Source organism: Rattus norvegicus, chromosome 14, assembly GCF_021556685.1.
Source record: "Rattus norvegicus strain SHRSP/BbbUtx chromosome 14, alternate assembly SHRSP_T2T, whole genome shotgun sequence".
Lineage (NCBI taxonomy): Eukaryota > Metazoa > Chordata > Mammalia > Rodentia > Muridae > Rattus > Rattus norvegicus.
Genome location: NC_141547.1, coordinates 44144460 through 44216548, shown reverse-complemented (window position 1 = coordinate 44216548; position 72089 = coordinate 44144460). Strand labels below are relative to the sequence as shown.

The 72089-nt window shown below is 44.3% G+C and overlaps 1 long non-coding RNA gene across 1 annotated transcript; it reads right to left on the bottom strand.

Moving 5' to 3' along the window:
- Positions 1 to 38196: 38196 nt before the first annotated feature.
- LOC148001340 (uncharacterized) lies at positions 38197 to 43814 on the bottom strand. The gene is made up of 2 exons (XR_015637023.1): positions 43652 to 43814; positions 38197 to 38330 (listed from the first exon to the last, which is right to left on the bottom strand). It is a non-coding gene; the product is annotated as an uncharacterized LOC148001340 (long non-coding RNA).
- Positions 43815 to 72089: the final 28275 nt, after the last annotated feature.

The following is a 72089-nucleotide window of genomic DNA, read 5'->3' as shown; positions in this document are numbered from 1 at the left end:
TCAGCCTCTGCACCATTTCTTCTGCTGAGATGTTCTTTGCAATCTCCTCTGCTGGATGTGGGGTTTCTCTTTCCCTAGCCCACCTCCAGCATCCTCTCCCAGTGTAACTTTGGTGTCCCCTCAATCCCCCAGCATTAGTGATGGAACCCAGGGCTTTACGCATGCTTGACAAATGCTGTGCCACAGAGCCACCTCCCAGGATACCTTGATATTTACTTTCCCAGGAGGCGGCAGACTAGTGTGTTGATAGAAGCCTTAGCTCCCTTGATATTCCCAATGTTTGGTGGAGCAGGGTAGGGCACAGTCTATATTTGTTAGAATGAAGAAATAGAAAGGTGACAATTGACCTTCCTCAATGTACCAGATGGTACTGGAACAGAGCTTGGAGCTGAGGAACTACGGATTAGAGACACTAAACTAGTTTATAGTTTTAGACTGTGTCCATGAAGGCTTGCTTTTAGAAGCAGTGCATGTTAACACAATTATAAGGGCCAGCAAGATGGGTCAGCAGGTAAAAGTACTTTCAATGTAAGCCCGATGACCTGAATTTGAGCCTTGGAACCCATGTACATACAGCCACATGTGGTGGCATGCCTTTGTAACTCCAGTTCTCCTATGGTGAGAGAGTAAGCAGAGACAGGAGGGTTCTCTGGAAGCCCATGGGACAGCTAAACCATGTACACAGCACAACAGAACCAAGAGAGAGACTGTATGTCTCCATAAGGTAGAATAAGATGGATTCCTGAAAGTTATCCTATAACCTCCACAGGAGCACCACAATACACACACACAATGATAAAAAACAAATCAATAATGAACAATAGAAAATACTACTATACTACTAAGTGTGGTAGAATGACTGACAATATTTTGGCCCTATGTGTGTATGTACGTGGTATGAGGGATTGACTCAGGGCTTTGTACATGCATGTGAAGAAAAGTGTGCTACTTTTAAAGTACATTCCTGCCCTTTAAAAAAGTCTTATTTTGAGACAGGATCTCTCTCAGTTGGACTGAGACAATTGTGAAGTGGAAATTTCTGGTTTCCTTAACAACTCAGTTGTGTCATGTGATGTTTTTTTCTGAAAACAGACACTTGAGAGGACAGATGATGTTTAGAAAGAATATAAATGGAACCCCACAAACAGAGAGGATCTCTTGAATTGTTATACCATTCGACACTTCACTGGTCTTTGCTGGTCTTCACTTCATGGAGAGATGTGCGCCAAAGAACTTCTCATGGTATTCCAGCTGATTCTGGCTACTTCTGCTAACTTATACCGACTGATTCGGCTGAGTCTTGGTGTTTCTGCTGGATCGAGCTGAGCCACCACTATGAATCCATATTTGATGTTTACTATTGAACTCAAATCCTGACAACAAAAAATGAACTTGCCCCAAGAAACTATTTCTAATGGGTCTATAACACCCTTTTCCTATTAACCTTCTTTCCCCCCTACCTCTGGTCGATGAATTAGAAGAGAGGTTGAGGTGTATAAGAGCCCTAAATAAAATATGTTTTGAAAGAAATCTAAGCCTATAGAGTTGACCTGGAACTTGCAGTCCTTCCTCAATCTTCCAAAGAGTTGAGATTATGATCTTGTGGCATTGGTCCCGACAAATAATAATTTTTTATAGAGGGACTGGCATTGGAACCTGGGACTTCTGAAGGCACGGTACGTAATATACAGATAACCAAGTTTTGTTCAGACAGCTTCTGCCACTCAGCCAGCAGTTCAGAAAATATCTTGGGTAGATCAGAGAAATCAATGGCATACAGAAACAATAATTCAATCTAAATAGCTTCTTCGCGTGTGAGGCACCATTTATTCTGAATGAAGAGATTATCTTTTATGAGCAGGTGTTCCCTGTTATGTACTAAAGCCTTATCATCTCAGCATAGGTTCAGTAGAGAGCTCTCTGTGGGAGTGGATTAGTCAGTTTTTGCTGTGATGATGCTGTGTAACAAACAATCCCAAAGCGATATGGCCTTCCATGACAGATATTGTTTGCTCACATATCTGTCAGTGGTGTAGATTGTGTGCCGCAATTCAAGGCTATCCCTATACAATTTCTTATTTTAAGACCCAGGCATAAGGGACACCCCTGTTGGCTAGCAGTGTTCTCGTGTTGGAGAGAAGGCCAAGGAAGCTGGCTGACATTTGCAACACCTCTTCAAGGATTCACTTGAAGCTATTGTATTGTTACTTCTACCCACGTACTGTGGGCATGTTAATTTCTTGCTGTGATAAGTTACTCTGGCAAGAAACTTAAGGGAAAAGGGGCTCTCTCATGGTGTGAAGGTCAAGACAGCTAGAGCTTGAAGCAGCTGGTCACACATCACACACATGGTCAGGAAGCAGAGTGACGATTGTTTTCAGTTCAGTTTCTCCTTTTCATCTAGTCTAGGCTCCTAGCCCAGGGAATGGTGCCACCCAGAGGGGATGTGTCTTCCCACCTTAACTAATCAAGATAATCCCCATAGGGTTGCCTAAAGGCCCAGTTCTCTGGTAACTGTAGATCTCATCAGGTTGACAACTGAGATTAGCCATCACAGTGCACCAAAGTATTCTATAGAGTCGCATGCCAAGTCAGGGGGCAGGAAGTGGAGCTAAGAAGGAGCACTATATACTTGCTAGGTGATCATACAGTCTACCCCAAGGACACTTGGAAAGTTTTATTCTTCTTTTCCTTGTAGAAACTGCCCTTGTACCTCGTTCCTTATTGGGCATATCAACAATGTTCCATATGTATTTTGGTGAATGAATAATTTATCACTCATGGCTCAATTTAACCAGGTACATGACCTTCTTCCATCTTTATCTGCTCTCTGAAAAGTCCTTCCTCTTAGAAACACAGTTACATGAGGCTGTATTGGTCAGGAGCTCCAATCCTGGCCACAAGTGTGCACGCATTTCCTGCTGCTTCTATGGAGCAGCATTATCCATGTCAAGAGTGTCATCTCTCTAGCCAGACAGGAGGACTCATGGATGAGCAGAGTGAGGGGGTGGCTTGATGGATCCCTGCCCACTGCCACACCCAGTGCAGGACCAGCCGGAGGAGAGAAAACAAGGGCTTCCCTCTGTTGAGTGTTCTGCCCCCAGCGATGGAGGATGGGCTTGCTAACTGCAGAAGCTCCTTATTTAAGAAGTTAACCTTCCAAGCTAAGCAACTGAGGGTAGATTTCCACAGCCTGCAACTGCTCTTTTGAGGGACGTTAAAGCAAAGTTGGAATTTGGGATAGAGTGGGCCTGGGTTGGAGTTTAGTTGCTACAGTAAAGATCTGGAATGTGCCCCCAAGAATAACTGTGTCAAAGAAAACCTTGATCCTACTGAACCAGGGTTTTGGTCACAGAGGCTGCTCTTAAGGGGAATGGGGGGGGGGGACGACACATGCTTCTTCCTCTCTCTTCCTTCCAGCTATGAGGTAAGATGTCCTCTTGACATTATTTACTACCCAAAGCAGTGTGTGCACCAAAACCTTTAAAACTATGAACCCAAACGAGGTTTTCTCGGGGATCGTGTTTCAGTAATGGTGAGCAGGCACACACATACAAAGTCCTCAGTACAGCTCCTGCCTGGCATAGAGAAAAGAAATGCTCTTGCTGCAGTTCTACTACTGCCGTTTCAACCCACATCACTCTATTAGACACACTGAATTTCAAATGTTATAGATCCTAATAATCATAATCATAAATCATCAGGAAAATATCTAATTTCCTTTCTTTTTAACACTCTCTATCTCTCTCTGTCTCTGTCTCTCTCTGTCTCTCTGTCTCTGTCTCTGTCTCTGTCTCTGTCTCTGTCTCTCTCTCTCTCTCTCTCTCTCTCTCTCTCTGTGTGCATGCGTGTGTGTATGGTGTACACCCATTTGGGTAAGCTCTCCCATGAGCACGGGCCTGGGCCAGAGGAGTATGTAGGGTGTCTTCTTTCATCAATTCTCTCTCTCTCTCTCTCTCTCTCTCTCTCTCTCTCTCTCTCTCTCTAAAATAAGGGCAGGCAGGGTCCCTCACTAAACTGAAGCTCACCATTTTAGATAGACTGTCTCTGACCCTCCACACTGGGGATACAGGCTCACATGGCCATGTCCAGTTTTGAGGTAGGTACTACGGATTTTAGCTCACGCCCTCTTCCCGTTGCACCAAGTGCTCTTACCCCATGAGCAATCTTCCCAGCACAAAATTTTCGAAATAAGAAACGCCTTTAGATCGAGGAGGGGTAAATTTGTCAAGGTAGGAAAGGAGAGAGGCAGCAAAGGGGTAGTAGAGGACAGAGGAGGGGAAGGGAGGGACCTCCCGTGGCTTCTGAAGAGAAACTAATAAGGGATTGACTGAAAGGAAACCTTGAATTTAGGGACAAGAGGAAAGGGAACACCTAGAACCTATCTGGGATTGGGCTTTAAGGGACTAGAACCAAGAACAGAATTCCCTAGTGAGACAGAGAAAGCCTAAGGATGTTCCCGAGCCGGTCTCATCAGGAGGAGTCAGACCCGGAAGGGTGGGAGGGACAGCTCACTGTAGGTGCAGTGGGAACACCCTTGGAGATAGCTGAGTCCAAGGCTCAGCATCTAGAGATGGGTAGTAGGAAGACCGAGTAGGGATGCAGAGAGGGGAGCAGAGGCTTCTGCTGCAGGTATCTTGGGACACACATATCTTGTCTAACAGGTAGGGCGAATCAGGTGAGAACAGATGACAGGCACAGAAAGATGAAAAGAAGAGGACAGGCGATATGAGGTATCAACGCTTTCAGCCCTACCAAAGCTAATGGACCCCTTAGTTCCTGAAGCTGATGAAATGGAAGCTGGTCCCCCCACCTCCCCTTGCTAAATGTACCTTTGGGGGCAGTATTCCTTTCGTTTATTCTTTTTTTTTTTTTTTTTTTTTTTCCGGAGCTGGGGACCGAACCCAGGGCCTTGTGCTTGCTAGGCAAGCACTCTACCACTGAGCTAAATTCCCAACCCCCCTTTCGTTTATTCTTGTACAGAAGTTCTTTTGGGACATCATGACATGTTGAAGAGAAGACCCTGTTAGGAACTGGCACATCCGCCATTGGGAGCGCATACCTCAGGCCCTGTGTTGCAGGAGGCCATCGGAACATTCCAGCACTTTCTGCTACTTCCTTTGTGAAGCCCTGACTGAGTCTGCTTTGCCCACAGATGTATGCTTGGTGTCTAGCTTGGTGTCTGGCACATGGGAGGAGTTCAACAAATATTTGCTAAATGAATACATGGAAAATACTGGAACATTGAAAGTAGCCCTTGCCAGGAGAATTTCAAAGCCCTTTTATATTAACAAATGTAAGAACCCCAAAGTTGCTGAACATTTTTGGATCCGAGAGGAGGGGAGGCTGGGTGCCCAGAGGGTTTTGGCAGAAGTGTTGAATGTCTGGGAGAAGAGATGGCAGGTGTGGTGGCCAGCCTAGCCCTGCAGTGGCATTAGCCTGGGGCTGGTCATACTCTGTGGTGTATCCATCCAAATTTTAGTCAAGAGCTGTTGGCATGGTCTTGCTGGCTCAGTTCAGGAGGGTTTAAAGGATGTCTTATAAGAATGGCCAGAGTGTAGGGAAGCCACCAGAGGGTGGAAGAAAGTCTGAGTTATATCCAAGATGGCTGTTACCATCCACAGGGCTGAAAAGCATGGAGGGGATTTGAATGGGGGGTGGAGGAGGGACTACCATGTCAAGAGGCAATGGCCATCCTATAACATTTACAGAGGACACTGAGAGAGCTCTCCCTGACCTCCTTCCTCTCTCAAGGCTTCCTGTTATGCTAACCCAACAAGGTTCCTAAACCCTGTGGAGTCTGGTTGTAGCATCCAGGCCATCTGGGTATGATAAGGATGCAGGTCATGCAGGGGATTGCAACTATAGAGTCCAGCTTGTGAAGTCATTGTTGGTCACGTGAACTGAAATTAGAAAGGACAGAAGTGTCAAGGGATGAAACTGACGTGGGGTGGAGTGCCGGGTGGGGCCGGGAGCTCACTTAGGTGTTACCCACTTCATCTTTATTAATGATCTGTATGATATGACCGTCTTGCAGAGATTGGCCAGGATGATCAAATGACGACATGTTACAACCCCTTGGAGAGAGAGACTAATGAAAGACTCGTCAGTGGAAAACGCCCCTGGACTTAAAGGAGAGGATCTGACAGACGAGAGCTGGCGATGTGGAGCAGTGTGATTCAAAGCACACACATCTTTTAGGAGGCAGAAAACAGGAAGGACAAGATGTAAGCACCCACGACTAAGACAGGGGAGAGCTGGGCACGGGAGCACCAAGCTGCTGGGGATTTTGACAGAAGGAAAAAAGAAATCTGCATTGGGTGATTCATTCGAAGCGCACACCTGTTTGCCCGGCGACCTTGGGGTCGATGACTCAGTCCATTTGTGAGAATGAAGGACACAGAATTCAATCTACATAGAGTAGGATGTCCTAATGAAGGTCACTTAGAAAACTTGAAGTAGATGGAGAACTTCCTAGAACAAAACTAAAATAGACGTTTCCCTTTCTGTTTATTTGTTGAACAGAGTCTTACTGTGTAGCTCAGACTGGCTTGGGACCCCTGTGATTTTCCTGTCTCAGGCTCCCAAATGCTGTGATGACAGATGTGAGCCACCACCCACGTTCCTCTACAGTTTTACCACTCTCGTTGACTTAGAATTTGACTTCAAAGAGTGTAAGCTACAGGACGAGTCTCTAAGCTATGCCTGAAAAGATACTCCTTCAGCCAGACCGTGACACACACCTTTGATCCCAGCACTTAGGAGGCAGAGATAAATGGATCTCTGAGTTCAAGGCCAGCCTGGTCTACAGAGGAAGTTCCAGGACAGCCAGGGCAACACAGAGAAACCCTGTCTCAAAAATAAAAGTAATATTTAAAAAGAAAGAAAGAGGAAAAGATACTTCTTGCAAAATCTGTTGTAATGGCTCCAAGAAAGAAGTGGCCCACAAACTGAGTACAAAAAGTTGTTAAAAAAATAAAAGAAAAAAGTGCTAACTGTTAAAAACTAAGTGTTATAAAGGATTTTAATAGCACTGAAATGTGTTAAATATGTGTTTTGGATGTGCAAGTCTACCATCTCTAGTTACAAGCATGTACATATATGTGAACATGTGTGCCAGTGCACGTGCACATGCACACACACACACATACACCAACACACACCAAAGTAGATGTGTAAGATCATCATGAAATCATTAAAGATGATCAAACATGATATTAAAAATGACACCATTGCTTCTTGGCCTTTTGGCTAAGATCAAGTGTAAAAATGATGCTATATTTCTGTCTTTCCTTCCTCTTTTCCTTTCTTTTCTCTCCTCTCATTTCTTTCTTCTTCATTCTTTCTTTAAAAACAAAAGCAAAAATAAAACCAATCTCATGTAGTTCAGGTGAGCCTGGAGCTCTCTTTGTAGCAAAGGCTGGCTTTGAACCTCCTAATCTTTCTGCCTTTGCCTTGAGTGCTGGTATTGCAGGCATGTCCCCTGTGCCTGGTTCTTCCTCATCCCCTTTCCCCCCCATCCACACTCCCAGAATTTCTTCAATAGTCGTACAATCTTTTGTAGCATGGGAGCCACCTGCTCTAATCCCCAGTCTTTTCTCATCTCTCTTGCAAAACATAAACTCAGACATTGTGCTGAATCAATAGTTGGGAAACAAGACAAATACGCAGCAGAGGAGCTCAGAGAGCGTTAGGCAAACGACCAAGAGAAACACCCAGGAAACACAAAGGAGATACGTGCCGTGGTGACACGGGTGACTGACAAGAGGCGATGAATTACCGAATCTCGAAGAGAAAAGGAATTTGTTTAAATACTATTTTTTACTTGGCTCTGAATAAAAATAATAGCCAAGTCAATCCAGGATATGGGGGGTGGAGCTGGAGAGTACATAACAGTTGATTACAAAAGATCAAAATCCGTATCATAGTCTATCAAATCAAAGACTTCCGATAGTATCAAATATTATAGTAACAATATGACACATTCTAAACGACCAAAGCGTATTTTATAAGCAATGGTGTGCATTATCACAGTGTAGCCTCCAAAGCGAGACTCCAAAGGTACACCCACAATTCATATACTCTTAAAACACCTTCTGTTTATTTGTTTGAATTGTGTTTTTTGTTGGGAGATAGGGTTTTTTCTTGTATAGCTCAAGCTAGCCTAGAGCTAAAAATCAACATCCAAAGTGACAGATTATAATTTGCTGAATGTAATTTTTGGATCTTCTGAAAATGTCTGGGTTCTAACACACTGGGCTTTCATGGGTCTAGGGCACCCTGTTCCTGCAGAGCCCTAATTTAAGAGAAATCATAGCTGGGATTTAATTTGCATGACAGTCAATGCCATGCACTGTGAACACTTATTGAGAACCCATAGAGATGGGGCTTCCAGAGACTTTTGAGGTGAATGAAAAGTCAACCAGTTCTCACTTCTCTGCCTTGCACTTTTCCCACTTCTCTGGAACTTTCTCACTAGCTTCCTGCCCCTCCTCCCTACCCCCCCCCACTCCCAAGTCCGGCTATTTTCTATATGATAGCTGTGTCACCTTTTAGAGTACAAGTCAAACATGGTAGTGAGGTCTCTTCCTCTTCCTGCTCCTCGGAACCACTTCCCTCTGTCTTTCCCATACCCTACATAGCTGCAGGAGCACCATGCATGCTCTTTCCACAGGACTAGAGATTGATGGCCCTTGATCCTTCTCTCTTTATTCTTTTTAGGACTCCAGATTAAGCTCGGTGTGCCCCGGAGTGCTGCTGACAGGGGCACTTAGAGCCTCAGAGCATTTGTATCTTGGTTATCCTGTGCAGAACCGTCTAGGAGGCTGGTACATTTGCCAAGTCTGAGAAGACGGATGTTCCCTAGGGCTGTCCACAGAAAACCCTTAGTAATGCAAGTTCTTTTCCTAAGGTGAGACATAATGACTTTTTATCTTTCTCACAAGTCTTTAATTAGAGGCTCCATAACAGACACATCATGTTAAATGGGACAGGCATTCCATTAGTGGAGAGAGAGAGGAAGCTCTCTGGTCAGAACACAGTGTTCAACCGGTTTGATGTTGGTAATGATAATCTTTGCCCCTGAAGACTATCCCCATCACCCCTTAGCTTCTGATGGAGCATTATGAAAAAGCTGGGAAGTGCTGTCCTCCGGCACAGGCTGTCACACAGGTGTCTGTCAGTCAGCAATAGCTCACTTAGGTGTCTGTCATCCCCCTGACATTTGTGAAAAGCAATTTTGTACTCTGTGTCTTGTGTCTTGTCCTTAGCCCTGCTGTAAGGAGGCAGGGTGGATGCCATCTGCTCAGATGGTGAATCTGAGGGGTGAGCAGATTGGTGTTTGTTTCTCAGGCTCCTCCACTTTGCTGTCCACCTAGACTACATGTCTCTGCTCTAGTCTCTCTCAGTACAGATAGCGGTGAAGAGATCCCACAGTCTCTGCCAATAGGGTTGTCTTACAGAGACTTGCTCTTTAAGGTCTCTGTAGATATGATCTTCAGAAAGAGTTTCTCACTCAATATAATGGCAGCTGTGACAGGAAAAGCCTGAGGCATTGGGGGTAGAGGAGGAAGGAGAGAGAGGGAAGGGGATGAGGGGAGGGACTTGATTCCTCCTGCTTGTTGATCTTGGCTCCTTTCTAATCACTGAACTCTTGTAAGGAGTTCCTCACTCACAAGGAGGATCCCCCACTCCTCATCCCTCTCTTTTCCCCTTTCCAGAGCTATTTAAAGTAGACTTTAAACTCCATAAACACATAGTGAATAGAACCAAGAACAGAGGAATGTGTGTGTGTGTGTGTATGTGTGTATGTGTGTATGTATATGTGTGTATGTGTATATATGTGTCTATGTGTTTGTGTGTGTCTGTATCTGTGTGTATGTTTTTAATGTGTGTCTGTCTGTGTGTATATGTGTGTCTGTGTGTGTATGGGTATGTATATGTGTATGTGTGTGTATGTTTGTGTGTATGTATGTGTGTCTGTGTGTTTGTGTGTGTATGTGTGTGTTTGTGTGTGTGTCTGTGTATATGTGTATGAGTTTGTGTGTGTGTCTGTCTGTGTCTGTGTGTATGTGTGTGTATATGTGTGTGTGTCTGTATCTGTGTGTACATATATGTAGGTGTGTATGTGTGTATATATGTGTGTCTGTGTGTGGATGTGTATGTGTGTGTGTGTAAGTGTGTGTGTATGTGTGTCTGTGTCTGTGTCTGTCTGTGTCTGTGTGTCTGTGTGTCTGTGTGTCTGTCTGTGTCTGTGTGTCTGTCTGTGTGTCTGTGTGTCTGTTTATCAGTGGTGTGTCTGTCTGTGTGTCTGTCTGTGTGTCTGTGTGTGTCTGTGTGTCTGTCTGTGTGTCTGTGTCTGTGTGTATGTGTGTCTGTCTGTGTCTGTGTGTATGTGTGTGTCTGTGTGTCTGTGTGTCTGTCTGTGTCTGTGTGTCTGTCTGTGTGTCTGTGTGTCTGTGTGTCTGTGGTGTGTCTGTCTGTGTGTCTGTCTGTGTGTCTGTGTGTGTCTGTGTGTCTGTCTGTGTGTCTGTGTCTGTGTGTATGTGTGTCTGTCTGTGTCTGTGTGTCTGTGTGTCTGTCTGTGTCTGTGTGTCTGTCTGTGTGTCTGTGTGTCTGTGTGTCTGTGGTGTGTCTGTCTGTGTGTCTGTCTGTGTGTCTGTGTGTGTCTGTGTGTATGTATGTCTGTCTGTGTCTGTGTGTCTGTGTGTCTGTCTGTGTCTGTGTGTCTGTCTGTGTGTCTGTGTGTCTGTTTGTCAGTGGTGTGTCTGTCTGTGTGTCTGTCTGTGTGTCTGTGTGTGTCTGTGTGTCTGTCTGTGTGTCTGTCTGTGTGTCTGTGTGTGTCTGTGTGTATGTATGTCTGTCTGTGTCTGTGTGTCTGTGTGTCTGTCTGTGTCTGTGTGTCTGTCTGTGTGTCTGTGTGTCCGTGTGTCTGTGGTGTGTCTGTCTGTGTGTCTGTCTGTGTGTCTGTGTGTCTGTCTGTGTGTGTCTGTGTGTCTGTCTGTGTGTCTGTGTGTGTCTGTGTGTCTGTGTGTCTGTCTGTGTGTCTGTGTGTCTGTGTGTCTGTGTGTCTGTGGTGTGTCTGTCTGTGTGTCTGTCTGTGTGTCTGTGTGTGTCTGTGTGTATGTATGTCTGTCTGTGTCTGTGTGTATGTGTGTCTGTCTGTGTCTGTGTGTATGTGTGTGTCTGTGTGTCTGTGTGTCTGTCTGTGTCTGTGTGTCTGTGTGTGTGTCTGTGTGTCTGTGTGTCTGTGGTGTGTCTGTCTGTGTGTCTGTGTGTGTCTGTGTGTATGTATGTCTGTCTGTGTCTGTGTGTCTGTGTGTCTGTCTGTGTCTGTGTGTCTGTCTGTGTGTCTGTGTGTCTGTGTGTCTGTCTGTGTCTGTGTGTCTGTCTGTGTGTCTGTGTGTCTGTGGTGTGTCTGTCTGTGTGTCTGTCTGTGTGTCTGTGTGTGTCTGTGTGTATGTATGTCTGTCTGTGTCTGTGTGTCTGTGTGTCTGTCTGTGTCTGTGTGTATGTGTGTGTCTGTGTGTCTGTGTGTCTGTCTGTGTGTATGTGTGTGTCTGTGTGTCTGTCTGTGTCTGTGTGTCTGTGTGTCTGTCTGTGTGTGTCTGTGTGTCTGTGTGTCTGTCTGTGTGTCTGTGTGTCTGTGTGTCTGTCTGTGTGTCTGTGTGTCTGTGTGTCTGTCTGTGTGTCTGTGTGTGTCTGTGTGTGTCTGTGTGTCTGTGTGTGCATGTTTGGGCTGACATGGAGGTCAGGCGGTGGGAGAGTCCTTCCTTGCTCCCAGCACGTTGCTCCTTTCTTCTCTGCACTCATGAGCTTAAGTTCCATCCAGTGCTTCCTTGGGTCATCCAGGCTCATTTCCATCTTATATGCTCCCATTTCTTTCTGCTTCCGACCTTCCTGAGAGTCTTCCTTCCTTCCTGTCTCCCCTTTTTACTTCTCTGTTTCTTTTCACAGGAGGAGATGTTTCCTGTAGCCACCAAGATAATAGAGGGCACAGGCTGCAGTGTGGGTGGAGGGCTTTTAGAGCGTGGTCCCCCACATGTAAAGTGGGGTTACCTGATACTACTTCATGGATTGTGGGGAAGATGAAATGGGTAGCACCGAAGCCTTGAAACAGCATCTAATATACAATAAAGACATCATTTTTTATTTTTAATTAATTTTTTTGAGGCAAGGTATCATATATCCCAAGTTAGCCTCAAACTCCATGTAGCTGAGGATGACTCTGAGCTTCTGATCCTTCAGCCTCTCTCTTCCAAGTCCTAGGGTTTTGGATGTTCATCACAACAGCAGGTTTAATGCAGTGCTAGGGATAGAAGCCTGGACTTCACCCATGCTAGGTGAGCCCTTTACCAGTTATGAGACTGGATATTGTTGATAGTTAGCATCACTGCTAGGGTCTCCATCATCTGAGGTGGGGCTGTTTGGCCCATTGGGTTCGTCTGACTTGTTTACAAATCATCAGTTAATGGGCATTTGGGGGTCTTTCAAGTTTTTGGTTAATAAAAGGAAGCTTCTACAATTTCTGCATGTATATATTTTGTTTTCTCTGGAGGGAAAACACAGGGTGAGTTTCTTAGGTGTGGTGGTTTGCATATGCTTGACCCAGGGAGTGGCACTATTAGGAAGTGTGGCCTTGTTGGAGTAGTGTAGCCTTGGTGGAGTAAGCGTGTCTCTGTGGGGGTGTGCAATGAGATCCTCCTCCTAACCATTTGGGAGCCAGTCTTCTCCTAGCAGCCATGAGATGAAGATGTAGAACTCTCAGCTCCTCCTGATGCTTGCCTGCCTAGATGCTGCCATGCTCCCACCTTGATGATAATGGACTGAACTTCTGAACCTGTAAATGTTGTCCTTATAGGAGTTGCCTTGGTCATGGTGTCTGTGCATAGCAGCAAAACCTTAACGGAGACTCTCAGTAACACAACATGCACACAGAAAGTAAGTCTGTAGTAGAGTCTGCCCAACTGTGCTCCTAAATGACATACCCTTTTGCATTCCTGCCTGTACTATGTGAAGGTTCCTCTGGCCCTGTCTGCCTCACCAACACTTGCTGTTGTCTATGATTTTATTTTTCCCCTTGAATGACGTCTCACTGTGGTTCCCTTGCATCTCTCAGGACAAGTGGGTGCCCTTGAGCTTTTGCATGTGCTCATTCATGGTTTGTGTGTCTCATTGTGTGTCTACAGTTTAAAACTTTGCCTTCTAAGTATGCTTTGAGATTGAGGACACTGGCTAATTGAGGCTTCCTTAGATAGTTTCAAGGATAACTGGATGTCATAAAACACCAAGAAGTTTTTACTTAGATTTCTAGGGCTGACAGGAAGTAACAGGAAAAATTCATGGGAGGTGCATTTCCATTGTTAACCATCCTGTGTTAAACAAACAAACAGACAGACAAACACAAACTCACCCTCTTTAAAGGCTGGGCATAGTGGTACACTCCTATAATCTCAGCAGTTGGTAGGCTGAGGGAGGATGGTCACCAGTTCCACCCTAGCCTGGGCTAAGCAGTAAGACATTGTCTCAAACAAACACCTCATTGTAGGAAAGGGTCCAACTCTTTTGTATTATTGTAAGAGTTGTTCATTTTTAAACCTCTGAAAGTTTATTCATCCCTGCTACCTTTATCATGGGATGTTAAGCAGTGATTATTTTAGCTATAATAGTGCTGTGCTGTGCTGTGCTGTGCTGTGCTGTGCTGTGCTGTGCTGTGCTGTGCTGTGCTGTGCTGTGCTGTGCTGTGGTGTTTCCCCGGGCTTGGGAAATGGAAGATTGAGCTAGGAGGAAAAATGATTCCTTGTGAACCACTCAGTATGACCCCCTGTGCAAGGGCCTAACTGTAGGTTGAGAGCAAGGGGAGTTCCAGGCTAGCCTGGCCCATGTCTTTCCCCTATAAAATATTTCAAGACCCATCATTGCTGGGTTTTAACAACGCAGAATGACGTCCTGCACCAGCCATTTCCTGACCAGAGGTTTCTTTGTTCTGAATTTCCGGAGAAATATGAATCAATATCCGTGGTGTCACTTCCAGGAGGTCTAAGGGTTTCTCAGAGAGCAGGGCGAAAGCGTGCCCCACTTGTGACTGTTGTGACACTCGTTTGGTATCACCAACCCTTCCCTTTCTTACACCCTTAGCGTCTACACACAGTATAGCCCAATAAAGATGGCGGATGCCTGCTCAGGGGATGCGCTTGCTCCAGGAGCCATTGCTACCGTTCTCTCTGGTGTCTTGATTTGTTCCCTACGGGTTCCAAGGTGGATCTGTGTGGGAGGGGAAAGAGAATTTGCAAGTTCATTTCAGTTCACGATTGCACTTTTTTTTCTTTTCTTTTCTCTCTTTCTTTCTTTCTTTCTTTCTTTCTTTCTTTCTTTCTTTCTTTCTTTCTTTCTTTCTTTCTAACCAATTCCATGTCTGAGCCAAAGCTGGGTTAGAGAAAGGACTATTACAGTCCCCCAACCAGAATATGAAAAATCACACTTGGTCTCAGATTTTTTCTTCCTGAATGACATCATAAGGAAAACTTTCTTTCTTTTAAAATTTTGATATTATTCTTTCAGCCAGTTTGTCGTTGATTTCAAATATTTTTGTTCGGACCTGTTATACTTTTAAAAGTTGGCCCTTAATACATATGAAATTCTCTCTTTCCCTCCCTCCCTCTCTCCGGAATGTGCTACAGAGATCACTGTCTCAATGGCTGTTGGAAGTGGTGGGAGATGCCCTCCACACCCGCAATAGCTAGGCTATTTATGTCCCCTCACTTCCACAGAACAACCTCACTCTGTTTACATTTTGAGACTCGTGGTGAATCATGTATACATCTCTCGCTTTTACAGGGTAGATAGGAAGTGTGTGGCTTTAATGACCCCCTTTGATGACCACAGGCTTGTCATTTGTATCTGTTGCTGATCTCATCACCGGGTTTGCTTGTCTTTCTCCTGTGGGCTCCTGACTCGAGCCCTGAAAACCCGCTGTGCAGAAACCTCAGAGGAACTGGCCTTTAGAGACCACAGCTCAGCCTGATACTCTCCAGGGCTTTCTCCATGGAGGGAAGGAGGGAGGGAGGGAGGGAAGGAAGGTGAAGTGAGGTGAGGGAGGAAGAGGGAATGGAAATGAAGGGAGGAGGAAAGGAGAAAAGCATGGGGGAGGGAAGAGGAAGAAAGAAGAGGGACAGCAATTTTTAAAACGTTTTTTAAAAATCTAAACGTAAGGCTAAAAAAAGTCATACAAACCATTAAAAATGATTTTGTCTCCACTGAAGTTCAGAACTCCTCTAAGGGCATCTTAAATATGGAAAAGAAGAGCACAGATGAGAAGGAACTATTTGCAAATATGTTGCAACTATTTGCAAATCCTAGTGTAAAACCTAGAGCCATTAACTCCAAAAGGAAACACAGGCCAAGTCTTCATGATTGGGGTTCAGGATGATTTCTCAGATACCACACAAAAGCACGGTTGATTTTTTCAAAAAGTCCTAAATTGGGCTTCATCAAGATTAAGTACTTCTATTCTTTGAAAAGTCCAGTCAAGAGAAGAGCTACAGACCAGCAGAAAACATTACACATCACTCCTTAATAAGAGATTACCAGAGCAAATAAAGGAACCATTGTAACTCAGTAGAAGAACACAAAGTTCCTTTAAAAGTAGGTGAAAGGTGGAGCAGACTTTCCATCAAAGAGACATAGCTGTGATGGAGCCGAGGAAAAATGCCCAATGCTGTTCTTCACTAAGGACATGCAAATCAAAGCTGGAGGCCGTGGTTCTATACCTATCAGGACAATGTTAAACAACTTCACTAAAACAAAAACCAATTCGCCTACAAAGTAATTGGTGGAAAAATAGTGCAGACAACTTTGAAAAGCAAACTGTATCTTACCCAGTCAGGTATGTACTGATAACAAAACCTGGCGATCTCGCCTCTAAGTTTACATGAAATATACACATCAGACAAGGTCAAACATATAGAAATAATTTTAAAAAAATGGTCTAAAGATGATCCCTCAAGTGTTTGTCAGTTCATGAGTGGGTATTTAAGTTCGCAACTATTTCTATTACGAGCTACTCATGCAAGGATATTTCAATTAATTTTTAGAGTTTTGTGCTGTGTTTAAAAAGCCAGATTCAGATGATCATACGCTGTATGATTTCATTTCTGTGACATTCTGGAAAACTCAGAAGCACAGGAGGAACAGATATAGGTCAGGGGCTGAACAGAAGGGAGAGGGAGCTGTTGACAGGCCGTTCAAGGCCCATGTTTTCTGTACCTCGATTACCCATAGGCTGTCAAATGTTAGACAACACAGTAGACAATTTTTTTTTGTATTTTCAAACTATATCCTAAGAGAATCATCTGACATTACTATAATATTACTATGTACATTTAAAACTTGGGAGAAGAGCTGAAGAGATGGCTTGGTGGTTTACAGCACTTGTTGCTTTTACAAAGCGCCCTGGTTCAATTCCCTGCATCCACATGGTAGCTCACAGCCATCTGTAACTTCAAGGGGTCAGATGTCCCCCTCCTAACTTTTTTGGGCACCAGGCATTCACACAGTCCACATCCATATAGCAGGCAAAACATTCACAAACAGAAAGTTGAATAAATAAATATGAAAGAAATAAAGAAAACACAGGAAAAGCCTACCAAATCAAATTCAGGATAAAGAGTTTAGAAAATATATAACGATAAAAAATGTCATCACTTATGATTAAGATAATTGGAGATGGGACTGGAGAGATGGCTCAGTGTACTGACTGCTCTTCCAGAGGTCCTGAGTCCAATTCCCAACAACCACATGGTGGCTCACGACCATCTGTAATGGGATCCGATGACCTCTTCTGGTATCTGAAGATAGTGACCGTGTACTCACATACAATATATATTTTTTTCAAAAAATAAAAAAGATAATTGGAGAGGGCCAATGTTGCCAATCCCATAGATATGCATGTGTGTGTGTGTGTGTGTGTGTGTGTGTGTGTGTGAGGTGGGGGGGATGCACATGCAGCACCATAGCATGCATGTGGAGATCAGAGTCACTTTCAGGAGTCAGTGTTCACTTCCACTGTGTCAAGGCAGGGTCTTTCTTATTCTTGATGCCGCATGCTTACTTTAGGCTAATTGGCCCAAGAGTTTCCCTGTGATGCTCATTTCTCAGCCTCCCATCTTGCCACAGGACTGCTGGAATTATAGATACATGTCACCAAATTCAGCGTTTAGTATGGGTTTAGCAATGGACCTCAAATCGTCAGACTTGCACGGTAATGCTTTTACCCACCGATCCATTTCCTTGGCCCAGTAAGTCACATATGGAAAAGGGAAGTCATTTTCTTCCTTGGATGTCTGGCCTCACTTGGGATGGTGTGGGTGATGCTCCCACTGACGGTGTCTCCAGCATAAGTCTTGAAGATATATTCCAATGGACTTATGGACTTTTTAAGAAATACTTGCCAAATATGGACTTTATTCTTTGGTGATAAGGAGAAGTTCTGATTCCATGTGAGGAAACTAGGAGGTTCACAGGGAAGGATGTGCCAGAGAGAGAGAGAGAATGTTCTCAAAGAGAGTAGTTCTGACCAGCCAGTCAGTGAAGCAAGCACACAGTTTCTCTTCAGAAACCACTAGGCTGCCGAGTCCAGGGATCAGGCCAGCCCTGGCAACACAGTGAGATCTTTTTGCCTTGTTAATCCTTTATAGCATCTAATATGTATAGATGGTTATGGGATTTCATGCTGATGGTTGGTGCAATGGCTTACAGTGTGTGGATAAGTGTAACCATAATTGGATATTTGGAAGTTACAGTTTCCCATTCTTTGGCTTCTTGTTTTCCCAAGTTTCAGATTAGACAACTGTTCTCATTTGCTTTCTTTAGCTAGTGATACAATAATGAAGATGAATTGTTCCGGCTCAGTTGTTTCTCATGATTAATTCATGGAGTTTGGTGGTTGTGGGGGAAATCCAGCAATGTGTGTTGCTATGGCTACTGCTGGGGATGAGAGTAGAGCCTTCTAGAAGAGTCTACTTTTTCTGATTGCACCCTTAACTAGCACAACTAGCATATTGCATGCCTAGTTAGATTTTAGTGACCCGAGTAATTTTTTAAAGTAAAGTTGTAGGTCAGCACACGAAGTAATATGTTTCATCATAGTCTTCGTACATGAGTACATTCTAGCTTGTTCTCATGTGTTCACCTCCCCCACTCACCTTCTCTGTGTCCTCATTCCTTCCTCCCTTCCAGATGGTTCCCTTTCTTCCTAAGCAAGTCTGCCTCCTCCTGCTTTGCTTCAGAGTAACCCATTAGCCTCTACATTTCCCACCTTCATTTAGGGTCTCTTCCTCTTATTTCATGACCCCCCCCCTTTTTATGACCTACAAACACATATATAAACACATACTTACAGCCATTTGCAGTTCGTGTGTATGCATATCTACACATACATATATGTATAATTATATATAATATTCATACATATACATTGTACACATTATACCATATATGTGTATCACATGCATGCATGCATGTGTGCGCACACGTGCGTGTGCGCACACACAGACAGACTCACAGATATGTGCCTCTGTCTCCTGAGTGCTGGGATTAAAGGCATGTGCTACCACTACCCAGTTGGTCTGGTTTTTCTGTATGACTACATAAATTTGTTATTTATAGGCATCACCTTTTCTGTATCTATTCGTCTGTTGGTGGGCACCCAAGCTGGTTTAATTTCTAGCAACTGTGAACAGTGCAGCAGTAAACATGGACTAGTGTAGCCCTGGCTGTCCTGGAACTCCTCTGTAGAACAGGCTGGCCTTAAACTCAGAGACCTCCCTGCCTCTGCTTCCTGGGTGCCGGGATTAAAGTCGTGCTCCATCACCTCCCAGGCTGTCGTTCGCTTTCCTGATGATAACCATTCATTGGGTAAGATGGAATTTTGGTACATTATTAACTTGCATTTTCCCAGCGCCTAAAGTTGGTGAGCACCTTCCCCCAAGCACCTACTGGAATGGGCCACTAAGTTCTGCGTATAGAATCAGAGATTCCAATACTCTAAACTCGTCCACATTCCTCCCATAAACCATGTCAAAGGCCCAAGAAGTCCATAATCATCCAGACCACAGCAGACTGTGCTTTCTCCTCTGTTTTTGATAGCTCTCTGAATATAGGGAGCTGCAACTGTGTGGGTTTACGTCTGCTCCTCCATTTTATCCCATTGATTGATGTGCCCATTTGGGGGTCAGTAGTGTGCTGCTTTTGTTATATGACCCTACAATGAAATCTGAGATCAGATATTGACTTTTTTTTTAATTCTGTGAAAAATGGGCCCAGCTTGCATTTAACCTGTATTCCTCTCAACGGTGTAGCCATTTTCACAATATGCAACCCATGAACACAGAAAGTCTTTTCACCTTCCAGTGTCTAATTCAACGTCTTTCTTCAGAATCTTAATTTTTTTTATTGTAGCGGTCTTTGACCTCCTTGGTTAGATTTACTAGATATTTTATTTCTTTTGAAGTTCCTGGGAATGTGATTTTCTGCCTCAATTTCCTTTCTTGGTAAGTTCGTTACTGGCAGACAATAAAGCCACCAATTTCCGTGTGTTGAGTTTATATCGCTATACTTTCTTAAAAGTGTTCATCAGGCTTTAAGGGTTTTGTCAGGGTTGGGGAGACGGCTCAGCAGTTCAGAGTGCTGGTTGTATTCCCAGGAGCACGCGAGGCTCTGTAATCCCAGACCCGGGGATTCCAATGTTTTCTTCTTGCCTTTGCAGCCACTGCACAGACATGCATGAAGGCAAAGCACCACACACCTAACATAAATATAAAGGTTCAAGCGATTAGAAAGAGTTCTGTGGTGGAGTTGTTAGGGTCTTTTAATCGCCTTCTGCAGGTAAAATCACTTGATTTCTTTTCCCCACTTGTGTTCTTTCTCTTGCCTTATTGTTCTAACAAAGACTTAGGCATTTTTTGAGTAAGAGTGGCACTCTGGTCTGTTTCTTCAAAGAATCAATTCTGGTAGGTTTAATGTGTTGGTTTTTTTCAGTCTTCGTTTTATTCATTTTTGCCTTTGATCTTTACTATTTCTTGTCACACGCTGCCTTGGGTTTGGATTACTCCCAGGACTGCGAGGTGCGCGACTGAGTTATTTCTGGGATTTTGGACTGTTGGTATAAGCACGCAGAGATCTCGACCTTCCCCTTACTGCTGCCTGGACAGTTCTGTGAGTGACGCTTCCATTTTAATTGACTTATAAACCTTTCAAGTCTTCAGTGAGCCACTTGTCACTCAAGAGGGTTCAGCTCCCATGTGCTTCTGCGGTTTCTATAGTTTTTATTGCTGTTTATTTCCAGTTTATTGCTCTATAATCTGATAAGATGCAAGAGATGTTTTGATTCTTTTGTATTTGGGGAGATGTGATTTGTGGTCTAGAGGGCGATCTCATTTAGAGAAGGTTCCATGAGCTGCTGAGAAAAGCATCCATTGTGTTTCTGTTGGACGGAATATTCAGGGGATGTCTGCTAAGTCCATTTGATCTATGGTGCAGCGTAACTCTAAGATTTATTTGCTGATTTAGGAAAGATGAGAGTGAGTTACTAAAAGGCTTCACCATGGGCTGGGAAGATGGCTCAGTGGGTGAGGGTGCCTGCTACCAAGCCTGACACAACCCATTTGGTAGGAGAGAAATGACTCCCACAAGTTGACCTCTGACCTCCACACATGTACACCCCACCACACACACGTGCGCATACACAATTGTGTGTGCGTGTGAGTGTGCATGTGTGTGTGCGTGTGTGTAGACAAGTTTTGATAGAATAAGAGTGGAGGATTTCACTTTTAACTTTTATTTAATGTGTGTGTTTGGTGCATGCATATTTTTATTACTTTTTTCAAAAACAAATTGTGCCTGCATGGGTCAGGTCCTTGCTCTTGCAGGGCAAGGGCTTTACTGACTGAGTCATCCATCTCTCTGGCTCCTTTTTCCTATGTCTCCATCCACACAGTTGTCAGAACTTGATTTTTATTATCCATTCCAGATTGTTTTTTTTCTTTCCTTAATTAAAAAAGCATATTAATTATTTGAGAATCCCATGTAATGTATTCCAATCATTTTCGTATATCCTCCACCCTCCCAACTTCATGTCCTTTCCCTTTATAAGAACAGTAAGTGGCCGAGTCCAGTGTGCTACCCTGCACTCATCGGGCATCCACGGGAGCGTGGTTGTCAACCACGCCTCCCTTACCTCTTTCTGCACGGAGTCTTTGCTTTGTATTTTCACTTCTCAACCATGTAATATGTCACGGAGAAGTTCTTCCTTTCCTGTCTGTTTGGGTTCTATACATGTCTTTTGTCTAAGTGCGCGTCTTCCTTGATTTGGGGAGAGGTTATCTCAGCGGATGGGTCACTTGCATGGTGAGCGGGAAGCTCCTCCACATCGTATCTTCATTGCCACCAAAGGCTACTGGGCAGGGGCGGGAAACCAAGTCCCTTGTCCTCCACTCAGTTTGCACTTTACCATCTTTCCACGGAAGGTGTGTTAAAGTTTGCCCAAGTCTTGGACACTCTGTAAAAACTCGTTTATGTCCAAGTGTTGGGGCTTTTGGTGAGCTGCTATAAAAAGCAAAGGTGCGACTGATGTGTGCGGCGCTGGTCAGGAATCACCTGCACACAGCACATCTGATCGCTAGTATAAATTCTGAAATTCTGAGATGAATGTCAGGCTGTGTGACCTGAAAGCTAATTTGAGCAGTAAGGCTTTTCGATGTACTTTTCCTGTCCCCTATTTATAAATCAGCATACGCAGGCCTTTGCCTTGGTTCCTGGGTTTCTCATATCTTAGTCCATTCATTAGCCTTCAAGACGGGATGGTAACAACAGCTTTCGAGTTCTAGTTGAAGAACTTGAGTATTTTAAACAACTCACATCCCTTACACAAGAACTTCTGCTACTGAGCTAGTGGCAGGACAGCCTGAGGAAGAAAAAACGGATTTTGAGCTTTAAAAACACCTTAATTAGGGATTGGGGATTTAGCTCAGTGGAAGAGCACTTGCCTAGCAAGTGCAAGGCCCTGGGCTCGGTCCTCAGCCCTTGGGGGGGGGAGACAAAAAACCCCCACCTTAATTAGATGACATTAAAAACAGATAAGATAAAAAGTTTGATTAGTCTAGAAATTCTGGTTCAAACTTTATCATTTAGTCAACAAGTATAAATAGCTCAAAATACACTACAGATGATCCTGCAGTCATAAAGTCACAGACCCTGTGGTATGGGCGAGGGAACTAGGGCTTGAGGAAGCTGAGCTCTTCAGAAGGTCATCAGACACTTTGCCTCGCAGACTGACTCTCGGGTAGTTGTCCATAGGTCTGGTGCATTACCTGGAAGCTGCCTATAGAAATGCAGGACCTCTGAGCCCCCAAGCCAGTGTATTATAACTTACAGTTAAACAAGATCCCCAGCAGTTCAGATGTGAAGCCAAATCTGATAGGGGTTGCTATTCTTGTCCTTTGTCCTGGGAAGACTGGCTTGGCTGACATGAACCCCTGAAGAGAAACTTTCCTGTCTTTCTTGATTCCAGGACTTGTCTTTGCCATCCGCTCAGAGGTTCCCACACCTCTCCACTCATTAACAGCTCAACAGGGTGGACAACTTACTATGCAGACAACCACCCAGTATGGGACATGTTGCATCCAGAGACTCCGTGCTCACTGGATGGACCACAAAGGGCCACACATTCAAAGGTGTCATTGTCTCCCAAAAAGATAAACACCAAATCCGTCTCTGTATTTAACCTGACCATTTTGGGTCTTTGAGGCTTCTGGACAGTCTGTAATATCCTCACTTCCCCTTAGAGCCTACCATTTCTGAGTCTAGTTCGTGAACTCTAACAGATGGTAATAACCACACCCCAAGTATCATCTCAATAAACTCCCATAATTAGGACAGTACCTGTCCTATCATTTTCAGCCCAGAAGGCCCCACCCTGTCCCCTAATTACCACTGTCTGAAGGGCACAGCCCCAGGAAACAAACAAGGAAGACTTCTTTGCCACCCCTTCCTCAGGCTTCTGCCAATTTACCAAGTTTTATTCCCCTTCCTGCCAAACAAACTGTCCTGTGGACTGGGGATGGATTGGCACCCCTTTAAAGGGATGTTTTGAGGCTCTGGGTAGGACAGGCTTGGCTTCCTCAGATGCCACCTCACCAGTTGGTGAGGTTCACGGGCTGCTGCAGAGCAGAACATTGCTTGAAAATGCAAGCACATGCAAGCACATGCAAGCACACGCATGCACACGCATGCACACGCACACATACAAGGCTATGCAGTAGCTGTGAAATGTCTTCGGGAGCCTTCCAGCTCTTAGACAAAGTCAGTTCTTTTCCAGATGACTTTTAAGATTTTCCTGGTCAAGGCAACTCAACCTAAATTGAATTTCTTTCCAAAGCTCCTTCCATTATCCTGGCACCAAACCTCCCATGGAGTTTGAAAAAAGGGATGGAAATGGAATCCAGAATGGTGTGAGATGGAGTTTGGCTAAACATGAGAGCCCAGGATCAGGAGTTAGGTGGCTAAGCTAAAACTACCTTTGAGAGCCATGGGCTGTGGACTAAAGAGATGTTCTTGGATGTAGGAATTTGATGTGTGTGAGCCCAAGGAGTTCGAGGGCAACCTGGACAGTACAATGAGACCCTGCCTCAAGCAGTTTGGAGATGAACTCTGGAGATAGGCATCTCTAGATTCCTTTAGAAACCATATTTCAAGGCCTCCTTCCTTCTCTCTAGAGGCCACAGAACAGATTGCATAATCTTTATTGGCCATTGATGTTTTTGTTTTTTCATTTCTGACTTGCAACTCCTGGTCGTAGTACCGGAGGGTCCATGACCTCTGTGGGCTCCTCCCTTTTATTAATGGAAAGCTTTAAAGGTCTTGCCTTTCCCTTAAAGTTCTGCAAACAAATCAGAAATAGCATTGAGAGCCTCTTCTTGTCTGGTGGAAGCAGGAGCTGTCATGTGGTGAGTTTTTCCAGCTCTGTCCCAGGCCCACTGATTTTCCTGAGAACCCAGCTTGCCTTTCCACTTGCTGTCTTGCTCCTGTCCATTTGGTTTTCTTCCAGGTAAGAAAGTCTTAGGAGAAAACAAATGAACGAAGAAACAAGAAACTTGTCTGCAGTGGCTAATAACTCCAAATTTACTTTCTCTTATTCTGTGCTATTTGCAGTTTTCTGTTTTGCATGCACATAGACACGCAGACACAACTTACATACACACAAAACAGCTTCAATGCCAGGCAAAGGATAGAGATGCTTTAATTATCTCTACTAGATATCTATATATAAGTATACCTCAGAAGAGGGCATCAGAGCTCATTACAGATGGTTGTGAGCCACCATGTGGTTGCTGGGATTTGAACTCAGAACCTCTGGAAGAGCAGCCAGTGCTCTTAACCGCTGAGCCATCTCTCCAGCCCTTCTACTAGATATCTAAATGGTTTCTAATGACTATTTTTTTTTTTTTTGGAGCTGGGGACCGAACCCAGGGCCTTGCGCTTGCTAGGCAAGTGCTCTACCACTGAGCTAAATCCCCAACCCCTCTAATGACTATTTTTATACTTCCTTTAAATGGCTCAAATAGTGACAGAGTGTATTTTTGGAAGGGATCGTTACTGATGAACTCAGGATTCCTTTTGTAGATCTACTGATTTTATGTATGTGAAGGCTTTGCCTGTGCATACTTGTGGGCATCGTGTTTGTGCCAAGGGCATTGGATCACCTGAACTGGAATAATGATTGGTTGTGAACCACCATGTCAGTGCGGGGAATGGAAGCCAGGACCTCTGTAAGGGCAGCAAGTGCCTTTAACCACCGAGCCATCTCTCCAGTCTTCTTCCCCAACCCCCACCCTCCCACCCTTTTGTAGATATCAAAGATGAAAGAAATTTTTCATGACTCAGATACTGAGATAGTTTTATTGAAGTTTTTCTTCTTTCTTTTTAGTTTTATGCCTGTGAGTATGGTGTACATTCATGTGTGAATGCAAATTCATGTATGTGTACATGCAAATACATGTGTGTTTAAGTATGGTGTACATTGATGTGTGAATGCCTATTCACATGCGTGTGTGCAGGCATGTGGAAACCAGAGGCTGATGTCAGGTTTCTGCAACAGACAGCATTCCTGAGGGACAGTTGCCTGTCCATGTGATTGACAGGCTCATTTAGTTAAGTCTTAAGTAAGAGGACAATCAATATAGTATGCCCTTGAATCTTAAGGTCTTTTGAGCAATTCAGAATCTCTCTTTCCACCCAGGGCTAGAGGTATGACTCATTCCCCATTCCTCTGGCCAAAAACCATGTAATAAGGTAGATTAAAAAGAATAAAGAAAAAATTAGTTTTCTGTTTTTGTCGTTGTTGTTGTTTGGTGCATGTGTGTGCATGCACGTGAGTTCAGGTCCATGAGTGTCAGATATAAATGTGTGTGTCTGAACATGCATGTGAAGGCCAGAGGTCAACCTGGGATGTCATTTTTCAGGTGCCAGCCAGCTTGATTTTCTAGTCATGCGTTCTCCCTGGAACCGAGGGCTCTCCAAGTAGGGATAGGCTGTCTGGCCAGCAAGCCTCAGATAGCCTTGTTTCTGTCTCCCCAGCACTGGGATTGCAGGTACCTTTATGCCTAGATTCTAACTGAGTGCTGTGAATCAAGCTCGGGTTTGCAGGCTTGCATGGCAAGCCCTTTATTGACTGGACTCCTACCAGCACTCCAGGCTCAAGCACACACAGTGCTTAAAGCTTCAGTAGAAACCCAATGTGTGTCTCATCACCAACCAAGGACAAGGGACCTATGTGTTGAATTTGATTTCGCTTAACTTTTCAAACACTTTGGAAAGGGCTCACTAAAAAGCTCACTGTAGATGCCTTCATTAGATGCTTACATTTGGCATCCAAAGTGCTTTTTTGTCGCGCCCACCTCGACTGGCAAGGAAGACGCAACACCGTTGGATCCTTCTCAATCAGCCTTTATTGCAGGAACACCTTATTGATGATACGGGGACCCCGGGGAACAAAGGCACTCGCCTTAAATACAAGACAGGCTGTGGCTGTAAATTTGTCCACTGGGGATTGGTGGAGCATGAAATACCTATTTAGCATGAATATCACCCTGGCCTTGTAGGTGCTGGGGGTCTGCCAACACATGCGCTGTAGGTGTTTACCACAAACGACCACCGGATGTCGGCGCCATCTTTAGCCGCTCCCTACACTTTTTTCTAAATTTTTCAAAATTGAACGTCTCCATCACAGTTCTCACAATTCTGAATGCCGTAAAAGGATGTTTTGGTCAACAACTACGGTAATGGCTGGGCACTTGAGGACCTCACCTCCCCACAGCCCTTTGTGAGGCCATGAGATCACAATACACAAGGAATGGCCCAGTGACACCAGACTGAGCCACGGCAAAGATCTAAATACTGCCTGTGCACTCTCTACTCTGTGCTATGATTCTTAGTATTCTAACAGACTGGCTACTAGCTAGACTTCAAAACGTTTCTCTTTCTGGTTAGGCTTTTATTTTTTTCTCTGTCCTCAGTTGGGTTTAAGGCAATACATTAGTCAAACTCCTCAGAGAACCCTGGGGTCTGTGTGATGGAACAAGTGTTTTAAAAGGGTTGGCGTGGCATGATGTGGGAAAGGCTAAAGGGAGCCAATGAGGGATGGAGCAGGAGCATAGAGTTAGCAACCCAAGGGAGCAGGTGCCACTGTGGTCTGAGGGGTTGATTACAGGACCTAGAGGGTCACTACTCAGTTATTCCAAAACCACAGACTACAGTGATGGTGATGTAGACTCCTACATCTTGGGAATGGATGCTGCTAGGTAAGAGACGAAAATTAATTTTCATTAGTCAATTAAAAATGACCAGGAAGGAAGAGCACCTGGTGTTTAACTAGTCTGTGATTGGCTTGGCTATGAAGGAAGGAGACAGGCAATTTGGGGGAGGGGGGAGACCAGGCTGACTCCCCTGATATCATCCCAAAATGTGGATCCACCCACTTCTTTTCTGTAAAGCTGAAAAAATGCCCACTTGAAGACCACACACTGCTGCTTGCTGCCCGGTGTCTGTGGGTGGCTTGGCTGCACCTGGCTCTCACATCAGCTGAACTGACCACGTTGTCATTCCAGCCTGTTTTGTCACTCAGCTCTGAGAGGCTAAGTGTGAGAAAAACAACCAACCTTCTACCCAGACAGTCAATCAAGCAGTCAACCTATCTACCAAGCAACCAAGCAACCAACCAAGTAACCAGCCAGTCAGCCAGCCAGCCAGCCAGCCAGCCAGCCAGCCAGTCTACCTACCAACCAGCCAGCCAGCCAGCCAGCCAGTCTACCTACCAACCAGCCAGCCAGCCAGCCAGTCAGTCTACCTACCAACCAGTCAGTCAACCTACTTAACAATCAACAAACCTACCTATCAAAAAATCTACCACTTGTCCTGCTGAGGGATTTCTGATTATGAGAATGGCAGTTTCCTGGCTACCAATGCCCACAATCCCTTGTGTGTGACACATAATGTTATCACTCATAAAGACTTTAAGTTTTCTCACATATGTGCTGAGATGTCAATATGAACTCTACGAGTAGAGGAAACAAGACTCAAAGGAGAGAGGTAATGTAGCCAAGCTCACTTGGCCAAGCTGGATCTGGAAACTTGATGTTTTGGTGCCTAAATGAATGTATTCCCTCACCTCACTAGCTATGAAATATGAGAGGAAGAAATGCTATTTAAACCCGAACCAGGGGGCTGGAGAGATGGCTCAGTGGTTAAGAGCACTAACTGCTCTTCCAGAGGTCTTGAGTTCAAATCCCAGCAACCACATGATGGCTCACAACCATCTGTAATGAGATCTGATGCCCTCTTCTGGTGTGTCTGAAGACCGTTAACAGTGTACTTATAAATAATAAATAAGTAAAAAAAAAAAAAAAAAAAACAGAACCAGAGTTAGGCATAATAGCACACACTTGTTGTCTCCAGTTCGAGTGAGAAACTGTCTCAAGAAACAAGCTGGATGGTACTTAAAAAGTGAAACCTGGGATGACTCTGGCCTCCACATACATGAGTATGTGCAGTACACCCATGCATAAATGTAATGCACTCATATTCGTGCCCCCATTTCAATCACGTAACTGCACAAAACATTCACATTATCTCTAAATCAAAGTTTTGAGTCATAGTATCTTTAGAGAGGTTCTTCGTTGCCTGGGAGTGGTGGCATATACCTGTGATCTCAGCACTTGGGAAATTGAAGCAGGAGGATTGATGTATTTGAAATTAGTCTAGATATAAAGCAAAACAAAACACCTCATAAAGCAAAACAAAACACCTCAAACAAACAAACAGTAAAGCAAAGAAAGAAAAAGAATAAAGGGAAGGCCAGTCCAGTTCATGCCAGATTGTGTCTGTGTTCTATACCTCAGTTTCCCCTTTCTAGTCACAAATGAATAGATTTAGTATAGTAAACACTTAGTCTTACATCCTTTTCTATCCTTACCTAGATAAGCTATGTAATGTGCCCTGCTCCTATAGCCATTCCCAGAGAGCAAACAGAAGTATGAAAGCCATAAAGTTTGCATGCTACCAGCCAGGCCAAATTGCTGACTGTGGCCCATGTTACCACACAAGACCGTATGAATGTTTGGAATCTGTGCTGCAGTCTGAGGCCATGTTGATGTCTGTGGGTTCTGCTGCCACTGGGGACATGTGGCTGTGGCCTGTGCTGCCACCTGAGGACATGGTGATGTCTGGGTTCATGCTGTAGCCTGAAGCCCTGTTGATGTCTAGAGGACAATACTGATTTAGGTGGCTTGTGCTGTCACCCAAGGCCATGTTGATGTCTGTGGTCTAGGCTATGTTAAAGGGCCTTGTCTTGGTCCATCAATCTACTGCAGCTGGGAGCTGTGGTCACGGTCTATGCTATCACCCAGAAACATAAAGGCCTATGATCAGTTCCCCCACTACCATGAAAAGCAAGGAAGCTACTTTTACTGTGTTATCAATGACTGTAGATGCACATTTGAGGGTGGGGGCATGGAAAGTCTGGTTACAACTCCTAACCAGCCCTCCTCTCCACTATCCCCTCAAAGTAAGTCTAGACAACAAGCCATTGAAAAGAACTCTTAGTAGTGTGATGGAGATGTTAAAGTGTCATTCTCCACAATTGGTAGCTTCTACTGTGGTTCAGGAAGGGATGGACTCAGCTCTATGTAAGGGGCAGGCCACTGAGTGTTTGACCATGACCCAGTAAGTATTTAGACAATACAAACTGAACTTTGATTTTTGTTTGTTTTACTCTTTTCAGAGAAGGGTCACAAGGCTAGGGGAGAGAACATGGGAAAACTGGTTAAGAGCACTGACTGCTTTTCCAGCGGTCTTCAGTTCAATTCCCAGCAACCACATAGTGGCTCACATCATCACTGTAATGGAATCCAATGCCCTCTTCTGGTGTGTCTGAGGACAGTCACAGTGTACATAAATAAATAAATATATCTTTAAAAAAATCAAAACTTGCACAACATCATTTTATTGGCTAAAGAAAGTCACTCTAGCCAAAATCAGAGAAATGAGGGAACAGTCTCTACTTTTGATGAGTTATAAAGTCACATTGCAAAGGTCTTGGGTATAGGAAGACACAGAACTGGGGCAAGTTTTACAAATATCTATAATTTTAGTTCAAAGAATGTGAATCTTTAGAATCATAGTGTGTACTGAAGGCCATTTGGCTGCATTTTGATCAGTGTAAATGTACTGTTCCCATTTCCACTGAAGCAGGGAGTAAAATTACTGTATGTGCTAGGAGCCTATTTGCCTGCCAGTCCCCTGAAATGAAACCATGCAGGCCCCTGAGTATCTCCCACTACAATGGTGCAGTCGATAAAACAGATGAGCCTGCACCAGATGTGCTTTGCCCAGACCCCATCATCTATAAGCTCAACCTGGTTGCCCAGTGTGGTCAGAGAGTTTCATTTTGCTAACAGAGCAAACTTTATTCATGTGAGGGTGGTATGAGGTGTCTGCATAGATGTGGCACCTGTCAATAATAAATCTAATACCCTGTGGCTTAGGCAGGAAATAGGAGGTAAGACAACCAGGAGACAAAAAGGATTATAGGGTAGTGCCAGGTAGGAGGTGTGGTGGGGAAGAGACAGCCTCACGGTACCTGAGCACAGGTAAGAACGACAGAATGAAGACTAGAATAAATGGGTCATTATAGATTATAAGCTGGTCGGAAAAGAGCCTAGCTATATGCCAAAGGTATTTGCAAAAATATTTTGAGTCTGAGTCTTATTTTTGGGAGCATGGGGCTGGGAGGAAGAACAAGTTATACCTTCTACAGCTGGCACGAGCCCCGTGCTCAATTTTGAATCATTCCATCTTCACAAGGACCTTTTACAAAAGAGAAAACTGAGTCCCAGAGTTTCTTATTTCTCAATAATAGAACAGTTTCTAAACCTTGGTATGCCTGGTTTTGAAACCCAACCTCTTCCTACTGGGCTGGCTGTTCTCATACCACTATCCTGGAGTTAGGACGTCAGAACCCACAGGCAACTTCTTATCAATGAAAACTGGAAGGCCCCACTAGTCAGAAGACTGCTGCAGTCTAGAGAGGAATGTATCCTTATGATACTGTGGAAATCCTAGAACCCTGGCACTGGTCCAATGAAACAAACCAGAAGATGACCACATCTATTAGGTGCATGTGTGAGGGGCGCAAGGCTGGCTGCTTTCATTTAAACTGGGAATCACTGGCAAGCAGAATCATGGCCCCTCAAAGATGACCAAGTTAGATTCTCCAGAACTGTAATCTTATGGGTTAAGGGTGGTTGAGGGATCCTAGCTATGATCATGGCAGGTAGAGGGGTTGAGGATATAGCTCAGAGGACAGAGAACTTCCCTGCCTATTGTAGAAGAAACCCTCAGTTCCACTCCCAGCGCTTCATAAAACCAGGCACCGTGGTATACATCCATTATCCAAGCACCAGGGCAGTGCAGACAGGAGGATCAGAAAGTCAAGGTCATCCTCAGGTTCATACTGAGTTCTAGGCCAGCCTAAGCTACATGAGACCCTCTCTTAAAAAACAAGATGGAGGAAAAAATTCCAGAGATGGGAAGATTGTCCTGTTTGCTGGGGCCCAGCATAATCTCAGGGGTCCTTGGTATCCATTTAGGAGGAAGAGGGTATGTGAGACATAACTTGTAGAGTGTGGTGGATGATGTTAATGGCTTTGAAGAGATCGGGAGGGCCTATAAGCTATGCAGTGCAGGTGGCCTCAGACACTAGAAAGGCTAGGAAATGGATTTCTTGCTGGAGGCCATTTCAGATTCCCATCCTCCCAGAGTAAGATAATAAAGCAGTCATTCTAACCCACTGTTGTTGTTGTTGTTGTTGTTGTTGTTGTTGTTGTTGTTGTTTAATCACATTTGGTACAGGAGGGAAGCTGATCCAACAAGTGTCTTCAGGGGAATCGTTCGTGTACTTTGGTCTATACAAATATCCAAATTCAAATTGTAAAAACAGAAACCCAGCCTTGGTACCAGAACTAGACCTGTAGGCTGCAGAGTCAGCAAGTTTATCAGTCTACAGACCCACTGAGGCCTGTGCAGCTCTCTCCAACAAGGCAGCAGATAGGTGATGGATTTTAAGTGATGCCACAGAGATCAGAGTTCCCGCAGTACTGTCTTGGCTAGTTTTATATCAACTTGACACAAGCTAGAGTCATCTGAAAGGAGGGAACCTCAACTGAGAAAAGGCTCCTTAAGATCCAGCTGTAGGACATTTTCTTAATTAGTGATTGGGGGGGGGGGATCCAACTCATTGTAGGTTGGAAGTCCTGGGTTCCATAAGAAAGCAGGCTGAGCAAGCCATGATGAGCAAGCCAGTAAGCAGCATGCCTCTAATCTCCCCTGCATCCGCTCCTGTCTGTGACTTCCTGCCCTATTTGATTTCCTATCTCGACTTCCTTCAATGATGAACAGTGCTATGAAAGAGTAAGCCATATGAACCCTTTCCTCCCCAGATTGCTTTGGTCATGGTATTTTCTCACAGCAATAGTAACTCTAAGGCAGGTATAAGGAACATGTAAATTCTCTGCAGAGCTGATTAAAATGAAGGCTCTGCTTTTCTTTTTCTCAAGATCTGATGGGTTTTGGTACCGTAAGCTCAGGACAATAAGCAACAAATTGTGGGTGCCCAAGTCTCTCATTCAAGTCCCTTCTTTTTTTTTTTTTTTTTTTTTTGGTTCTTTTTTTTCGGAGCTGGGGACCGAACCCAGGGCCTTGCGCTTCCTAGGTAAGCGCTCTACCACTGAGCTAAATCCCCAGCCCCTTCAAGTCCCTTCTGTACGTAGATAGTCAAGTAACATCCAAGAGAGTCCATCAGCCTTGGCTGAATGCCTTTCCACAGAGGGCAGGCTCAACCTGAGGCCTGTGAAATCAGGACCCCTGAACAACTTCTGGTACCTCCGTTCCAAGATAACTGATCCACGAACAGGTGTTTAGAAATGACTGCTTGATAGCAAAAAAGCAATAGCTCCTGAGCAAGTCACAGCCACTGTTGGGAACATGATGTGACTCCACCTTTGACCACCTCTTTCTGCTTCATCATGGGAAGATCCCAGACATGCCATATCCAGACCCAGTCTCCTTTGAGAGAATGACTTGGCTCCAGAGAGGACATGTGCTATGGCAGCTGAGGTCCCTAAAAGGTGAACACTGGTCCAGAGATGATGACTGCAAGGTCAGGGCAATGCCTTACATCAGGTCCCCTTGCTCTCTGCTCCTTAGTATTCACCTGCTGTGACATTAATGTGAATGTCACCGCCCTCATCTGGAGAGCAAAGGACAGTAGCCTCTAGGTATGGTTTGCTGCCCTGTGTGACATAAAAGTGCAGCAAATAAAACGTCAAAGGCCTTGGGGCAGCCACTGGTACTGGCTCACCTTTCTCCAGAACCCTGTTTATGGCCAGCAGATCTGCAGGGTGACCTCAGCTCCACACCCTGCCCCACCTTGCTCTACCCCACCCTCTCTCAAGACTCCCATTAAGGAAGCCAGTTGTGTGACATCATCCTCATTAAACTGACCTAGTTTCTCCCAAGCTGGGGGAGACAAGAGCTCTGGTCAACACAGAAACCTACCCAGCTGCTTCACAGAAGCCATCTGGAGAAAGACGGACCTTCACTCAGAAGGAAGGTCCCCTGAACACACACTGTTCAAACTTCCAAAGACAGGGAGGGAGCCTGGCTATTCTTATAGCCTGCCTCTCTGCACTTGGAATTAGGAGTTGGGAACACTTCCTTCTCCTTGGGAATAGACTCCACTGCCCCCCAATAAATAGAGCTTGAAAGGTTAATCAGTGCTATTCCCTGGGGTTCCAGTCCTGTCTCTCTGATCTGTTAACTGGGTTTAGAGATATATATGCCCTATCTTCCTAAGCTGTGGAATCTTAACCAGTGTTTCTGGCTTCTTCAAGTTTTTCCCCTTCTTGGGAGTAGGCATTGTTTTGTCTTATCTGAAAACACCACACCTATTCATCCCTCAAAACTCTGTTCAGGCTTTGATTCTTCCAAAATTCCTTCCTCCTTATTTCCAGGATAATTCTATTTAGTTCTTTCTGGGGCTCTTGGAGCGTGGTCCCATGGCCAAGAGTTCAGCATCTTCAAGATATTCAACTCCCTTTGGCTTCTTTCTAAATCTTTATTTTGTTGACATTATTAATTCAGCTAGACTAAAGAAATTATAGGGGATGGTTCACCTAGGAAATAATGCTTGCCCAGGGTGCCAGATCCCCTGAATGAGTGGCAAGCAAAACAGTGAAGACCCACCCTCTTGAGGTCTATGTCCCAGGGATGTCCTGACATTTGTATCAAAGGAACAGTGTCCTGTTTCCAGTGAGATGCATTGTCTCAGATTGTGGACTCCTGGGAAGTTGAATCTTAGCTTAGATTTGGGTTGCTTGGGAGAAGAGCTGGCCCAAGGCTCTGGAAAGGGGTTTGAGTTATACTAAGAATTATAAGAGTCTGTCTTGAGCCTGTGATTCTCACCTTGAAGACTCATCCATTCTCTGGCTTCTAAGGTGTGGTATTCTCAGTGGCCACAGTACGGATGAAAGGCAATACTCTGCACATGGGAGTCTTCTCTAGGGTCGGAGAAGGACAACTGCTTCATCTTGTGGCTTATTGTAGTAATATTCTAAATAAAAAGACACAAAAAGTCCCTCCCCTTTGGCCATCAGAATATTGAGACAATGGACCTCAAGACTTTTGGGATTTCTCCAGGAGCCTCTCATGCTGCGAGAAGGAAAGGACTGAAGCCTGGTGACAGCAAGAAGAGGAACTCATCTCTCAGATTTCCACAGTTCTGACCACTCATAGAGAACCTTGCAGGACAAACTGGAGCAGAGACAAACAATGAGGGCTGGGACCACGCTTTGATCAGGACTGTTCAGTGGTGTCCATCTCTTGCCCTCTACTTAAAACCTCACGTCAGGACCCTGAGTACTTACAAGACTTCTTTGCTCCCTCCCTTTCCCAGTGTGGCCACATAGCATAGATTTCCTTTTGTTGTTTTTCATTCTATCTTCTATGTGTAATTGACCTACTGAGGATGAGTTGTCCATCCTGGCTGGGTCAGTCCAGGCACAACTAACAATTCCTGTATTGCTAGGGCCTTGTCCCTGTTAAGCAGGCGCTCCACCACTGAGCCACACCCTGCTAGAAGCTCTTAGCATCACGTGCCTTCTCTGAGAGGTGCTTTAGCTTGCGTGTTTCTCCACCTCCTCCTATCTTTCCCTCACGTTCCCTGCTCATTGTCACAGCTCAATATATGCCTGGCAGTATTTCACCAAGGTCACTGTGAGCATCTGAGCTGGCACTCCCTCTACTGCATCTAGGAATAAACAGCCATCAAGGGACACTCGGCCTACCTGAAATGTACCTCCAATGGCTTCAAGGGATGGACCACCAGTCCAAGAAGGCCCACATCTGCTGGTTATATGACTTGCAGACTGTGGGACTGTTTTCCGGACCTTCTAGGACCTTATATGTTCTGGCCTACATGCAGGCAGGTCACGTGGTTGTCTTCACACAGGTCACCTTCTCTGATGCCGTCCCACACTATCTCTGGAGGTCCTCCATCAACTTTTTTAGACCGCATGGGATGTTTAGCTGCCTGGCTCAGGTTGGGGCATTACACTTCTAGCTATTCCTGGCCCCATGGAAGCCCTTAATGTGATTGTGGGGTCTATCCACTGACAGACGAGGAAGATGCATATTGAAACTCCAGATTTTGCTTTGAATGTGGTGTGTTTGTTTGTTTGTTTATTTTTGAGACAGGGTTTCTTTGTGTAGCCCTGGCTGTTCTAGAACTAACTCTGTAGACCAGGCTGGACTCCAACTTACAAAGATCAGCGAGCCTCTGCCTCCTTAGTGCTGGGTTAAAGGATGGGATGTGCGCTACCATGCCTGGGCATTTAACAACTCTTAATGTAAGAGTTTGCTCACATGACAAATAGAAATTACAGACTTTGCCTTAGATTTTGAAAAACATGGCCCCTTATACCACAAAAGTGCTTGGTCACAGGGAAGGCACACTGTCACTTCTCCTATCCTGGTCTCTCCTTCTTCTCACCCCTCTGATTCTTAGTTTCTTTGCTTTTGCTAATGTGCTCAAATCCTATGCAGAGCCCGGTGCGGCCTTAGGAAATGGACACCTGCACAGTGACCATCCAGATCAAGAAACAAAATGTAATTATTGGTTCTAGAAATTTCCAGCAATAAGTCCTTCTGTTTCCCTGGTGGAAATCATTGTCCCAATTTCTATCGCTCCTGCTTTGCTCCCAAAGCAGATAATGGTTTGTTTACTGTGTCCATAGGCATCTTCCGTGTTAATAGCTAGCAAGCATCAACATTCCAGCTTGCCAAGCCTGCTTGAAGTAGACAGTAGTCCCCAACTCTTCGGTCTACACAGCCCTCTCAGACCAGAACTCTGGCTGCTAGCCCAATTGTGCGAGTGAGGAGTCTGAGGCACAGAAGGTACAGGCTCACATAGGCAGTGAGGAAGTGGATTTGGGATCTGAATCCAGACATTCACTCTCAAAAGCACACCAATCAGGCTGCCCCTCAACTAAATAAGATATAGGAGCCACAGTGACAAGTGGGGGTATCCAGGGAGTCCCCCAGATATATATGAAACAGGATAAATTATTGTTGTACTACTGCAGCCTCAGGCCTGAGGCAGCCCAACCCACTGCCCCTCACCAGCGATCCTGGGTTAGAGTCATATGCGTATGTGTGCACACCCGCTTGTGTGTAGCTTCTTCTGGACTTCACAGTCCTTACAAGGTTTGCCCTGTCTACCGCCACCTCTGGCGAGTCCTGTCGTATTTCCCAGAACTCAAGCCACTTCAGTTCCATGGTCCCCAAGAGTGGTTAGCCTAGCATACATCTTCCCAAATATCTAACATCATGAATCGTCTCCCCCCCCCCCCGTGTGTGTGTGTGTGTGTGTGTGTGTGTGTGTGTGTGTGTGTGTGAGTGTGTGTGTGTGTGTGTGCCGAGTGCATTCAGGAACTCTGTGAGTTAGGTGTCACATCCTCTGGAGTGAGTGATAGATAGGAGGTTATGAGCTACTGTCTGAGTGCCGGTTCCTAACCCGATACCTCTTCAACCCCATGTGTTGCTGTTGTGGTGACCTTCCTTAAACTGTATGAAGGCACGCCCCTGTTTTTTCATTTGTTACTGCTAATTGCTTATACTAAAGATCTGACAGCCAATAGCTGGGGCAGGAAATGGGAGGGGTGGAAGGTGGAACTTCCCAGCAGGCAGAGAGATAGGAAGGACAAAAACAGAGGTAGAAAATTCCAAGTGGATGCAGAAGGGAGACCAGAGCTGAACAGGGAGGTAAAGAGCTAGCCACATGGTGAGGGGAGGCTGGGCAGTCAGGTTAAGTTAGAGGAACTAGGAGAGAGACAGCCTTGGCAAAAGGCTTACAGCTTTAAACCAGATAGAAGTTTTCATGCCTCGTTTATACCTCAGGAGGGTCTGCAAAAGCCTAGCCATAAATTGCTTTTTAAAAAATTTCTCTTCCCTTACTAAAATAAGTAAGGAAATGTTTATCTGCCCAACAGTCCACTCCAGAGTTGATGACTAATCACAACTAGGCAGTCTCCAGCTCTTAGGTTTACTAGCTCTGTCAGCCTGGGTGTCTTAGTTGGGGTTTTATTGCTGTGAAGAGACACCATGACTGAGGCAGCTCTTATAAAGGACAACATTTAACTGGGGCTGGCTTATAGTTTTAGAGGTTTAGTCCATTATCATCATGGTGGGAAGCATGGCAGTGTGCAGGCAGACATAAGTGTTGGAGGAAGTGAGAGTTCTACATCTTGATCCACAGGCAGCAGAAGGAGACTATGTACCCCACTAGGCATAGCCTGAGCATAGGAGACCTCAAAACCCACCCCCACAGTGACACATTTCTTCTAACAAGGACACACCTCCTAATAGTGCCACTCCCTGTGGGCCAAACATTCAAACCCATGGGTCTATGGAGGCCATAGCTATTCAACCACCACACTAGAGCAAGGAACTTTGCCTTTCTGTCTCAGTTTACTTACTGATAAAGGGGACTGTCTTTCTTACTGGGTTTTGTGTAGAAGAGGATTTGTTTTGTGACACAAAGCACCTCATACAGAGAAAGTGGTCAGTGAACACTACCATTGATTTTATGTGTGTCTTAAACTCTAGCTCAGAGCATTTGGGCACTTACGTTAGCTACTCCCCTTTACTTATTATACGCGAAGCAGAACTTGCTCAGTGTTGAAAGTAAGTAGTGACTGCCATTTGCCTTGCTCCTTTGAAGAAAACTAGGGGTTAGGACCCCAGCTTGAAAACAGCTTGCTAGAGAGGTTCTTCGATAGTCTCATGTTCAGCCTGTAATAATGTCATCAGTGGTAGAGACTTAGGGGCTGCTGGCTATTTGAAGGAAAAGTCCCCGGTTTCTTCCCATTGTACTTTTCACCCTTGGCAGTTGTTCACCAGGATTCGAGAGGTATTCCAAACAACAGAGGGGAGAAAGGGGAACGTAATCAACTATCTGTTTTATTTGTTACTAATTAGTGTGCAGAGAAGTGAGCGAGGCCGGTTGGTGCACACCTGAGATTTTAGTCATCTGGGTTGCTCCAGTCTTCCAAGACTTGCCTGAGTGACAGCCACTGAGTATCAGGGCAGGCAGTGTTGCTGAAGAAAACATGTGGGTGTCACCACAGCCACTCCCTCTGTGATCTTCATGAGGGCCTCAGTCTCCCCATCTGCAAATCAGAATAATACTCATCTCATTGTGAATACTTAGAGAACAGTGTCTGAGACGGGCACACCTGAACATTTGATCAAAGCTAACACAGTCTCAGACTCTTCTCAGTTCATCTCAGAGCACAGGGTCAGGAAACTACTTGGTGAAAGACAACAGTAGAAGTTGCTGACTAAGTTCCACTAATTGTGTACTTCATTTGCTGGCCGTTTTGTCATTGTCTTTCCAGAGTGCCACCATGGTTTAGAGACACTTCAGTGTTACAGAACACTGACAGAATCTGGAAGGGAGCACACTGGGGATCTTGCAAGAGGCCTCGGGAGCTGGCTCTACTGGTCACATCCCGAGCATCATGGTGACACAGGCACTGGATCATTGTTTAACAGTGCTCCTACTGCTCAGAGGCATCCTCGGTCACAGAAACCGTGGGATGCTGGGTTACATACGCCTATCTCCATCTTCTGGTGAGGAAACCGAAACGGGAAGAGGTCAGACACCTAGTTCAAATCCACACTTAGTGCTCAGTGGGTGGAGAAACCTGTGAGCCATCTCATAACTTCAGAGCCAGACTCCTTTTATCTCTTGAGTTGTCAGGCTGAAAACAATGCTTCTGTTTCAGTTTCAAGTCATTCTTATCTTTTTACTGCCTTGCAGAATGCCTGTTTCAAAAGTATTTTAAATTCTAACACTACTCTATATGTTTTACTATAGATCAAAGTCTGCCTCAAAATCTGTTTGTAAATGTACAAACACACACCCCCCACACACACACATGCACACACACTACAATTTCCATCTCCAATGTCTCCCAGTGGGCCCTAGATTAATGACAGAGTCTCCATTGAGGTAATACGGGGAGGAAGCAACAATTGGGTCTAGCTGGGGATCTTTGGAAGCTTAGATACGTATTCTTGAAAGGGACTGTGAGATCCTGTGACCACTGCTTCCCCCCTTGACTCTTTTTCTTCCTGACAATGAAGTGAGTATGTTTGCTTCATTACCTACTCCCCACCTTGCCCTCAGAGGCCCCCATTAGAGTTGTAAGAGCAGTGAGTCCAGCTGATCACAGGCTCCAAAATGTGAGGCAAAGTAATGCTTTCTTTGTGTAAGTTGATCAGCTCATACGTTTTATTACAAGGATGGAAAGTTGACTAATACAGCATGCATATATACATATCAATATCTTCTCCCACCAGGAGCCAGTCTGATAGCTCAAGACAAAGAAGTACATCCGTGCCAAGCACAGTGCCACCTGCATGTCCATCCCAGCACTGAAGGCTGGAGCAAGAGCATGGTGAGTGTGAGGCCAGCCCGGGCCTCCCAGAAGTCTGGAAATAGTGGGTAGGGGGACCCACACCACAGATGGTCTGAAAAACAACATGTAACCAGATTGTCTCCCTTTAAAATGGTCGCTATAGGAACCCCAAAGATAAAATAAAAAATAGGGCTGCCTACTGAAATATCCTTCAAAAAGCCGCTATGATTTGAGCCAAAGGGATATTTTAAAAACATAAATACGAGTCATCAAATTCTCTCACCACAACTGAGATGTGTGCAGAAAATGTAGCTTCTGTTTTTTTCAAAACAGCTCTGAGCTCCACTCAAGCTTCTTTCCTGGGGGCAGGAGAACTTAGATTTGCCAAGAAACAAGATTCTGATTTCGTCTAGTCTAGACAGTGTCTTCCCATTTAAGCATTAGTCTCTTTAATTGGGTATCATACCTAGATTGCTATTTTTTTTAAAAAAGACACCTCTTGAGGTAATTCGGCCTCTGGGATACACATTGCCTTTCAGAGTGGGCCCTTGTCCTGCTTCCCCTGGATGGGGTCTCCATATTGTGAGTGGTAGTGTGAAGTCTGTGCTCTGGTATGTGTGGACAGCCCAGCCTTCAAGCTCTGACTGGTTTCTCAAAGCCATGATGTGCTGACTTATGGCTGGAGTCCTTCCTCTTCAGAAACATAAAGATTCCTTGGCTTAGGAGAAACAGAAAAAAACAGAAAAAAAAAAGCCATGGAATCCCCTTGTATTACCTTCACCATTCGTCCCTGAACCATGGTAAACATGTCCCCAGTCTAGAAGGCTACAGCCTCCTTCTGCTGTCCTGGGGAAGTCACCCAGTCTTTCTCTATGTTCTTTGGCTCCCTCAAGCCAAAGTCTGATCTTCCTAAAACATCCCATCCTTACCCTGAGTCCTCTCCTGACCTATTGGCTCTGGCTTCCCTCCTCTCCTGCCACCTTAAGTTCTGCTTTTCATTTTGTTGTTATTGTTTTGCTTGAGATGGGGTCTTATTATTTAGTCTGGCAGGCCAAGAACTTAAGTAGACTAGGCTGGTTTCTAAACTCACAGAGATCCATTTGCTTCTGCCTCCCAAGTGTGGGATCAAACTTTTGTGCCATCATGCCTGGATTTTTCTCTCTATTTTAGTTTATTGGTGGAAGGGATATTTTTTTCCAGCATCCAGTGACGGGTGGAGGGGGCTATAGACCAGTGTCTTCCAAACTTGAATTTGATACAGATTGGTGGATCAAGGAATTCAGGCTGGCTTTCAACTGTACTGCCTTGACTCTGTGTTTTAATCGGAGACAAAGTCTGGTTATGTCTTGAATTTTAAATATTTCTGCTTTTATCTCCTGAGTGCTGGGTTGATAAGTGAGTACTACCATGCATTTCTTCAGCGTAGAAGTGTGTACTCAGTCCTGTGTATGTGTTTGACATATGCACACTTTGCCAGAGAGCAGCACGTAAACAAATTCTATTTAACATTACAAATTTTTGAGCTAACTGAAAAAAACACAAAATGAGGTTTTGTTATAGTCAATAATGTTCCATATAATTAAAAAAAATCGGGGTTGGGGATTTAGCTCAGTGGTAGAGCGCTTGCCTAGCAAGCGCAAGGCCCTGGGTTCGGCCCCCAGCTCTGAAAAAAAAAGAAAAGAAAAAAAAAATCATCTTGCCTTACACCTGAGTCTACAGTGCCATGTTTCCCTGAAGATTCACTGGCTATTAAAAGGATAATGTGGATCCTTCCAGATTCATAAAAGCATACTTTAGTTTTTTCTTTTATTGGAAACAACTTGAAAGTGATAGTTGGTTTTTCCTTAAAGCAGTGTTCTGTAAATCAGTCCCTCTCTCCCCATCAGGATGGTCAGGGCAGACCTACTTTGCTTTTACAACTGGCGTGCCATGACCTGCAGTAAGGACAGACATCGTTTGCTAGATGATGTTCGTTATACAAAATTAGATTACATGACACCTCACCTTTGTCACAGGGTCTCAGAAAACATCCTTGTTCAAGGACCACAGATGCATAAGTGTCACAAGAACCTAGCGGGGGAAGTGGAGGCACTTGATCTTGGCTTTTGACTAATATAAACACAGAAACCAAGGCCGTCAGGAGCTCCAATGGCAGAGGTTAAGCCTCTGTTGCCCTTCGGTCCCTACACTGTTAAGCACCCAGATGGCTCCAGTGAGATGGGCATTTTAGCGTACGCTTTTCTCTCTTGAAAACTCCCACAGTGTTGGCAGAGAGAGTAAAGTCCAACACTTTGATCGGCGTGCCAATGTGCAGACTTGTTTTTAGGTGCTCTGGTGATCCCAGCTCGTGGACTAGTGGTGCCATGGACAGTGGTTGAGTCTTCCCATGGCAGTTAACCTAGATAATCCCTCACAGATGTGCCCAGAGGCTGACTTAATCTAGATAATCCCCCAGGCATGCTCAAAGGCTTATTTCTCAGTGATTCGGAATCCTGTCAAGTTGACGGTCAATGTTAGCCATCACGATAATGGTCAGGCATAGCTGCTATATGCTCATGTCACCATCATGGAGAGGATGGTGGGAATCGCTTCTTCCACTCACAGTGGAGAGCCTTGCTGGGCTTCAGTAGAGGCCTGGTTTGCTGATCAGGGTACAGAGTCGCTCAGGTGAGCAGCTGTACAGCCACAGATTTGTGACTAATCAGTGTGGAGATTGCGCTCTTCTTTCTAATCTTCATATTTCTTCTTTATAATCCATTGCTTCAATTACAACCTAACCATATTATCTCACCCAACCTACCCTTCTTGATCAATGGGTAGATGGTTCTACTGACTCATGTGCTGGTCCTTGGAAACAGGGGATCAAGGCCATGTAATATAAAGCTTAGAATATCAAGAATTTCAGAAGCAGTGCCAAGGCGGACATTCAGAAGCATCCCAGAAGATAGCAGAATAAAGGGCAGTCTCTCTATAGTCTGTTCACGTGTCTCTGGAGAGAGCATCCTGCTGAACCCAGTCAGGATACTTCTGTTAGGATTTCTGCAGGAGCAACACTGAGAAACACTTGATTATGACCTAATTCTTTTAATGGCTAGTTTTTATGCCAACTTGACCCAGGGGAGCATTATTTTGGAAGACAGAAAATGCTCCCACAAGATTGGCCAGTGGAGAAGCCTGTGGGGCATTTTCATGTGGAAGGGCCCAGTTCACTATGTCACCCATGGATTGGTGGTCCTGAGTGCTCTAAGTGAGCAGGCTTAGCAAGCCACAGGGAGTGAGCCAGAGAATACCATTTCTCCATGGCGTTTGCTCCAGTTCCTGCCTCCGGGTTCCTGCGCTGAGCTCTTGCCCCGACTTTGTCCCTGATGGATGTATAAATTATAATATGAAATAAGCCCCCTTTCCAGGAGATGGTTTAGTCTCGGTACTTTAATCACAGCATAGAAAACTAACTAAGACAGTTCCTCTCCCAAAAACCAAAGCACATTTCCGGTTGTCAATTTCATCTCCTTTTTTTTTTTTTAATCTTTTTTTTTTCTTAACACCCTGGAACTCAGTGACAGTCCTTGAGGATCGATATGGTCCAGTGACAGTGAATTGATTGTTCCAGCGGAGATTTTTAATGAGATTGTTCACACTATTCAGGAGCCGCCATCTCCAGCAGATCACAGTGACAATGGTGGGGACCTTGTGAATAGAGAAAGCAAAGCAACCTTCCTGCTTACTTATTTTTGAAAGCTCCAAGCCCCAGCAGCCAGGCCTTCTTGTTAATTAGTTGTTAATTATTGGGAGAGCTCTTGAAGTGGTTTTTAAAGAGCTGGCCTGGTGCCAAAGAAAGGAACCTATCACAAGAGACTGAATTGAAGTGCAAGAAAGGGAGAGAAAAGCTTTTACGAAGTTGACTGGCACCAAGGAAATTCTAGCTATGTATCTTTGGGTTGCAAGACAGGAGGTCTTGTAAAAGTGCATACAGGATACTGGAACACATAAGTGAATAGAAATTAGCAAGCATCTTCCTCTATTTTTCTAGACCAGAAGACAGGTGGAACAGAGCAGAGGTGACATACCTAACAAGGTCACACACTTCTGGTTGGTGTCCCAAGAATCAATCGAATGCAGAGAACTCACTACCATCAGGTCCTTCGAAGATGAGTGTTGGCCACTTGGCTTGAATTTTCTATGAATACCGGCTTCTTGCCCATTTGTTTTTCTTCACTGTCAAGGAAGGCTATACAGAAATAGGTCAAAGCCACACATTGCCAGATTTAGAACTCTCGTGCACCACTATAGCCAAATTCAACCATTATTGATATGTTAAAAATTTATGCCTTTAAAGTCCTGATAGTGTGTGAACAACTATGTCATTTGCTCTCCACTTCTGTGGAAATTTAATTCGTTACATGTACACATTTAAAATGTTAGTTTCTATACCTTCTACCTTGGCATTTACATGTATCTTTATGCTTTTACACTTGTTTATTTGTGTGATTTGATGTGGTGTGTGTGTGTGTGTGTGTGTGTGTGTGTGTGTGTGTGTGTGTGTGCACTCACGCACACTTGGATATATGCATCACAGCAGACATGTGACCATCAAAGGACAACTTGTGGGAGTCATTTCTCCTGTTTCTACTTTGCGTGGGGCCTGGGCAATGAACTCAGGTTGTCAGGGTTAGTGGTTAGCACCTTTACTTGGAGAGCCAATCTATCTCATCAGCTTGAAATAGATCTTAGGAGGAAAAAAACATGTTTTTATTTGAAGGTTCAAAATACACAAAACAAGTGGCCTTTTTGACACCTCTGAGCTGCCTGGTTGGAGACTGTCACTTCAGTAAGTGATAAAAGTTCACAGAGAATCAGGGCACAGTTTTCTTTAGGCGGAGTATTCTGGGTTGCACAGCTGTAGAGTTGGCATAATGGACCCATCCATCAAGGGCAAGTGTAGGCTAAGTACACACAAACTACTTTCAGAAAAAATGCTGGGGAAAGAGTCGTTAGTGTTTTATTCTCTGTATTACCCGGGCCTATCTGTTTGGGTAGCTGTTACAAGACTTCAAACATAGCCCATCTAATCACCTTTTAACTTAAAACAAAACAAAACTGGGGATAAGGAACTCAAATACTTCTTATTATCTGCTGAAAAGTTGCTATAATACAGGAAATAAAATACAGAAGCCACTGTGACACAGAAGCCATGGGCCTACACATGAGAGTTGAAGGGAAGGTGATCTTTTTCTTAGGGAACTTCTCTGCCCCACTCCAGTGGCTCTTTGATGCCAGGAATCTGTCTGAGCACTGTATGGATTTCTTGTTGTCTTATTTCTTTTCCAAGATGTGCTCAATGGCCTCCGTGGCTCTCAAACTTGATGTACCTGAGGATCATCATTCATGAACTGACATAATGTGTACAAGCCCCTCAACAGACACAGAGATTCTGACTCACTGGGAGCCCCAGACTGTGCAAGTCTGACAAACGCTCCGACTTTTGGTACACATTCGAATGGGTACATGTTTTTATCTCTAAGTCGTTGCTTTGATCTCTCCTTTTGGATGATTTGATCATGAGATGTCTTAATAATGGGCCCATTTTCAACCATCCTAGCTCTCAGGGGCTGCCTCCTTTACCCTTATCTCCGACAGAGAAGGTAGAAGGTAGCTAGGAGAAAACTAAACAGAACAACCCCCTTCCTATTCAGCTCTGCCCAGCAGAGGGACATCTCTCCAAAGCACTCTTACCCTGCCTGTTAGCATTCATTAGAAGAAAGTGTAGGCCATTGGGGGCAATCCTGTGAGTTGGACTTAAAATCAAATGGGTAGATTACAATTTTGAGTTGAAAGCGATGTCTACTTATGAAGCACAGCAACTGACCTTTTGGCTTGGGCCACCATTACATCTATAGAATCAAATGGAAAGTTTCCAAACATTCTCTGCAATGATGCTAGGCAGCATGATCAGGCTACCCCAGCACGGGTGGACACACAGGCTGCCTGCAGCCTACTGTGGTTCTACTTGATTTAAGCAGCTGTTTCCATGGGTTGAGCATTTCAATGGTGGGACAGCGCCTTAGCCAGACCCACTGTTAACAATTTGTACTACTGGAATTTGTGTCTAATGTTTCTTCTGTGAATCTCTCAATTGTGAGTGTTCTTAAAGACACCAAATGTAATGAACCGAAAGTTACTTTTCACATGTGATGTGAGTCACCATGAGGCTCACATTCCAAGTGAAAGACCAAGCTAAGTGAGTGTTTGCCCTACAATATTCATTCCAGGCATGAATTCATGGCAGGCGCGACCTCTCTGTGCTATCGTGTCTACTATTACAGGCGTTACCTTCCAAGGCATGCAGAGCCTTGGGAATTTAATACCCCGAATTCTGCAGCCAAAAGATGCCTTGAGCTGTCTTGGCCGTATCCTTAGCTTGGCTTCCTCCAGATGGTACTGTGCTGATTCATTTCCTGGTGTGCACTTTGAGCTGATTATTTTATCCTTTCAAAGAATGTAATAAACTGCAGTTTGCTTGGGGTTGGGTGACAATTGGGTGGGCTGGGGTTTACAATTGAGAAAGAATACTTTAACTTCTAATAAGAAACATGTGATTTAGGTTCACGGAACGGGCTAAGGAAGTATTTATAAATAATTATATGTCTGAGTATATGTTATATACATATATATGTATATATAATTATAATACATTGAATTCTAGTTAAATATAAACATTTGTTCACTTGGTAATGCAAAACTCACCACAACCTTCCTGATACTGTGACCCTTTCATACAGTTCCTCATGTTGTAGTGAACCCTAACCATAAGTTTATTTTTGTTGCAATTTCATGACTATAATTTTGCCACTGTTATGAATAACAATGCAAATATTGGTGCGTTCTGATATTCTTAAGCAACCCCTGAGAAACAATCCTTCAATCCCGGAGGGGGTGATGACCCATAGGTCAAGAACTGCTGAGTTAGGAACCAGAGATACTAGTCATCGATCTAGCTCCCTTGCTTGTCTCACCTGTGCAAAGCCTGGCCTTGTTCTCTCAGTGTCGAAGCACTATTGATCTGGGTGGTAAAAGGAGAGTGGTCACTTGAAGTAGCTTTTATTCTCCTGATGTAATTGTCGTCTCAGAGACTTACCGCCTCCATCTGCTAACCTAGGCCTAGTCCTGGAAGCTTCTACAATCTTAGGTATTAGGCTTCCCTACATCTTATCTAGACCTAGAATGTTCTCAGCCCCTGACTCACTGCTCAATGAGCTCACCCTTTCCTGTGTTTTCTGAGCTCTGGATGGCTGCTTCACCTCAGCCGTTCTGGCTCAGACTCTTCTTCAAGCTGACTGATTCAATCTGACTTCTCTCTCAACCTCTGACTGAATTGCTCTGCTTGACTCAACTACCTTTAGCAATCTGTTCTGATTGCTTTTGGCTCCTTCTCATTCTCTGGTTTATTCTGTCTTCACCTGTGTCTAGCTTGTTCTCTCTCCTGCAACCTGTCTCTCCGTAACTGCCCCAGTAAAACAGCCTCTCCTCTCTCCTTCTGAGCTGTCCCTTCTTATGTTAACCTTCTTCCTCTCCTTGTGAGAATTGCAAATATCCTATTTTATTAACTCTTTCTCTGCTTCCTCTTTTCTGCCACTCAATTAGACATCACTTTCTAACATGGGTGCTTCCACAAACTTAAGTTACCTTCATTGTTTGGGATTAAAGCTGTGTAATAAGGTTGTGTTGGTATTCCAGCCAGAGGGATTAAAGGTGTGTGCTAAGGTTGAACCACACCACAACTAGAAAAAGGGTTTTTGTTTGTTTGTTTCTTTGTTATTGTTCTTGTTGTTTTTACAGTAAATAACAATCTCAGGGTTCACTGAATGATCAAATATCCTGTATTACAGTTCTTAATCTTTATCATGCCTGACTTAGCAGGGAAGCATTTGACATGCCTATGACTCCTGTGGTGGCTTGAAGGAGAATGTAAGCAAGCCCCGGAGTAAATGCTTCCTTTCATACATTGCCTTGGCCATGGCAATGTATCTTTTATCACAGAAATAGAACAGTAGCTAAGACAACTCCTTTCATTTTGTTTCTAGAACATTAACATGGAGTTGGTTTCCCTCCCATCTTCCTGATGGCATCATCTGTCAGTGGCTATTGCCTGTTCTTTCTCTTTGCTCAAACTCTGAGCATTAGATTCATTTGAACACAGACCTAAGGTCTTATCTCTAGCTACATGCATTGCCTCAAATACAGAGTTGTGTATTCATTGTCAGGTTTCTATTTAGACATCTCAAATCTCAACTGGAGGTTATGATGGCATCTCAAAGCTCATGCATGTGCATGTATATGTAGGGGCATATGCGTGAATGCACACTCACGTTTACATGTTCAACACTGGGTGTCCTTTCTCTCCCTCTCCATTTTACTTTTTGCGACAAGGTCTCTCACTGAACCTAAAGTTGACTGATTGGCTAGACTGACTCACAAGTGAGCCCAGTTCTCTCTTGTCTCTTCCTCTTACTGCTTGGATTATGAATGTGCTTTTTACATGGGTGCTGGAGATCTGAACTCAGATCCCCATGCTTGCATAGCAAGCACATTACCCACTGAACCACCTCTCCAGCCCTTTGCTGCTCTTAACTTAAAATCTATCATCAAGCCTTTCTTCCTGCCATTTTCCTTAGTAAAAGCTGATTCATTATTGTCCCTACTCAAACCAAACCTGACTGCCTTTCTTTTCTTACATATACTCTTTCAATTTTTATATCTTTAAAATGTATGTTTTTGTGTTTGTGGGGGGCCCTGGATATGTCATATGTGTGCAGGTACCTATGGAGGCCAGAGGCATTCCATCCCCCCAGAGTTCGAGTTAGAGAATCAACTCCTCTGCAAAAGCAGTATATGATCTAAATCACTGAGCCATCTCTCCAACCCTGTATTTTTATTTTGATAGCTTGATCTTTTTTTCTTAACAGAGTGCAATGCCTACCATTCACACTGTACCTAGTGCTAAGTAAGTGCTTCCAAAGCCTACAAAACCACCACTTGTCATGGATTTGGATTTCTAATTAGGAGACAGAGGAACATCTAACCCGTGTCAGCTGCTGAGTGCGGTGAGAGAAGAGCAGCGTGGAGGGTGGAGGCCGAAGGAGGAGGAGGGTGGAGGCTGCTGCTCCATTAGGGAGACACTTCATGAAGACGGTGGGTTTTGTCTAAAGAGCTGAAGGCAAAGAGGAAGAGCTTTCTAGAATAACGAGGCCCAGTGTGCAAAGACACCTGGAGTTGAGGCTTTGGCCTTGGCAAACATGTATGCTCTATTCAATCCCTTAGAAAACACCATGGGCTCATCATCAGCCTCCACTCTCACTGCTTTATGGCTTTCTCAGACCACACTTCCAAATCACTGCCTCAGCGTTTTCATGATCTAATTTCTGAACCCCTATATCTGGTCCTCCCTCCACTCATACTCTCTTCAGCTTACATTCTACGTGAGTCTATTAAAACTAGTCTGATCATGCTAGGTTTCAGAGTCTCCCGTGGTTTCACAAATCACTCAACACAAATGCCTCAAATCCTGTCAATTGCTTGTTCATCCCCCACTCCCAACCCATCACTATTATCCTCACTCACTCATTCTCATCTCCAGCCCTTCAGACTCCTCTTGCTTTGCAAGCTTTGGAAGTTAGCATTTACCTTGCATTAAGAACAGCATGTGTGGTAGCTACTCAATAGCTCCTTGTTGGAAAAGGTACTGCTAGGTCACAGAAAAAGGCTCAAGTGTATGAATATATGTACTGCGGTAGCTGATCTCTACGACATCCCTCAATGGCCCTTGCCTTCTGGCTGCCCTGCCTCTGTGTACTCCCCTCCCACACTGGATCAGAGTTACCTATATGACCCAGAGATCATGTGATGGTATGTGACTTCCCAGATTAGATTACGAGACATAGTAAAATGGCTACTTTTTCTTCTGAGGGAAGCCAGATGTCATGGGAGCACTCATCTACCCTGAAAATGGGTTCAGTGGCAAGTGACTAAGACCCCTATCCCATAACCAATACCACCCTTATCTAATAACCAATGCCACCCCATCCACTAAACAATACCACCCCATCCAGTAACTAATACCACCACCACACCATCTAATAACCAATACCATTTTGCCAGCCACCAAAGGCTGCTCATAACCAAGTTCATATGGCCATGACTTTGGCCAACAACTTGACTAAAAGTTCATGAGTGGCTGTCATGACTGAATGTTAAGGCGGAACCACTCAGCTGGTGCTCTCATTTCTGGTATACAGACAGCATGGGAGAATAAAATACGCTTATAGCTTTATGGTACCCCTTTGGGAGAAATTTATACTATACTGAAATGCTGTATCAGAAATCTAAAATGTGAGTAGAATTCTGCAATCCAACAGTAAGTAAGAACCAGAAGTATAAAGATGAAGATGAAGATATAAAGTGAAAACACTAAATGATTTTGAAGAGACAGCCACTGGGACATGAGGAAAACATCGTTCCACATGAGAGAAAGAACCCTTTTTAAAAAAAGATTTATTTATTTATTATATATGAGTACACTGTAGCTGTCTTCAGACACACCAGAAGAGGGCATCGGATCCCATTACAGATGGTTGTGAGCCACCATGTGGTTGTTGGGAATTGAACTCAGGTCCTCTGGAAGAGCAGTCAGTGCTCTTAACCACTGAGCCATCCCTCCAGCCCGGGAGGCCCTTTTAAAGGACTGGTAAGAAACTGAGCCTACTGTTGCCTGGGACAAAGTAGAAATGCACCTGTTGACATGGGGACATCTATCTGAGGAGATTCCCAGGCAGAATATTGAAGAGTCTGGGTTTAGACTTTCTATAAAATATGATGAGACAAATGTGCTAAATGAAGAGCTATTTTAATATTTTAACTTTTTAAATTTAAAGTCAAAATTTGCTGTATTGGAAAGTTCCTAGCCTCTGTGGGCATCAGTGCTAGACTGTCGAAATGGCTTCTAGGCAAAGATAAGATCCAAAGGCACCAGAGGAAAGCATGACAAGAAGATAAAGCTTACTTGTGCTTGTAAAATCATTTGTTAAGACCTGGGAAATACCCAGACAGTGCGTTGGGAAACAACTGAGAGAGGGTACAAAGGCTTCTAACGAGGTTAAAGGTCAGACCCTGCGCAATCCCGACGGCAGCCTCGAATGCAGGAATGGTCCTCTCAGAAGACCTGTGGCTGTGGTCTTAACAAATGCAATGAACATCAGTCATATTTCCAGGAGAGCCACAACTTTTACAGTCTTTGCGAGGTCACTTCTAGCATGGATTCAAAGAGACACGGACAATTTAAAGTGAAGAGTCTCTGGACTCCAGGAAGAAGGGAAACGTGAAAGCAGCAAATGTGAACTGTGTGTGTGGAAAGGATGACACTATGGAAAGTGCAGGAGACAGAGCCCGGAACCATAGGGAACTATTCTCTAGCTTGGACTCTTAATCAGGGAAGGACCCCCCGTAGGCCCCGATGATTTTCCGAGCTTTTACGGACCACTGTGTCTGGTATGATGGCTACCTTTCTCTCTGTGTAGTCATCCCCACATTCTATCCTTGTATATTGGGTTTCATGCTAGGTTTCTGCTGACAGATAACCTATTTCTTCAGAGCATAGGCCATAAAGGGGACAACAAACATGGGAACAAACAAAATCCAGTAACAACTGAAAATTCTGTGTGAAACCAGAAGGGAAATTGAAAACAAACAAACAAACAAAAAAATCATGAGACCAGTGAAAATGCAAATACAGCATAACAAACACAGGGTACAGCAAAAGAAATCCTAAGGAGGTTTTTATGATGGTTCATAGAGTTGAGAAATGGACTGGAGGAGCCTGGTTAGGCTTCTGTAGAGGCAGAGCTGAATTGATGGAGAGAGAGGAGTGAGAGACTTGGAAGGGATACAATGCTGCATGCGAAAGGCCACAAATCAACGGGTGCCAGAGGTGTGCCTCATCCACCCCAGGTCCCAGATGGCCTCTGGTGACCTGGATTCATGTTGGTGCTGACAGACCTCTCCCCCAGTGAGTGGGGTCCGTCTGTGTGACAGAACATTTCAGGAGGAAGGGATGTGACTCCAGAGACTAAGTTAGGAAATATGTGGCCGTCCGTAAACTTTGCTTTGTTGGATCCCTTCCTATGTGGGAAACCAGCTGCCATACTATGGGATTCCCAAGCAGCTGTGTGCTCCACATGCTCCTGAGATCCTCGGTCATAGCACAGTGATGAAATGTCCATTGTTTCCCTGGGAAACTAAGTTTTATGAAAATGCTGTACGCAAAGGATACGCAACACAAATAAAACCTACACGCTCTCCAAATACTTAGAGACTGAAATCCCATGACAACACTAACTGAAGTAGGCACATTTCATTTCACTGTAGCAAGATGTCTGGCAGAGACACTTTAAAAGAAGTAAATGTTTTTGTTTTGTGGGTTTCTGTTTGTGTTAGTATAATATAGTATTTTAATTACCTCTCTCTGAGTTCGAAGCCAGCTTTGTCTACACAGTGGGTTCCAAGGAGAGCCAGGACTACATAGAGATACCCCTGTCTCAAAAAAAACAAAACAAATAAACAACTATTTGTGTGAAACCAAAAGAGGTCTGTTTGGTTTATTTTTTTATTAAAAAATACCCATGAAAATGGAAATACAGTAGACTGAAACACATAGGACCCAGTCCAAGAAGTACTGAGAGGAAAGTTGACAGTGACAAATGACAATATTGAGTAAAAAGAAAGAGCTCAAATAAACAACCTAACTTTTCTATATCTCAAAGAACTAGAGAGAGGGGGAATAAGGAGGAAAATCAATACCAAAGTTGGTAGAATAAGAAACATAGGAAACACCAGAGCATAAATAAATGAACTAGCAGTTAGAGAACCAACATGTTGTGATGAGGCATCAATCACTCCATAGACATCACAGAGTAGAATAGCATTGGCCCAGTAGCCATGGCAACAAGGCAAGCAGAAGAACACAACAACAAGGAGGTGTGTAATGATAAGGAAGCTATTGGTGAAAAGTGTACTCAGAGTACCCTCACCTGGGACTCTAGCCATTACGCCCCCATGCCTTCCCCAGCGAGTGATCTTGGAAGATGCTCAAGTCCATGAGTGGAAGTGTGATTCTGGGCTGCAGCTTCCATAGGGTCCTTATCCATGATGGGATAGCATTTTTCAGGGATAAAGCTGTTTAGACATCATTCTCACTTCTGTAACTGTTCATTCGTGCTCCTGTGAGCTCAATATACTAACTGGCCCACCATGCTTGACTTGGCCTGTCCCAACCTGGGGCAAATAGATGTTTATCTCTCTCCAGGAGAAGAAATTCAACAAATGGAAAAGATCAGTGAGACTTGAAGCTCTTTTCTTTTTTAAAAAGATTCAAGTTAACAAACTTTTACCTAGATTTGTAAGAGGGAAGAGTCAAATAAGCAAATGGTGTCATAAATGAAGAAGACATTACAGTTGGTACTGCAGAAGCACGAAGGACGAGGGACTGGTGTGAACAGGATCTCCAACAAGCTGAATGGCCTAGAAGAGACCGGCAGGTTCCTCAAAACTACAGCCTGACAGGATTGAGCCGCAGGCAGAGATTGAATGGGCTAGTAACCAGTGTGGATATGGAAGGAAGTATTACCAGGACCTCACTCAGGCTTTTCAATGGTTCCCTGGTTCTTGTAAGTCAACTGACCTATTGTAGATGCTCTGTTTGTTTCAGAGTAGTTTGGAACACTCATGGAGTAAGACTGGACAATGGCCAGAAGAGACCATTATACCGAGCTACATGGTTAGTGTGATTCATAGTACTCTCTGGAGCAGAGAGCTTTCCCAAGGGGCGTTTTCCTGCTCAACTGATTGACAGGCCTATTTAGACAATTCTTCAGGAGGAAAACAGGCCTTTGATCTTTACCAGAAAGGCCTCCAGCAATCTTGGGACATTTCGAAGTTCAGACAGTCTCTCCTCCCTATGGCCAAAGATATGACTCTCACCCCATTTTTCTGAAATCATGCAGCAGCACAGATTAGCAAGAAGTAAAGAAAGACAACTATTAAGTGCAAGGAATCCCCCTGGTTTCTTTACCAGAAGCAGGAAGGTCTTCCCTGCCTGGACCTCAAGAAAGTACGCTGTGCCCCCTTTCTCACCTATGTCTAATCCATGGTACCCTGTCCTGGGATCTTAGATCTTGAGGGCAAATGTGATCTTTTCTCTCCAGTTCCCAAAGCATGAAGAAGAGCAGTTAGGATGTTTCCTCCTTTTAAAAAAAACAGGCAAGATGGGGTCCAAAGCAGGTTATGAAGGATGAGGCCCATCCTCAACGACCTTCAAGCTTGTTCTTTTCTAAGTAGGTAACGGTATCAGTAATCACGAAGACTGGAGCCCAGAAGCATGTGGTAAGGTGCAGACGGGGTGCGGGCAGGACCAGAAGGGACCCCCGTCTCAACTTTGCGCCCACACTTTTAAACTCTCCCTGAAGTCACTGTGATGGGAATTTAACCCAAACGATTGACTTGGAAACAATCACGGCACTACTCACTACAACACACTCAGCGCCATACTATCAAAGCCCCGAGTTAGAGGCCGGCTCTGAGAACCACGCTCTGAGGACCACGCCCCACTGTGAGAAAAACAGAGCTGATCGCACCTTGGTACCTCCCAATCTTCAATAGATGAAAAAGGACTGCAACAAAAGCTTGCAAGCCTCTCTCACTTCCTCTCTCCTGCTCAGGAGAGCTGTGAGAACTAACTGTTGATCTGAAAGCAACCATGATTTGCTACAGAGGCGCGAGCTTGGCCAGAGACCTGTGAAATCCCACAGAACACAGGAAGTGTCTAATTCCGCTGGATCGGGCTGGTGTCAAGGCAGCTGACATCTTCAGAAGCCGAGAGCCTCCAGAATCCTTTTTGGCAAGGAATGTCATCTACAAGGGGAATCCCTACCTCACCATTTACTCAGAGTTCAAAGGAAATGCAGATTTAATCATTTGGTTTCTGTGTGACTTTCAAGTCAAAATGAAACTAGAATGTGAATATCAGAGCGTGTGAACCTTTTTGGTACGAAGTCTGGGTTCCCCTCTGACTGCTGCGGTGTGTGGAGGATTGTGCAATGTAATAGCAACACCCAAGGTATACAAGGTCTTTGCATCGACTCTCACGATGACTGCTGATGCTCCGAGCTGAGCTGCACAGTGCACAGTGCACAGTGCATTGTTTGGACCAGAGTATGCACGTGAAAACAACTCACCACACAGTCTGGGCGAATTTTGATCATTAAAGTTAGGGGGACTGAAGAGATGGCTCACTGGTTGCGATCACTGACTGATCTTCCACAGGTGCCATGTTCAATTCCCAGCACCCACATGGCAGCTCTTAACTGTGTGTAACTCCGAGGTCTGACACCCTGATGCAGATATACATGCAAACAAGTCACCAATGCACATAAAATAAAATTAGGTTAGAATGCCACTTAGTAGTGGTGAAACCAAGTTCAATTCCCTGTGACATGTGTGTGTGTGTGTGTGTGTGTGTGTGTGTGTGTGTATGTATATATGTATATATATAATTTATATCTCTCCATTGATGAACAAGAGTTAGAACACATGTTCATTGCTAAAAGTAAGAAACAGAACACAGGGATGATGACCAACCCAAACATCACTAGTGTGGTCTTACAAAACAGGTTCCCTTTTCTTATCTCATTTAGAAACCCTCTAGCCAACCCTCTGTTCTCTTTCTGAGTGACTGATGCTCTCAGTAACACATCTGAGTGCCGCGCGATACAAGTCCTGCTGGTTCTATGGCGTGCTACCCATGAGAATCTTGAGTTCCAAGAAAGGTTTTTAAAGTTTGAGTACAACTAGAAACTGTGGATGAAGGCTCAGCAGGCACAGGCATTTGCTCTGTAAGCCGATGACCTGATTCTAGATCCATATCAAGGTAGAAAGAGAGCAGGAACGACACAGAGTTGTCTCCGACATCCATGTGCATGATGTGTCATGCTTTCCTACATACAAACATACATACATACATTGTGTGTGTTTGTGACACGTTTAAAAATAAAACTAGTAACAGAACCTGAGTTTGAGCCCCCAAACCACGTAAAAAAATCCAATCATGTGGTATATGCTTGTAATTCTAGCACAGGGGAGGGAGAAACAGGCAGATAGATCCCTGTATCTCAAGAAACAGAGTGGATGTCTCCAATGAAGGACACCCAAAGTTGACCTCTGGCCTCCACATGCATGCACATGCACATGAACATGTACCCACACATGAACACATACACACTAACACTTCTCTTATGCCATACATGCCATAATTTATATAAAATTCCACCATAAAGACATCTGGTTTCAATTTTCTTTATTATAAACTATACAGCAGCAACTCTGTACGAATACAGGGTTTTAGTTTTTTTCTGTTTAGCTTTATTTCCTTACTATAAATTTCCAAAAATTGAAATTAAGACCAAATTTCTGTGGTTTGTAATGTTTCATAATTGACTTTGCTTCTTTACCATGGCTTTAAAAATATTTATAAAGGGCTACAGAGATGGCTTAGAAGCTAAGGATGCTTGGCTGCTCTTTTGGAGGTCCTGAGTTCAAATCCCAGAAACTACAAGGGCAACTCACAGTCTGATGCTCTCTTCTGGTGTGCAAGCATACAGAACGATAAAGCACTTGTACATATAAAATACATAAAATCAGTCTTAGAGGGGAAACGCTGGTTGGGCTGTTGAATGAATGAATGAATGAATGAATAAAAAATTAAAAATAATAAATAAATAAAGCGCTGGTTGCTCTTCCAAAGGAACTGAGCTCAATTCTCAGCACCCACATGGCAGCTCAACATTTTAACTCCAGTTCTAGGGGATCCAACACTCTCACACAGACATACATGCAGATAAAACACCAGTACACAGAAAATATAAAATAAAAACCAACAAAAATGTATATAAACTAATTATAAGGACAAACTTGGGGACTCAAACTTCTTGGAACATGTAAGACTCTCTTGGTAAGCAGGCTACATAACCAGTAGGAAGGAACTGCCTCAGAGAAAGGCAAGAATAGTATGTGTTACAGAGGTCACCAGACCCCTTTGTCCATTCTTCCGTTATTCCCAGGGTGGCCACCTTGGTGAAATCTCCTTTTTCTGTTTTTTCCATTCATTTTTAAATTTGTGTTTTAGGAGAGGCAGCTGAGCCTTGCTTATTGGTGCCACCAGAGAAATGACACTTTTGGGGAACCAGCCACTCATAGGAAAAGGGATCGGAGGGATGGAGTGGCCACAGGTACCTACAGTTTTCTTCCTGTTCCCTTGTCATTTTGAGGTTCTTTTGAACTATTTGGGTTCACTTTAAAGTAATAGGAAACCTCTGTTCCTATACTGGGGGGCTCCTCTGAGTCCTTAGATTCTTCAGAGTTACGTGGGCTTCTGTTTGTCAGAGAAAGCTTTGTCTTTGAGACTCAAGCCAACCTGCACTTCTTTTGAGCTATGAAGGCATCTGCAGGTATGACATAGAAGCTTGAACTCTGTACCTGCGAGCAGGGATGGGATATACGGCACACAGAGACAAGGATATTTGGGAGATTGCTATTCTAGTTTCTGTAACTATGGAAAACACCACGTCAGAATTCTTGCTGCACGGGGTAGGGGTGGGGTGGGGCACCCGAGGAGGAAATTCTAGCTGACTGATGTTTTCATAAACTTATGATGATTTACCTTAAAATGCTCTGAATTAATGTAATTGTTTTTATATGCCATCTACTGAATCAGTCTCTTGCAGTCTGTGTCTACGGTGATTGATTTGATGAGTTTTAAATAGGCTGACTGTAGCAATGAACCGATTAGACATTTGTCTAAGAGGGGCTAGCAAGATGCTGAGTGGGTAAAGGTACTTTGGCTGATGACTTGAGTTAGATGCCTGGGTACCACATAGAGAAAGAAGAAACCAGACTCCTGTAAGCTGTCCTCTTACCTCTTTCTGTGTGCTCAGTGTCTAGTATACCCAGTTCCTTACTTAGAAGGAATACAGCATCCCAAAGGTGTGTGGTGATTGGTTAGCATGAACCTCCAGCTATGGCAAACCTCTTGGTGGTGAGACCAAGACCAGAGGACTCCTGAAAACATCACAGGGCAGAACTTCATCTGCCCTACACCTGCTAGCTGAAGTTACTCTTGGCACGCCTAATATGAAATGTGTGTGTGTGTGTGTGTGTGTGTGTATCATAATTATATAGAAGCTGCTGACTTTTTCCCTCCTTTCCCCACTGCTGTTCTCTTTTGAAAACAGGTAGAGAGCCAGCTACTGAGCAGGTCTAGGTAAACTGCAGGCATTTAAGAGTTATGGTTTAAGGGGTTGGGGATTTAGCTCAGTGGTAGAGTGCTTGCCTGGCAAGCGCAAGGCCCTGGGTTCGGTCCTCAGCTCCGGAAAAAAAAAAAGAGTTATGGTTTAAGAGTTACGGTGACTCTGAATCTGGGATTGCTGTTGTTACCTGCTTAAAGACGGAGGAATGGCTTCAGGGAAGCTAGTCACATGGGTGGACAGGTGGTGGTCACTGATTTTATTCTGTCATTTTATTCCTTGGATCCATTCTCTTTTAAAAAGTAGTTGAGATTATTCATAAATGTTTTCATAAATGGCAAGTGTGCAGAAAACTGTTTCCACTTGCTTTCTCCCTGGGCTCTGAAACAGGGTACGCTGATTTGAGAGTTAGGAATTCTAATTCCATATGTAGAAAACTGAAAGAATTAAGGTTGTGTGTTAATGAGAAGGGTAAGACTGCATTTCATAGTATGAAGAAATGATTGTCTACATTCATACTTTTATAAAGGGGTGTTGTGAAATGTAAACACATCCAGAGATTTCTAAAGGCAAAGACATTTCAATGACGTAAAGCTAGAACATAACTCTCTGTGTGAAGCACCAGATCTTTCTGTTGCTTTTTATTTGTTTGTTTGTAGACAGGCCCTCTATACACAGCCCTGGCTATCCTGGAACTCACTATGTAGACTAGGCTGGCCCTCTGCCTCCTGAGTGCTGGGATTAAAGGCATGTGCCACCATGTCTGGCCTAGCAAATCTTTCTTTAAAATGTTGTTTTGTTCATAGTAACATCTGTGAACAGCCAAAATGAAACAAAAACTGACAACAGGAAAGAGAAAATTTCAGAAAATAACAACAAAACCCCAGGCTTAAAGGATAAATATTTGGGGTTTTGTCAAGGTAATCTTTACCTAGGTAGTCACTTACGCTTTCTGCTGAGTTTGTCAAGCTCTTTAATACTCAGGAAATTGAGACTTAACAGAGTCAAGGTTCAGTTAAGCATCTCCCTATGCTAAAGCCCTTTAAATGACTACTCTGTAAGTGCCTATTATTTTAGGGCGATCCCAGTACACTTACTGTCCTGTGAGTCAAGAGTGTTAGAGCTGACCTGAAATCTCACACTTAGGAGGTGGAGGCAGAGAGCAAATGTTCAAGAGTATCCTGAGCTACATAGCAAGGCCAGCCTGGGCTACATGAAACCCCGCCCAAACAAACACAAACAATGCTGAGAATCTATGACAGGAATGAGTATAAGCTATGTGTGTGAGCTTTTATCTAAAAGCTATGTAGAAGTTTGCAGAGTTAAGGGCATGTCCGTTTGATACATGCAAAATTGCAGATACACCTTTTTAATATGAACTTTGTATAAACTTTCTACATAGAAAATGACCGATAGAAAATTTGATGTTTCTGCTCTTGGAGGGTACAAGCATTCGGGTGGAAAAACAAACAAACAAACAAGCAAACAAACAAACAAGCAAGCCTTGCCGTTTGTGTGGTCCTGCTATTAGAAATGTGATCTGCACTCATTTGCTTTGCCCACTGAACGTTCTGCTGTTGTACACAGGAGACACATATGTCTATCAGAGTGAGTCTGTCTGTGGTCACTGGCATCTTCCCCTAAATTTGTAAGAAGTCTGAAGTTTTGATTGTTGTCAGTGCTGTGGACGTCTTAGTTCACTGAGTCAAATCTAGATTTTGCTTCAAAGGTCGAAACGGGATCATTATATAAAGGGTGTCTGTGTATGTACAGGGCGAGTCATTCCTGGCTCTTTTGTATGTTGAATGTGTTTGTGCTCCTCTAGGCTAGTGACTCTCTGCCTTCCTAATGCTGTGACCCTTTCATACGGCTCAGGTGATCCCCACTTGTAAAATTACTTTTGTTTCTTCTTTATAACTGTAATCGTGTTACTGTTAAGAATATCAGACATAAATATCTGATATGCAAGATATTGGATATGTGACATTTGACCAAACCCCCACCAAAGGGGTCACAACCCACCCATTAAAGACTGTTGTTCAAGTACGTACACCTTCTAAAAGAACACATTCCCTTGCCAGTGTCCTCCAAACCAGAATGAACGCCAGTGTTAACAAGTTCCAGGCTAGTGTTCCTGAGTTCCTAAGTGTGTTGTGAATGCCGTCTTTAACAAAGGCTACCCACTCAAAGACTATGTTGCATACAGCGTTTTATGTGGTGATTGGTCATTGGTTACCAAGGACTGCATCTGTGAACACACATGTCTGACTTTATTTAGAAGACTGTTTTACCTACTTTTCCCTCCCACTGATCCTTAAAGGACAACTTTAAATGGGTCAGTGGGTACAGGTACTTGCATACAGACCCGATGATCTGGGGTTTGATTCCCAAATCCCACAAGATATCAGGAAAGAATCAACTCCTAAGGGAGTTGTCCTCTAACCTCTACCTGGGTATCGGTGTGGCACTGGTGGTCCTGCAATTACATTTTACACACATACACCACACACACACAACATACAACACAGAAACATACAAATAAATAAATAAATTTTTAAAGATTTATTTATTTATTTATTTATTTACATGTAAGTACACTATAGCTGTCTTCAGACACACCAGAAGAGGGTATTGGATCTCATTACAGATGGTTGTGAGCCACCATGTGGTTGCTGGGAATTGAACTCAGGACCTCTGGAAGAGCAGTCAGTGCTCTTAACCACTGAGCCATCTCTCTAGTCCAATAAATAAATTTTTAAACTGACAAAATTAAATAGGATTTATGTGTAAAATAGCCTATTGTTGGCAACTTATTTTAGCCATTAAGTTGAAACAAAATAACACATGTCTGAAAAGAAAATGGCAAGAGCTTGACAGTTCTGACATAGCACTGTCTATGACAGCGCTGTCTATCTACACGAATTATTACCCTAAAGTTTACACAAAGGGAATGACTAGACTGTTGTAGTCAGTTGCTACACTTTCTGCAGAATTCTAACCAGGGCTACCCCATCTCTTTACCACACATCGTCTCCATCCTTCTTTAAAGAATTTACAGCCAAACTTGTGGAAAACAACGCCAATGAACGCTTACTTTCAAGCCAGTTTTCTTGAAAGTACTTGGGCTTGTTGACTGCGTTTGCCTTTCTGTGTAAACTGATGTAACTTGTTTGCTGACATTCAGTGAAATTCCTATGAATTTTGTTTTCTGGGAAAGGGTTTCCAGACTGGCCTCAAGGTCATTCTGTAGCTGTGATGACTGAACTTCTGACCTTCCTGCTTTTGCCTCTTAAGTTGTAGATTACAGACAGGTGCTAACACTCCCAGTTTTTGTGACCCTGGGAGTAGGTAACACTCTACCACCTGAGTTACACTCCCCACTCTACATATTTGTTTTTGACACAGGATCTTGCTACGTAGTTCAGATTGGCTTTGGGCTTGGTGCAATCCTCCTATCTCTGCCGTCTGGTGACAGAATCAGAGGCAGTCACCACCATGACTAGCAGAAGTACAGATTCTAGTAAAATGAGCTGAGCAGTTCTTCCTGGAGTTCCAAGGCAATCACCTACAGGACAGACAATATCAATGTAGTAATAAGCCTCAGAGAAGCGGAGTCTAAGTCACTCCGTCCATATCTCTCAGCTGCTTGGATTTGGCCCAAGTGGGTCTTATTGGCTCTGACTACTTGTCATTTGTATTTCCAGCTTCACTTGAGAGCAGGTCACTCCAACTGGAAAACGACAAGGACAGTGAATGCTGCCTTCGGCATTCAGAAATCATTCAGAGACAAAGGGGGGATATTATCACAATCTAAACAAAGCCATCCTTAGCATGGTGGCTCACACCTGTAATCTTAGCACTCGGGAGGCTAATGCAGAAGGACCATGAGTTTGAGGCCAGCCTAAACTGCATACATAGAAAGCTGGTTTCAAAGCCAAATTGGAGTGTCCTCTTTCCAGAAGAAATCAAAGCTTAGAGGTCTCGTATGTGACATTAGGTCTTTCCCATTAGAATTCATTCTCAGTAGTCCATATTCACAAAGCTATTTAAAAAGAAAGAAGGCTCCTATTGGGATTTTTTTTCAAGTGATGTCTTCTGCCTCAATCACTTTCCTGTATCCTCTTAACAATGGTGCTTCTACGTTCAGACTTAAACATCTGTGTCCTTTTGCTTACACCAACTCAGCTTGTGGGCCTCTTGTGCACCAGTTGTCACTAAGCCAGGATACCCTAATTCCTTCAGACGTGGGACTATTCAAACCCAGGAAGGATGCTGTAACAGGCACCAAGAATTTCCTCTCACTGAAGAGCCCTGGCTCCTCCATCCATCGGTCCCTAGGGTAACTAAAAATCAGGAAGGAGTTGGGAGCTCTGCCTTCATTTTACCTCCATCTGTCTCTTTGACATTGGCTCCCATTTATGCTGGACTCTGACGGCATTTTAATCTCTCAAGGAGTATCTGTCTATCTAACCAACTTCATTCCACATCAAGGCTGAAGGCATGGAGAGAAGTCCTTGTCCTGAAACTCTCCTCTTGAGTCACCTTGCATTCCAGGAGCCACAGGACTGGTTGATAAATTATCTCCGTGACAAGGGACTAAAACCAAGTCCAAGTAATGGTGAGCCATCAGGACAGATCATCCCCAAGATGAGAACAATTACCTATACTGAAGAGGCTACTCCCTGGAACAGATCATCCTGCAGGAGCCAGATTGGTTTCTTCAAGTTAATGCCAGATTAGCATTTTTTTATGACCTATTGGGACCAGAACAGTGACAAAGATGGACAGGGCCACACTTTGACTAAGACTGCTTAGTAATAACCTCTTGCCCTCTTCAACAATTTTCCTCAGTTAAAAATATAGTTTTCATGTCAGTGCCCCAAAATGGACTCCTTCACTTGTCTCCCCTTTGTATTGATTATACTTCCTTTTTTAAAAAAGGATGTATTATATATAAGTACACTGCCACTGTCTTCAGACACACCAGAAGAGGGCATCAGTTCTCATCACAGATGGTTATAAGCCACCATGTGGTTGCTGGGATTTGAACTCAGTATCTGTGGAAGTTAAGAGTCCGTGCTCTTAACCACTGAGCCATCTCTCCAGCCTGATTACAGTTCCTTTCTGCTTTTCACTAAGGATCTTACAAAGAAACTTAAATGTAAAGTATCAATTATTTATGTCCTTTTTTGGTAAAATCCAGTGATGGGACTGGGCATATATATTTGTTGGCAGAGTGCTTGGTTGTCTAGCATACACAAAGTCCTAAGATCAGTCCCTAGGTTCAGTCTTCAGCGTTGCATGTACCAGATTCACACATGTAATCACAGCACTCCAGAGGTAGAAGCAGGAGGGTCAGGAGTTCAAGGTCATCCTCTAGTATGTCATAAATTTGAGACCAGCATGGACTAGAGACCCTGTGTCAAAAACAAACAAAACCCAATGGCAAAGGCCACAGAAGCTGGTTAACTTGTTTGAAAAGAGTGTGATATATACTGTGGTATATAGGCTGCTTAGGTAGAGTAATGTCATTCTCCCTGGCAATGTCCCTGTGAGACAAACCAGTGAGGTTGGGGGAAATTTGGCTGTTATGGCCTTGAATGTGGGCAAAACATTTTTTTTTTAAATTCAAAAACAAGCCAGCAAGTTGCATAACATAGTAATGGTGTTCTGCCTTCTTGGGAGCTGAAATGAGACCACAGTCACATGACAACCATCAAAAGATGACAGTGTTTCAGCAGGAAGAACGTGGGCTTAGCAGGTGTTAAGCTTGTTTTGTGGAGCAAGCTTAACCTACCCTAGCAGTGTTACCCCAGCATCAGGGCCCCCTTGCTCCACTAAGTAAGCTTTGGAACTGTGTATGGATTTCCTGCCTGCTAGAGGAGCTTCCCATAGGGAGTCTTTCCTTCCAGTTCATCTACCCTGAACACGTATCCAGGCTAGTTTTTAGCATCCAGGTTAGAGCATGTGAATGTCACCCAGGAACTTGATAGTCCTTGGAGGTCCTTTCTGTCCTCGACAGAGAGTGAGAGAATGCTTAATTATTGCTTCTCCAGGGTCAATTCCTGTTGAAACTTTCATCCATACATCTGTTATGTATGCTGAATAAACATCCAAGTTCTGTCTTAAAATGGTAGATGCCAGGTTTCAGGACACTAGGGCTCCCAGTATGTGTTCCTGGGGCCACTCCCAAACTCTATAACATCTTATTTTTTCCTGTTAATTCATTACTATAACCATTCGAAGAGACATCTTAATTTAGTTGACCACATAGTACAAGAGTAATACTATTGCCTCTAGATGAGAAAAGCCTTCATTTGAATACAGCCTTCTCTAACACGAACAGGTCCTCCTCATCTGCAAGTTATGATTACAGAAGCAGGTAACCCAGTATGCAGAGCCGCTGTAAGTGGAAGCCAGGTAGTTGGATGCTTTATATGAACTGTTTGATACGTTTTATGTACTCTACAAATGCCAGCTCTCGTGGGTATTAGGCATTTGAGTCATCTTTACCCCTGCCTCACACTTTAGGATGCAGAGTGATGTTCTCTTGCTTGGGAATGGAATATTTCTTTCTGGCCTATGGTTTGGGATCTAGAGCCACCTGCTCAGTATAGTGGGAATTGCGGGGGGGGGGGGGGTGCTTATGGGGGGAAATACTCATTGGGGTGGGGGAGATGAGGATAGAGAAATCCTTTCCTCTCTCCTCCCCCAGGAGAATTCTGTTTATCACCTCAGGTGTCCATCCAAGAACACATAGGGGCACACATTTGTTTCCCTTCAACTAAGATGAGTAAGTCTAAGACATGAACTGTTCCTCAGGGAAACCTGTTCCCAGTATGTAAAAACAGAAAGAGAAAATAAAAACTGTCATCCACACCAGAGTTCTTTCTCGGGGCTTCCAGACTCTTGGCAGAATAAAGGATCAGAGACTCCTCTTCCTACCAAGGCTTGGGAACCTCTTTTCTCAGCATCTGTTTAAATAACACCACGTATTCTAGAAAGGCTTAATTGGTGCCCCAGCCCTGCTCCTATCTTGGCTTCTCTCTGATTGAAGGTAAAGACTGAAGAGCAACTATGTCATTCTTGGAACCCAAGGAGAAGGTTCTAGAATCTAGGTTCCAGTCCAGCAATGGAACAGAAGGGCAAGAGTCAGAAGACCCACATTCCCACCCTCATCCATTCATCAGCGCTGCTGTTTTCTTGCTTTGAAGCTCCACACTCAGAAAACAAGAATGCTTACGCACTGGGTTGCCAAGCTTGCTGAAACATCTTCCACAAACAACCATAACATCAACTCAGTCTGACCAGTAGATCTTAGCAACAGCTCTACAGGAAACCCTGGGGTCAGAAGAACATGGTAGATGGTATCACAGGGACATGACCAACAAATATAAACCATGAGAAATAGTGCAGGGCAAAGGATTCACAATCTTCATTCAACAAATAAACGGCATGGAGACAGGCCCTGTGTGTGGGTTAGGGACTTGAGAGACTTGTGATGTTTAAACTGCTTTATTCCAATTTGTATAAACCAACTGTAAAAATACACGACAACGCCAACCAGATACCTGAAAAGAGGTTGGCTCCTCAGCTGATGTTAAAAGTCATTCCATTTTTCTCTAGGGCTAACACTGTGTATTCGCCAGGGTTCTCTAGAGTTACGAAACTGATAGAATGGATGTGTAACTATCAGAGTGGCTTTCAGGCTGTGGTCTGAGTAGTCCAACAATAGATGTCTCTTGATCAAAAGGCCAAGGATCTGATATTTATTCGGTTCATGAGACTGTGTGTCTCAACAGCCCCAATCTGATACTGGAGTCCCAGAAAGCACTAAGGAGCTTTCAGTCTTCAGTCCATTTTGGAATCTTGAAGAAGTAGGTTCTAATGTCATTGAAGAAATGGCTCAGGAACAGGACAGATGAACTTGAGAGTGAGGGCAAGTATGCAAAAACCAAAAGCTTCCTTCATCCATGTCCTTTTATGTGGGCTGCTATCAAAAGGTGTTGATCAGATTTGGGGTGACTTCTGACTCTCATGACCCAGATTTAGAGAATCTTCTCACCTCAAATGATCCAAATCAAGAAAATCCCTCACAGGTTTACCACCTTGGTTGGGTTGTAGTTGGTTCCAGATTGACAACCAGAATCAACTATCACACACTATATTGCTGTTGCCACAGTCCTTTCTGGGATATATATTATTGTGTGAATAATGGGGTGTTACAATGCACAATAATATGTATGATACTTCAGAGCAGTCCAATAGAAGCATGAAGTCCTTGAAGCAAGACTGGCCTGTGATGCTGCAACTAGTAGATTAATTCACGGGAATTTATTGCAATGTTTTCTTTTTCTCTTTCTTTTTTCCCTCCTTCCTTCCCTCCCTGCATCTCTCCCTCCCTCCCCCAAACACCCCCAATTTCTCTTTCTTTCTTTCTCTTGAGTCAGGTCTCATGTTTCCCAGTCTGGCCTCAATCTCCCAATGTGTGGAAGGATGATCTTAAACTTCAAATCCTCCTACTTGTACCTCTTGAGTGTTGGAATTCCAAGCCTGTACTGCCATAGTTGGTTCCACAGTGGTGGGGAATCAAGCCCAGAGCCTGATGCATGCTAGAGCTGTGCTTTACAGCCAAGGTATATCTCCAGTCCCATTGATATTTTCTGAAATCATCTTTGAAATGTCCTGTCATCAAGAATTAAAAAGTACCCAAAAAAAGTGGGTTTGGAGTAAGGAAACTACCAGAATCTTTCTCTTATTGGATCAACTATTGATGTATTTTCCTCACCTCTAGCCCTGAGGTAAACTTGAAGCACTGGTCTTGGTACCCAGTAAGAACCCAGTCAATGTCAGCTCTCTCCATATTGATACAATCAAAGGCTACTCATTATTCTGTGTGACTCTTCCCAACTAAGAGACACTGATTGTAACCTGTCTTTTAAATCACATCATGGCCTTTTGGATTTTTTTTCTACATCTTCACATAGGTCTTTCTGGAAACTTCCTCCCGTGTTCACCTCCCTTGGCCTGGGGCATCTGGACACTTTACCTGGGCAGCCAGGTGTCAGTCCCATAGGGCGTGTTGGACTCATTCCTGGATTGGCAGGTGCAGGTTTCTGATTTCTTCACCGGATCACTCAGTAGTTGGCTCTTTTTCCAGTGGCTTCCTGTCACCTGAAACAAGAGCTCACAGCTTCAGGAGGAAGGTAGAAATTCAAGGTGGAGAAGGACTAGGCAGATGCAAGATGCAATTACATCCTTCCTCCACCACCCCTCAACGGCCCCACCCTATGCCTGGGGAGAAGTCTAGAGTCAGGGTGGGGAGCCGTTTATCTCATTCCTGTTTCTCCCAGGCTGTGCAGTATTGGACATGGCACTTGACTTTACCCTGCCTTCTGAGTTATACAACGAAGTGAATAATACCCACATTTTTATTAGTTCAGAGCACAAACTCCAGGGCTGGAAACCTGGCTCTGCACTGTGTTAACTTTGCCTTCTTGGACCTCACTGTGGCAGGTTTCTCACTGGTAAATGGGAATTGAAACAGTACCGGTCTCTTGCCATGATTGCCATGTTGTAGTGGCATCGGGTGGGGGATGCTCCCTAGAGGTGACTGTTACCATCTCCACCAAGGCATCGCTTTGTATCAAGTGCTGTGAGAGTTCACTTGCAACCTCAGTCCAGCCCTCCTTTTAAGCCTGTGCTGTTTCCATGTAAGCTCTGGCATTCCTCTATCAGGAACGGGAACAGCCAGGGAGTCCATCGAGTGAGTCACAGACCAGGGTCGTGCAAGGTCAAAGGCTGCTACACCTTTCCCAGTTTCAGCTCTTGCCATCCCTGGAAGGTGATTGTGAACTCTAGTACTTCTAAAGACAAGGGCTGTGGAGGGGTGAGTCAGGAGTGGAACCAAAGAAGGAAAGCAATAGACCTAAGGAACTAAGGAATACCAGAGAGGGAGGTGGCCCTGGACCCCTTTATTTCCCCTAACTTTGCCCAAGAACAAATGACCCAACCCTGGCTACACCTACAGAGAAGTATCTCTTCTCTGGGTCCTTCAAGGCCATAGCCTGTGAATGAGGAAGGTGGCTTAGCAATTTTGATTGCTAAGAGAGTTCAGCTTCCCAGTGCTTTTGGCTTCTACTTATTCCTCAGTAGTAGATGGAGCCCATAAACTTGGGGCACGAGACTGGAACTCAAGACTCTGGAAGGCCAGGATGACAGAAAGTTAATAGGTCTCTGGTTCTCAGGGTAACCGCCCTGTGGAAGCCTTGGTGAAGCCATCTAATGATGGTGGACCAGGCTCAAGCAGTATATCTCCCGCAGAATCCCAGGAGTTACATACTGAGTTGTCGGACCCAACTAATGCTCCAAATCTACTTAACTTTCAACCCAATGATCCGTTAATATACATATCACACACACACACACACACACACACACACACACACACACACACACACCCTGCCCCTCCAGTGCTAGAATGTAGAATCACAGGCAGGGAAGTGTGTGTTTATGGGGGTGTGGGATGGGGGGCAATCAGCTGTTGTGTTCCTCCTTTGGGTGTTGAGAAAGATCTGGAATGGAATTGGCTTCACAGGGGATTTCCAAGAGCAAAAACCCTCCAGCCTGTTTGCTCTCAGCTTGTCTGTTTTCACCTGTGTGAGGAGGAGGTGCAGACCAAGCCACACCCGGCAAGTGTTTGTCACAGCATCCCAGGCCAGACTTAACAGAAACAAAGAGAAAAAAATAATCCAAGGCCACCACACCCAGTGCCCAGCTAGACCTTTGAGAATAGTATTCATTTCAAAGTGTAGGTAAAGAAAACCCTGAGACCAAGTAACAAGTAAATTCACAGAATCTGGGCATATAGGACATAATTGAAAGGAAATTTTCCCTACCTTGGATTTTATGAAGATGAAAGATCTGTTGGAATGGCAGGGCCATTCTCTGTAATGAGGCCACAATGAATGATAACACTTTGGGGTCTCGCACTGCCTCCCTCTTGTTGCACAGCTGAGGAACAGGACCCTTTCCCAGACTGGTGTGACTTGGTTTTCAATGTCAGAATGGGGGTGTGAGGACAGTATTTTTGTAGGTAGGTGGACACAGTTGGATCTGTGCAAAGGAGTGGCGCAGGGTATCAATTGTGTTCTCTTGAGAAAAATAGCTTTCGAGACAGACATGAGGTACTTGCCCGTAAACCCAGCATTGTAGAGGTAGAGGTAAAAGGACATCCAGTTTCAATCTGGTTCGAAATGTCAACATAGAGGCAGGGGCAGGTACATCTCTGTGAGTTTAAGGCCAGCGTGGTCTACGTAGTGAGTTCCAGGACAGCCAACTCTATGAAGTGAGACCTTGTCTCAAAAACAATAAGCAAAAAGGAAAGGCCAGAGTCTATCCATCCGTTTTGTGCAGCTCTAACAGAATCCCCACAGACTGGGAAATTTTCCCCCAAGATGAGGCTTCTCTGTAAAGCTCTGGCTGTCCTGGAACTCACCCTGTATGGTGACCAGGTTGGCCCCGGACTCAGAGATCTTCCTGCCTCTCTAGCTCCCGGTGCTGGAATTAAAGGTGTGTGCAGTTTTTAAGAAAAAAGATTTCTCACTGTTCTAGAGGTCAGGGACACCTTTATAAAGAGAATGTTATCAAGTGCTGGCTTTTGTTCTGGGTCATCCCAGGGCAAATTGTAGGAGAGCTAGAGAGTACATGGGAACAGAAAGTGAACAAGAAAGAGGCCAGGCATGTTTTTATACTAAGTCTAGCACTCCCACCGTAGTAACCCACTTCTGCGTTGAACTCTCTTGTCCTAATGACCTGGTATCAAGCCCAATGTCCTGGCACTAATACACGGAGGGAAAGCTCTCAGCGCATGAACTTTGGGGAACACACTCAAACCACAGCAGCTACTTACTCCCAGGCAAGATGTTACTATAAATTTTTAACAATGTTTCAAGAATGTAGCTTTGTTTACAGTGCTTTTGTTTTGTTTTTACAAAGGTGAAGTTAAAATGAAGCCATTAGGGAAGATCTTAATCCCAGAACTTGGATAAACACAAAGGATGAAGACACAGAAAACAGACAACTACATACAAGACAAGGAGAAAGTTCTGGAATGGATCATTGCTCTCAAGCCCCAGAAAGGCTCTCAAGCCCCAGAAGGGGCTCTACCATGCACAGACTCTCGGCTTTCCAGCATCTATTACCACAAAAATGGGGAACTTCTGCCATTTACTGCACTTTGTTACAACAGACCTGGCGGAAGTCCAAACAAGTCCAAGGCTGACTCTGCACCCTCCCCTGCCTGCCAGCTGACCTGCCTTGTTCAAGCCTGAGAGCCTCTGGAGAGTCTCGGCTCTGTTGGGGGTTCTTTCTCACAAGCACATCAGTAAGCAGTGGGAGGGCTGGATCTGTGTGATCTGACATGTGCCTGTCCCAGACTTCCTCACAGCTCCTTCTTAGACAGCTTTCCCTGTGAAAACAGCTAGCAACCCTCATCAGTGTCAGGCAAGAACCCCAGGACTCACTGGGATCAGCCTTGTCTGGCTGGATTCTTGAACATATGGAGCTGGCCTATTCTCCTGTAGCCTCTAGAGCTTCAAACCTCAGGCTCTCTTTCCTGCAGCCCTCCTACTGGCTCCTCAGTGACCCCTGGGGTTCCCAGGTAAGAGGCAAATTGTTTAGGCAAGCCTGACATCACTTGAAGGAAACCAATTCAAAACATACCATGTGCAACTCAACTTACAGTAAGGCTCTGAATCTCTAAGAATTTCATAAACAAGTAATATTTTAAAAAATGGTTATTGATGAAGGAGAAAAGAACCTGAAGAAATCAGATGCTGTGAGGGAGGTTTAGTCAAGGCTTTTTCAGGTACAGTGTGTTCTAGAGTTTGACTATTGAGCTGTAGAAATAAATTACCTATTAAAATGTGCTCTCTATTGAAGAGGGTACCAGAGTGTGACTTTTTTTTTTTGCATTGGAAACACACCCTGTTTAATTTGTAATATAAATACACAATACATAGGTCCTGTGACTGTATACATTTATTTTGACTTATGTTTTAAAAGGGTAGTTATTTAATTTACCATGAAGGAGAGCTGGCAGACCCATCATAACTGGTACGGAATACTGCATTCAGACCTTGACCTAGGTTAGACCTCCCAGGAAACCAGCTCTGTGGCCTTGGCCTCCCCAATCCTCCCATCAATACCACAGGCTCGACTCCACCTGTTTACAGGCGTACAGTCATAAAGAGGCTCAGAGGTCTAAACACTTTGAAACCACCAAGTCTATCAGCAGCCAGAACACTTTTCAATGGCACATGCGCAGTGGGAGGTCATAGGCTAAGCCGTCTACGTCTGGCAAGATCCAACCTTAAGAATGTTTTTATTTGTCCTCAGGTCGCTGTACCATGTACTGGGGCTACTCTAAAGAGAGACCTAGGTCCCCTTTCCTCAAGCATTTTACTGGGAGAGGTTCGGGGCCAGAAGGGCTGCTGTCTTCTTCCTCAGTCCTAGGGCAGAAACTTTCAGGAAAACTGTGATGAAGATGTTCACTGGCATCTTTTTTTAAATTCCCTTACCTTAAAAATCCCCCCCCCCCCAAGAAGGAAGAGGCAAGAGAATTAAGAAGATTTTTGAAGGACAAAGCTAACACAACCAACACTGTCCCGATTGGTTGATTTGATTTCTCTGTCACCCCCTGTTTTTCTGTGCCATAGAGAACATCTAGGGGTTTGTCTCTAAACAGATGCTTGCAAGGAAAGTTTAACATAATCCACAGAGCTGTAAAAGTTCTTGGTGTGGCCCTCGGTGGAGTGCTTTCTCACATTCCCAGAAGTAGCCAATCTACCACGTGGCAGGGCTGCTACAGGAAGGGAGGGAGCCAGCAGGGCACGGAGCTGCCTGCAGCAGCAGGGCAGGGCGGCTCCCAGGAGGACGCAGGCGTGGTGGCCCCTCCCTGCCGCGAGCCCAGGCCCGCCCACTGCCACCGGCGAAAAGGAGGAGAGACCTACATTTAAAAAGGCAGGAACCTACTAGCTCCAGAGCTCCTACAATGCCAAATGAGAATTCCTGTTTATGGGTCAAACAGAGGTCAAGAATTACTCAGTCATCTCTAAAACCCCCTACTTAGGGGGTCAAGCCAGGCTGGAAACCCATGCTA